This window comes from Diadema setosum, chromosome 9 (genome assembly GCF_964275005.1).
Source record: "Diadema setosum chromosome 9, eeDiaSeto1, whole genome shotgun sequence".
Lineage (NCBI taxonomy): Eukaryota > Metazoa > Echinodermata > Echinoidea > Diadematoida > Diadematidae > Diadema > Diadema setosum.
Window position 1 is genome coordinate 20,284,444 of NC_092693.1, and position 72,089 is coordinate 20,356,532.

The 72,089-nt window shown below is 39.8% G+C and overlaps 1 protein-coding gene across 1 annotated transcript; it reads right to left on the reverse strand.

Annotated features, from left to right (window-relative positions):
* Positions 1-7,914: 7,914 nt before the first annotated feature.
* Positions 7,915-45,173, reverse strand: LOC140232984 (L-fucose kinase-like). Its single transcript, XM_072313090.1, has 27 exons — positions 45,146-45,173; positions 44,492-44,731; positions 43,575-43,726; positions 42,421-42,471; positions 40,500-40,634; positions 35,112-35,288; positions 34,599-34,708; positions 31,881-31,971; positions 30,784-30,973; positions 29,819-29,955; positions 29,350-29,454; positions 27,614-27,673; positions 25,042-25,164; positions 22,868-22,969; positions 21,436-21,638; positions 20,741-20,877; positions 19,204-19,352; positions 18,374-18,520; positions 17,659-17,855; positions 16,702-16,805; positions 15,749-15,886; positions 12,094-12,188; positions 11,379-11,436; positions 10,254-10,401; positions 9,757-9,869; positions 8,726-8,949; positions 7,915-7,986 (listed from the first exon to the last, which is right to left on the reverse strand). Exons 2-27 carry the CDS (start codon positions 44,553-44,555, stop codon positions 7,915-7,917), a joined length of 3,282 nt encoding a protein of 1,093 aa, XP_072169191.1. The 5' UTR covers positions 44,556-44,731; positions 45,146-45,173.
* Positions 45,174-72,089: the final 26,916 nt, after the last annotated feature.

The window sequence follows — 72,089 nt, forward strand, 5'->3', positions numbered from 1 at the left end:
ACAAGAATGTTGCCAAGCACACTGCATACAATGTAAAAATGAATGGCAGTGAATGGAGTGGTGACAAGCGCCACATCAGAGGGAAAACCCCAATAACAAGCTGGCCTGATGAGTAACCGCTTCGACGAGGAGATTTCAGCAGTCCCAGTTTTCCGCTACCGATAATTGTTTATACACCAGATACACACTAACTGGTCCTTTGTTTAGCCTAAATTTATGATACATACATTGCATATGGGCTATCCAGCCATCTTCTCAGATGGAAAATAGACAAACAAACAAACAAACACGTACCAGTAACCTCGTTATAATAGGGCTTGCCTGCAATGCCAAATAAAGCATACTGCCTTCTTGTACACTTTGAAGCTAGATACTCTGCTTGTGTTTGAAGCTTTCTACAAGTAGTAAAGAGACAACACCATCAAGTATTTTAAATGGATACTGATGAATGTTACTTTTGATTTCATCTACCTAACAAAGTAGTAAAAAGGGGCATTAACCCGCTGAGGACGGACTGATTTTGCTACACGTATAACACGCATTTCCCATAGACACTTGCCCGAGTATACTCGGGACTCGTCCTCAACAGGTTTTAGAGTTTGGCAGACTACACACAGCTTCATGCACATCTTCCCATCTTCAACACCCACTGATGATTGCACAATGAAGATGAACACTCTTAACACAAAAGAACGAAGGGAGGACACTTTGACTGGACATATTTATTACAGACAGCCGCTGTAGAGTATTGATAAGTATCAAAACACACCAAACCTCATTTATTTCACAGGGAACGTTGATGGGGAAAAGCGGAAAGACCAGTTGCCATGTCGATTCAGGCACTTTTGATTGAAACTACAACTTTGTGGTTGACACGGGTAAGGATACTTTCCAAGTATGACCTTGTATGACAAAATCACACTGAATGTTTTATGCTTATTTTTGTTTTTTGTTTTGTTTTGATGTTATTCATGGCAGGGAGGTGAGGTACATCTCCCTGTTCATGGTATAGTGCACTATACCAAAAATATATTCAGTTTTCTGCATTGAACATATCACAAATGAAATACAATCATGAATGTACAGTCATTTTCTCGAAAACAATATATAAGACGTACTATCAGTACATTTGCTCTGCCGTGGCAAAGACAATACAGAGAAACCTCGTTAAATACCGAGGATCTAAAAACTAAGACAACTGCCTTGTTATACTGAGTTTTTTATCATATCAGTGTACAAAAACAAGGAAATACAAAGAGTTGGAAACCGTAAAATTACCTGGTTAAAGACGATTTTGTAATATCCAACCTCAAGGTTCCACTGTACGTACTACCGTTAATGGTTATCAACTCCTTACACTCCACCAAAGCACCACTGTCTGCAATATGAATTATCATCATAAAAATCTTTCATAATAAATACACAGCTGTCGTGTATGGCACACAAGAGTTGGACACTGCTGATTCTTTTGCACTAGAGAATTTTAAATGGTGAAATGTTTGGTTTACATAAGCACTCTTCAAGAGTTGAAGGACATATATAAAAGCAGCATAAATACTCATGGGGAACATTATTTATTTAACAACACTAAAATCTGTTAAAACACCTATAAAAAGAATATTTGACACTGTCTTAATTCTATAATTTTTTTTTTTGGTTTGTTTCTGAAGCACACAAGTCAACTTACAATGTTTATTGTAGCATGGGTTCTACAACTCATTATTTCTGAGAAATATGACATTGATTTGACACGTGATAAATCTGCTGCCAAAGTCGATGGCCTTGCAATTTACTTTGAATATTAATGACTTCTTGGCTCAGTGGGTATTCTCATGGTCAGACATCCGGGTATTTAGCGGCAGCTGGAGTGAAAACAAACCCATGATCAATACATGATGAATGGCATATTTCTGGGATGAAGTTTAATATATACTTTTCTTCCATAATTGGCTTTGGAATTCTAGGAAACAGTCACATATAGTCCATCTCATCATTTCTGATGACCACAAGAAGAATGTTATGAATAAATTACGTAAAAACAATTGTAGATCAAGGATTTCAGACGCCAACGCCGTGTTGTCTGTATCACCATGTAGATGTGAACACCGTATGTATGCTTGTGCATGCACAACATTCACAACGATAAACACTCAAGCTCTACACACATACTGCACAGACGAGCTGCTTGTTTTCTCTTCAGCTATACCTGTAGTGACGTATGCCCGACCATGAGAATAAAATATGAAGCCATGCAGCTAGTCATCACAACTTCGCATGCCAGTATGTACCAGCGAAAGCCCCATTAACAATTCATATGCTTTCACTGCATATCAACATAGAAGCTCAGTAGTGTTGTACGACACTGTCGGAGGTCTCTGGCACAGAATAGGTTAATGAGTAGACATGAAACCGCACAGGAAATCAACACAAACTGTCACTGTGGAGGACAAGAGTACCAGTTTCATTTTACCCCGACGTAATCTATGTGAAGATTGTTTCCTTGGCTTAACACAATGATCCACAACTTTTCAGAGCTAAAGATGGCACTGAATTTAAAACTGGTATCTACAGTTTATTTCCGACAAAAGCATCATTTTTTTTTTCTTTGGAAAAGGTATTATTTCATGAATGAAATAAACTCACTTGAAATTGGGCAGTGTTTGAGATGCTCTACAATTTGAAATAATCCATCACGGTGGCTACCTTTCTTTAGTTATAAAAAAAGAAAGAATCAAAATCAGCACTTAATTCCAAGATATGTATACACGCTTATTTGCATATGTAAATGGTTATAATCATGGCTATTTGATAATCCTGGGTAAAATGTGCCCTCATCAAGTATTCTTATAATACAATAACTCATTTGACATCAAAACCACATTTCATTCTGATCTACATGCTATGTACCCACAGTCTGCACAAGTTTTTCCAGAGATGCCAACTGTAACTTTATTTTTTTTTTCATTATTTTGAAGTATTGTTTTCCAAAAGTACTGCAGGTTTCAAGGAATATACTGATTTTCAACAACTTACATTTAATACTACATACTGTTTATCACAGGAAAGGTAAGAATAGTATTTTTCATAAATATAGCCCTCAGAATACTACACTGCTGTTTACAATGTTGGCATCCCTGGTTTTCCACTATTCGTTAAAACTACTGGGTCTGCTCGTTTCAAATGATCTTCAGTGCAAGTGCTTCTGCTGCTTAAAATACAGATGAACCCCATTTTAACGAGAAAATGGTGACACTATGAATTTTCTCATTATAACAAAATCTTGTTTAAATGTATGACGTAAACTGGGAATATACCGACAATCTTACCCAAAAAAAAAATCCTATCGTACTACTGAAATCTTATTGTATACATGTTCATTAAAACAGGTTTTGCCTGTACTACTCATATGATACAACTTCCAGATTACACACACACAAATGAACACATCTTGTACTAAATGATATCACTTTTACAATAACTGGGAATTACGTGCATATGAAAAAAAAAATGCCTACTGAGGGTATTCTGAAAATTCCACATACAAATACAAATACAGTCATATCTTCTTGGCCATCTTCAACAAAAAAAACAAACAAAATTGAAAGGGCTACACGACCTCATTCGTTGTTCAAACTATCAAACCCATTCTATTATCAAACTAATAGTCGTAGCTTGATATATCACTTTCTTAATATAAAAAAAAAAAATTGCATAATCTGAATACTGTAATGAATTGGCATTATTCATTCACCATTGAAGATTAAGATACAGAGGTTTGGATACCCGATCTGGCTGAGTTGTAAGAACAAGAATATTATCAGGAAATAAAACATAACTTGAGCTTTATAATAATCACAATTCTACAGCTATAACTTATGAATGATCATACTTGTAATTTCCAACGTCATACATACAAATTCACAAACACACACACATACACACAGTACTGGATATTAAAGTTTGCTTCCAGTGTTAAAACCTATCAGACCAATCGCCACATTCAGGAACCACATCAGACTGCAGGCCAATGGGGATTTTCCTCCTTGGGCAGCGAATGATTCCTGCGCATTTAGACCCGTCCTTTCCCCACAACTGGGCACTGCTTCATAAGGCACTTTCAATGGCAAATACATTTGGCCTCTATCTGACTTTTATTAGTGTGATAACAATCTGGCACAATCCAAAAACCTACATCATGTTATGATCAATGCAGGGTTAATGAGTATACTGCACGGTCTATTGTACATGGTACTTCTCACCTATTCATATTGCACTAAACTAGTTATGAGTATTTCAAATCATAAATTTCCATGCATTAGATTGCTTCGGCAAATCTGATGAGTTGTTTGTCATTGCTTTATATCTCCACTGAATGGATTACACACTCACTATTTAAAATCAAATTAAAACAGGTTGCAACTAAAAACTGCAAATTAGATACCTTATCATCTAAAATTTTCAGTGAGACAGCAACTTGTTCTATACATGTCTACTCAGAATACTGCAAACGTCAATATTTTCAAGTGATTAAATGTTATGTGCTAAGTGGCTCAAAGACACATTCGCAGATTCTGGAATTCATGCTGCACAATTGTTAATCCTTTTAAAATATGCAGGGGAAAATCATGAAGATATTTTTCGCAGGTTTCAGAATTCGTGTCAGCCAAAAGTAGCGCGAAATATGCAAAAATTGATGTGCTGCAAAAATGTCAAAGTTTGCAGTACGGAATACTTTGCTACTCCTCTCTTTCCCTTCGTTTTCCATCAAACCACTCTTTCAAACTCACTGCATGGGTTACCAACTTGTAGTGGTCAGCGGGCTTGCGTGTCTCAGTGACCCGGAAAGCTATGCCAGCGGTAGTGTTTACTCCTGGTAGGGCCACCCAAGCCGGATTGGTTGGAAAGGTAGAGACCAGACGAAGGGTACTAAACCCACTGGCCCTCCAGGTTGGGGGTTGGGCATAGGACTAACAATTCTATCCCAGAAAAAAAAAAAAAAAATCTCATGTTACAGAAACAGCGCCAAGAAAAAACACTCGATCTGATGTGGGCAGTGCCCCTGAGTTCCAGTCTGGGACTTGTATGACTGGCAGTAGTGTAAGCCGTGAGGAAGCTACTGGCACGACCAAGGAAGCACTATTAAAACAGAAAGTGAAATATCAGATCACAAACAGTCCTGGGCTTCTCTCCAGAGGATGGCCAGCGACAGAGACGGGTGGAGAGCCTTCGTCTCTGCCCTACACGCCAGGGGGCGCAAAGGGTTGACCTGACCCGACTCTTTCGAACTATCAAAATATCATCAAGCAACTTACAAATCTCTCCTGCTTCAATAATTATCATATTACTTATACAAATAGCAAAATGTTTATGTGACATTGAGTTGTATAAAAATCTGAACCCGTTGAGGATGGACTGATTTTGCTACAACATGCATTTCCCACAGACCCCTGCCCGAGTATACTTGGAACTCAAAGGGTTAATCTTGCTCTCTATCATTGAGGATTATATGCTAATCTTTATCCCCCCCCCCTTGTTCTAACAGCAATTTAACTATGTATGGTCGCTTTCATAAAATGCTTACGTGTATATAGCAAGAGAAAATGTGTAGAGAACAGGAGATATCTGTTGCCATGCAACGGAAGTGTATCCTCCAGGTCATTGTGAAATTTCTGCCTGTCAATAATAACCTCCAACAAAGTAGAAGGCTTCTTTCATGAAATACTACACAGCCAATTCCCCCCCCCCCCCAAGTGGCGAGATCAGGGCAAAACACCCTACCCTGCTTATTGAGGGTTAAAGGATAGATTAATGACTTATCACACAAACAGAAGAGTGGAAAGAACATCCACAAGAGAAAGAATTAAAAAGATGCATGCTAGGGTGAGGTAACCTACACCAGATACTTGGTAACTTCAAAGAAATCTGTCTTGAAATGTGGTCTACAGAGCACTTAATAAGACATTTATAAGCTAAATACTATGCTTGACCCTGTTACAGGTGGGATACCAACAATACAACAATACTAGCGTAGATTTGACTATGGAGGACCTTCATACAAAATTTTATAAAATTTGTCAAGAAATGCAGCTCAAAGTCCACACAAAAATGTCAAACAGCAGCGGACTGACTGCTGGAGGAAGCATCATCATCGAAAAAAAAAAAAAAAGGAGTGTAGATCTAAATGTATTGCACCTCTTTTAATACAAAATTTGCACAAAAAAAAAAAGGCTAAAAAGGGAGTCTGCACAATGCAACACGCTATGAAGAAAATCAATCTAGAAATACTGTATTAAAACAAGGTGGAGCACACACAAGAAATTTAACATGATGGCTGCCTTTGGCCCTAGGAGGGACAGCGGGGGAAGCATCAGCATAAATTATAGGGGTTCAGATTTTACACAATGATAAAACCTCTGTACAGAACTTGAACAATACCCAAGAAGAGATGTGGCTAGCAAAGCACACACAAGAGCGCTACCAACAAACGTTATAGGTGGCTAGCTTTTTCAATAAAACAACTCAGTACTGAATTAGAATTAAAGTCCGTCAAAAAACGTGGCCAGAATTGTGCACACAGAATGTGATGAGGTGGTGTAAAGGGCGTATCTCACTGGAAGAGACTTCGCCGCAACTGCTGCGACTTATCAGTCGCCAACAACTTGTGCGACTCGAGAGACCAAGAAATGGCTCTCGCTCTCACCAAGGAGACTCTGAGGCAACTTCAGAGACGTCTCAGCATAAGATGATAATTCATTTGTCCAAAAGTCGCAACATCTCTGAGACGTCTTCTCAGTTGTGGAGACGTCCCCGCAACGTCTCCGGTAGGTCGCCATTAGGTCACTTCGGAGTCGCAGAGACGCCTTGGAGACTGCCTTGGAGAATTAGTCTCGCGACTTGGCCGCGACTAGGAGACTTCCCAGAAATGTTGCAGAGATATCTCTTCAACCTACTGGAGACTGGAAAGAGTCTCTGAAAATATTGATCGTGTTTGACTCTCTCGGTACTCCCCGAAGACTCGACTACATTCCAGGAGACAACGCATAGACGTCTCCGTGACCACTCTGCAACCAGGGAGACTCGAGTCGCCGCCACGTCGTCAAGTAGTCTCCAGCCCAGTGAGATACCTACTAACCATTGCTGTATCAAAAGTATCCTTCAGTACTATGCACTGGGGGATACAATTATAATGAAATGACACTTGAAGAATACATCTTTATCTCTGTATAAAAAAAAACTATCATAATCACATTATTTTGCCCCTGCTAGAGCTGTAAAGCACAAACAAAGTGCAGGGCCATACCACTTTACCACATTAAGAACTTCTGTCACATTCTTGAATGTATAATCATATCTCACAGTCTACCATAAACTGTTATCATTCCCTGGCATTGTGCAGGACCATTTCCCCCAAAATTCTGTGCACCAGACACTCAAATATTACACACGATGTAATCTGAACCATCATCAAAAACTCCCCCGGGCAAAAATGATAAAAACAGTATACTGATATAAAGAACACACATATCATGTGCATTTACTCCTCATTTTCAGTTCCATGACATTTGCTCCTGAGACCACTTGCTCCCATGAAATATCTGCACGCTAGGTCAAATATAAATTCTACCCACAAACATAACCCTAACCCTAATCCTAATCCTCACATCAACCTGAACCTAGAACCCATCACAACCCAAACAATAACCCTACCCCTAAGTCCTAGGAGAAAATAAGACCGGAGCAAGTGTCGCAAAAGCAAATGTCATGTCACTTCATTTTCATTCCCAGTAAAACAGGTACCTAGTACAACATTTATATGCAACCACACAGCCATAGGTCAATTGTCATCTAGATCCTCTTCTGGTACCAGCAAAAAACCCTGCTTGTGGGACTACGGGATCACTGATACACAGTTGGCTAGTCTTCAACGAGCATTTGCAGACCTTCTGTTGCCAGCAGAACCTCATGTACAGTCACATCCTGTGTGTTCTGTCAGCAGGAGGAAGAAAAGTAGATCAAAAAGTTAAACGACCCTAAAAGCAATCACTTCTCTCAAATTTGGGAGAATTTTACACTGCAGTTTGTACTCTGGCATTATTTCTGATCTATACAAATACACACACTGACCAAGACATAGGCCTAATTACCAGTACTACAAATGGAGCATTATGCAGTAGTCGTTTAACCATCACAAGAATAAATCATCACTGTGTCTCCAACAAATATCATTGTTTTGGAAAATGTACATGTTTTTAGCAGGAGCCACTATACATGTTGGGGCAAAGGCTTGGCAACAGAATCCACAGTTTAAAAGGTCTACTGGTATATAAAGTTTTGTAAGTGCCTCAGGGAGAAATTGCTTGTTTGCAAGATGGAATGGCGATTTTTAAACTGACTGAAGTTTTAGGTCAGATAATCAATTATCACTTTTCAAGTACAGGATCATTGTAATCAGAGTCTCATGAAAAACGGTTCAAAGTACCACTTAGGCCTATTACCTATGGTGAATCAAACACATAACATCATCACTATTATCCAGCAATTCTGTGTTCTAAATGTTAAATGTGTCCTCTCTCACTCAATTGCATATCACATGCTTTCAAAAGAGAAAAGAGTGAACCTATTTTCATAACTATCAGTGTCACATTCTTTGCTGTTACTCGCCAGATAACTTCTTGGATGACACGGAAAGGACAAAAGAGCAAAATAAGAAATGCTTGCACCTCACCTCCATTTCTGCAAGTATCTGCCTGATCCTGGGGGCATCCTCGGGCTCCCGCGTGAGGACGTACATGAAGCCGCCGCCACCGGCCCCGGCCAGCGACTGGCCGTAGACATGGGGCTCGAGGGCTGCCATGATGCGGGTGACCAGCTTGGGCTCGCTGCCCGGCGCCATGACCTTCTTCTGAGACCAGTAGGCGTTGAGACACTGACCGACCCTCTCAAAGTCACCTGCATTGGTTGGGGAGGTGGAGAACATGACAGAAAATGGACGTAAAAAGATATATATCAACTAATTACATGTAAAGTGGGGAAACAGAGAACAAGGGCAGAAGGGTTTACAAAAAGAGATGAGGGTTAAAGAAAGAGACGAGGAGTGAAAGAAATCATAATGCAAACAAGAGTCAGGTGAGCAAAGAGGATATAGGCAAAGTAGGGAGTGAAACAGACAGACAGACACAGAGAAAAAGGGAGAGAAAGTGGTAAAGACAAGAGCAGGACATAACAGTAGACAACGCTGCACACTGTCACTGGTACGACGGTCCCTGACCAGTATTCAAAAAATCACTGTTGGACCTGTAACTTTTTTTCAGGAATGGACCAGTAAAAAATGGAAAAACTGGGTATCTACTGGTCTGACATACAGGTCAGACCAGTAGAAAAAAAAAAATGGGTTTGTGTGCAGCCCTGCAGTAGAAAATGGAAAACAAAAGCAGAATAGAGCAAGCTTTTCAACATTTTTTCTCAATACTGACAATGTACATAATCTATTTACTGCAAGCACATTTCCAATTTTGCCCCAAATTCTTTACCAGTGCAGAAAAATTGATATTCAAAACTATCAAACCATGACCATCACTATACGAAACATCCATTCTCTCAACTTTCAATAGATTAGAATAACAATGACAATACTCTGCATTTCTCTCTTGTGTCAGCCACATTTCTACACTGATGTAGCTACAATACCATAAAACAAGAAACATTTGTGGCATGACACTTTCGTGAATTGAAGCTGATAGTCGCCGGATACCACACCTGCTTCCATGGCCTTGGCGCACGTCTCGGCATTGTCGATCAGCTGCTGGCAGTTCTGGACGATGAGCGGCTGCCTGGCGTACCAGTTCCTGATCACGTCCTGGAGGTGGTTCCTACAGTGCGGGGCAAAGAAGGAGATCCTTAAGGTCGGCCTATAAAGTCCTCTTCTGTCACAACCCCTCCTTGTTGTTCCATAAATACCATCGCCTTGACTTTAACATTTACTGCACTTTGTTTGCCAGTTAGTACGTGTGCTGGAGTGATTTCTTCACTGATTAGCACAAATGTCCGGAAACTAATTGTCAATGAAGAGAAACTATATGATTTAATTAAATGTTGCACATAAACCCAGATGAGAATATGCTGAAATGTGAAAAAATCAGGCAGAGTGTCAAAGACACACTATGAAAGTACTTGGGGAGTGTACAGATATTGAGCAGAAACAACAGGCATGGGTAATACGGAATTGGTTTTGGGATGTTCTATGTTTTTACTACCTTGCTAGTCTGGTCTTCCCAGTGTAGATGAGAAGGAAGTGTTGGTTGAACCGCCGCTCAGTCTCTTCGCTGATGGGGACAGGGGCAATGTCCACCTTACAGGGAAGTCCTGGGCTGGTCCTTCCGATGTTTACCTTTGGAGTGAGACCTGCCGAAGACCATTTCAAAAAAGTTATTTCCGACTTTTGGACCAAAAACATGTCAACTTGTCATATTGTTTGCCCCCGAATGAAAGCTTTCACTGTTCTAAAATATCTATGTCCAGTGCTAGATTTCAATCTCTGCTTTAAGATTTTGGTATTTAATCCAAATTGGAATTCAGCACTACTGTGTACACTCTGACAGCTCATTTTATCAGGTACGTTAAGAGCGGCAACTTTCATGAGGGTAAAGTTTTGCGCATGGCCAGGTAAGATGAATTTTGTATGTTTCTAATTTTGTGAAACTGTCATGACAATTGAGTGAGCACTTCAAACAGCTCACTGCTGCTGCAGCAGTTAAGGGCTTTGGGAGCAACTACCACCTTGTTTTACCTTCAGTAAAAGGATACTGTAAAAATGGAAGTGAGACTAATATCACCACTAATGCTAATTTAGTAAACTTTACACATGTATGATTTTGCAGATGAGAATTTGTTTGAACAAAATTTGATGTCTCTGAAAACATCTGATTGTTATCTTTGTTTGAATAGTTCAGTTGAACTATGAAATTTGAATGTTGAAGATTCCCATGCCAAGAAATATTACACATCTACAACATCCCTCCAATACAGATTCAGATGAGAACAAATTATGACTTCCACACTGTGGTGATTGCACGACCCCTTCCCATGGATATTAAGCAGAATAAATCCCCCTTTGATGCACATCCCATCTATGGCAAAGACCCATCCCTCCTGCACTGATTCCAAAGAGTGCGTGACTGCAATCACAACTTGGTGTGTCATAAATGTTGGATGTAGCATAGCCTAATTCCAATTTATAGATTATCTTTTGGCAGAGTTTTCAAAAGTTTCATAGATGCCAGCTTCAGTTTTAGTACCCAATACCTCACTCGCACAGCACTCAGGAAGTGTCCCAGAGGAGTGAGGGATGAGTTGGACCTCAATCAAGATATGACTCTTACCTCCCATTTGATCCTGCCAGCCTCCTCCAGTCGTGAGCATCTGCTCCAGATGGAGCACCTACAGGTGGAGAACAAGGGGTTGGGGGAGGGGGGGGGGGGGAGGGGGAGGGGGGAGGAGGAGGAGGGGAAGGAGAGGGAGGATGGAGAAATAATTGTACCAAATCAGATACAAGGAAGCTATGAAGACATGACTGTATAATACAAGCAGAAACACACACACATGCACACAAACATAAGCACACAAACACAAATAGATAATTTGCTTCAAATGGTGGTACATTATGCATTTATCAAGATCAGATAAATGTATAATGCTCGAAAAGTTTGATTGCAAAACAAGTTACCGCTACATGTGTTAATTTGAGGTATTTGCGATTGGAAATGCTGAGAAAATACGGGATATGTTATCCCGATGAGGACGGTCTGATTTTGCTACAACGTGCATTTGCCATAGACACCTGCCTGAGTACACTCAGGGCTCGTCCTAAACGGGTTAAATGACAAATCATAACTTCGAGAATATTCCTTGTTAAATATAACAAGCGAAGTATCACTTTGGAAAGGCTTTATTTTGCTCTATCTAATGACGGACTTGTCTGAAAATGTTTAAAAATGGCAGTTAACCTGTTTTGCGAACAAACCCTTCGCTCATTGCCATCAATCAATCACTGGACGGCGAGAGAAATTGGACCAAAAATCTGTCGAACCAGCTTACAGCATAGATGAGAGATGACTGATCGTAGGTCTTCCCCGAAACTTTCCACAGGGCAGCTATGACGCCTCCCGCCAGGATGCTACTTGTACCCAGACCTGCACAACAGAGATAGAGGGTGGGGGGGGGGGGGGAAACAATACAAGGAAAATATAAGTGAAATAATGTGAAAGTCTGGTAAATAAGACTAATTAGATGACCTTGACCTTGACCCACATCTATTCCCATCATGTTGTACAGCTACACGTGGCTGCAGTATGAGTGTCTCAGATATAGGGTCACAGAGAGTGAAGCAGTCTTGCCATTATCTCCACATCATGCTCTCCGTTTGAGGCGAATTCCACCCTCACAAGAAATGTTCCCCATATCACTGATATGACATAATTAGTGATAACAGAGTTAAGGACCTGGGGATTGTCTCCTGGCTGTACATGTACACTGTAGCTGGAGTGAGTATTGGATTGGGGATGTTTGTTTTGTTTTGTATCGCTTTGATTGGCTGAAGTATGCCGTGCCAATAAACGTCAAGTCACGCACTTATCAAATCCAATAACATCCACAATAACAGGTAACACATGCTACAACACGTAGACACAAAACAGCGATAAAAATCTTCACCGTTAGGACAAATGCATCACCAGACCACAAATGCATCACTTTTCAAACATGGCTAGTGTGAAGAATGGATGTGTTTTCAGCGAGGGCCCTCACTTAATCATCACACACCCCTACTTAGAAACTACATCTCTAAATCAATTAATTACGCCTCATGAGAGAACCTGAAGACACAAGCGCTTGTATAATCTTCGACTAAGACCCAATAAATTTGCTCAACAACACCCAGATAAAACGGAGAAAATGTCCTCTCAAACGAGAACCACAAGAGCGTCAACTAAGTGACCTCCAAGTTCTTCAACGCGACCTGTAACCACACCACACCCTAGAGGCAGCCCCGGCGGTAACTCTGACCACGCAGCTCCTCCAGGGTCCCGCCATCCTGCGGCCTATAAACCCAATACACCACTACCCACCACAAGTGACGCCCAAGGAAACCCAACCACGAAGCCTGTGGCGCCGAACTCACTCTCCGACAATGCAGCAACCAGGGACCCCGGGAAAAATAACCACGTGACCAACGCGCCCATTCCTAACAGTGAGTCTGATTCATACTCTACTACTATGGAACCTCTAAATGCTCAGCTACAAAAGATCATAGTGGACATGAAAGCCTTATTTGATGACTTTGGCCAGCAAATCATCAACAAAATGGATACTGTCTTGCTGGATGTCAGCACACTGAAACGTGAATCAAAGGAAACTACTTGAGCAATTAAGGACCTCGAAATATGTGTGATGTGATGACAAAATAAAAGTCATCAAAGAGGAAATTATGTCTGATATCAAAGAATCAGTTTTGGTGAAAGACCAAGACTTGGAAGAGAAAATTCTCTTGTTGGAGCTGCATCAGAGAAAACGTAATCTGATGATATATGATGTTGACAAGGCACTCAAAGAGAACATCCACCATACAGTGCAGGAGGTGTTTGAGCACTTCCTCGACATCACACGTACATTGAAGCCACTAGGGTCAACATTGTAAACGTTCATCACCTCCCTTTGCTGCAGCTTAACAACCAACCAGCCAGTCCACGTCCAATAATTATCATGTTTTTGTTCATTTGATCCATTAGAATATTATTCTAGTCGATATTAAAGTTATTAAGGTATGGTTTTCATGACGTTAACTGAAGTGGTTTAGAAAGTACTGTATTTTCTAGATTGTCAGCAGTGTGTAACTTTTCAGGGAATACTGTCAGAATCTTAAAATACAGAAGTGGGAATCCCACAAGGGTCAATATCGGGACCTCTGCTTCTGTCTATATTTACAAATGACATGTGCAAATTGTCATTTTTACATGGTACAAAATTGTGTTTATGTGCGGATGATGCCGCAGTATTTTGTAAAGACAGAAAAATTAATGTTGTTTCTAAATTATTGCATAAGGAGTTCATGAAGATGTGCAAATGGGTGGAATCTAATGATTTAGAATTGAATGTTAAGAAATATAGGCGTATCTTGATTGGTACAAAACGAAGAGTCAATGATGCTGTTTTATTGAATATATACGAAGGAATCGATTGACCAAGTTCATGAATTTGAATATTTAGGTGTTGCAGTGGATAAGTGTTTCACATGAAATAAACAAATTGAAAAGATATATGTGAAGGTTTCTACAATAATTGGGTGTATTCGACAGTTAAGACAAAATATCCAACAAAATATTTTGATTATGTTATACAATGCATTAATTTTGCCGCATATTGATTTTGGTCCCGTAATCTGGGGCAGAAGTACAAGTGCAAAATTAAGAAATTACAAAAGCTTCATAACAGATATGCTCGTTTGGTACTAAATGCTGATTTTTCAATATCAAGTACTGTTCTTTTAAGACAATTAAAACTAGCAAACGATTATACAAAGGAGGCAATATCAGACATATCTTCTTATGCATAAATTAATAAATGATATGGTACCAGCGTATGTAAAAGAAGTCATCGTCTTTTGTAATGTCAGTTTGCGAACTTGATATGCACTCTCTTGCCCTCTGAAAATTAATACACCCCATATGGAATACTATAAGAGATCTTTGCATTATCAAGGATTAACCCTTTGGAATGATTTACCTACTAGTATGCAAGTTTTGTCATTTTTTCCTGTATTCAGAAAACTAAGTAGAATTTTATTTCTCAAATTTTCAACCTGATGGTGGCTTTTTAGGATAAACAGAGTGCAATATATTTATTTCTGTGACATCAGGAGCTGGTAAATCATTATTTTGTTGTTATTTTTGAACTGGCATATTATATTTCTCTCTGTCTCATTCCTATCTTTGCTGTATTTTTATCATCATGTAATTTTGTTACACATTCTCTGTTTTTGCTTTTTGCTTTATATGTGTACTTTTGTTTGGATTGTAATGTTGTGTATTTGAATTTATGTTCTTGTATCTTTTAGTTGTGCAGGGCCCCTTGGTAAAGCATTTTTTTCTTTTTAACTGAAAGGGCTACCCTGTTGAAATTAAATGGAAATAAATGAATAAATAAATCCATTGCAAAATAACCCTTTTCAGAGTTCACAATACATATCAAGTCATGATGCCTATGCATATAAAAAAAAAAAATTAGACTGTGCAATTGGCGGGAATCTATCGGGGAACGGTTATAAAATATCCTTTCTTAGTATTAAAGTAAATAAAATTCCAGTCAATCCTAAAGTCAAGGATTTACTCATCAGTTTTTGACAAATTAAAAAGGGACAATGAAAGTGTTTCATTCAAAATTTGTCTAAATACAGCAGTTTATGTTTCTGATTTATCTGTGAAAATAACATGAAACATTTGTTTACCTACTAGGATTTTGCTGCACTTAAGCAGGATTCCTGCTAAAGTGGTACCCGATTATCAGGTGAGAGCTGTACCACTACCACTTTGAACACCACCACTACTACCACTACAACTACTACTACTGCTGCTACATGACTTGGGATTTAACCCATTGAGGACGAGTCCCAAGTATACTCGGGCAGGGGTCTACGGGAAATGCATATTGTGGCAAACTCAGTCTGTCCTCAACGGGTTAAAGATACGGTTTCACTCACCGGATCCATGTGGCAGGTCAGACCAGGCATGGAGCTCAAAGCCCCCACTGTAACGCTCCTGCAGCTGGTCTTTGAGACTCTTGTTGCTTGGGTAGGTCACCACCTCGGCACAGCAGAAGGCTGCCTTCAGAAGTGCACCTGAGATTGAATTTGACGCAAGAGATGTGCCATGCGTACTGAATTATTCGACGTAAACTCAAAGTATTTGGAGAATACTGGAACTGACAATACACCAATGTCAAAGTGGTTGCTAACTTCAAAGTTCTCGACGTGAAAAACAACTTTTTCATGTTTCCAACGGCGTCATTTTCAAAGATGAACATTACATAGAGTGCTTTTTCCACTCATTTGTGGAGGAGTCTAATAACCTCTAATACAGGAAAGATATAATACAATTTTCAACACAATTGTTGCATCATGATAATGCAACAGCGTATAGAAGAAAACAAACCTGCTTGTTGGTAAAACTGTATAGAATAGAAGTACATAATTCCTGGTAAATAATTCTGTCCAGTTGGCCAATACTTCTTTTGATACTTCTTTCTCTGCCCAAAGGCATTTTACATTCACTGCATACAAAACAAAACTGAAAAACATACAGTAAATTTTTTACAAAACTCTTCACTCCTGTGATTACAATTTTAATACACATAAATTTGAACTTACATCTGAAATTCAAATTGATTGGGAACTAGAAATGTCGCGATAGCAACTGGCATGCTTCCACTAAAAATCACACTTTCAATTACCCTGGCATTGCCAAGTACCAGATCTCTAGTTTAACAGGCAGACCCAAGTTACAGTGATAAATTTGAGTAAACATTGTCATGGAATGTTTGCACTGCACAAAATCTGAAAGATTCCCTGTTTTAATTCCAATTGTCAACCATTTGGAATGGATACACAGCATTTACTAATAATCACAAAAATCCGGCCGTGGATGGCATATTTACCTGGTGCCTGTGGGTTGGTGTAGTTCGAGAGATCCTTTAGTCCCTCACATACAATTTCCTGTCTTCCTGCAGCATCCTTGCCAAAGACCAGGACCAGCTTTGGTCTGAACAATAAGAACGGAACAGACTATTACATAATATATCCTGTCTGTCCCCATGAGAAAGTAACAATCAGTGTGAATATAAAGGTGTTGGTACACAGTGCTAGGAATTTATTTACATTCAAACAGCTGCTCTCCATGAAATAGTGAATTTCACTGTTACAGTCACTGCCCTTCCACATAATTTCAAATAATATCTTAATAAGTAATGCAAAAACTAATTACATATTAGTATATTTCACTTTCATTTTGCATGTGTCCAAAGTAAGGAGATACTATAAACACTATGTATTTTCAATTACATGATCTTCTTCTTGAACGGCATAATGTACCTGCTTGATACTGTTTGCTGACTATCGCTAGTCACCTGGGGCGACTTCCTCTGTAAATGCAATAAGATACAACAGCTAAACAATACAGTCAGAAAGGTAAAAATCAGACATTCAAATCCTGCAAAAGGAAACAGCCATTGAGACTCCAAACTCCTACTAAATGGGCACTTGATAGGAAAACAAAACATAAACATTATTCAATAGCTTCAGAGCACAAGGAGCATATGACACAAAAACACAACAAAGTGTGTGATACTGTAAAAGTGGAAAGTTTCGTAGTGTTGAAATTTTTGAGCATTTCGCGCAACCTGAAACTAACGCAAAAATAAAAGCACGCAAATATTTTTGCTTGCCATATATTCCAGTAGTTGATGTCTTGATTCCGCGGAATTAAAAACATGCGAAATTCTTCTTACCCCGCCGAGCGCGAAAAATTGGTTGCGCGTAATCACTTATCCACTTTTACAGTATATATCCTGATGTATCTACAAGCATTCTTCCGACAGAAGAGAATACAAGCTCACTCTGGAATCCGTCTCGCCTTGGCCCCAGTCTTCATCATACCGTCCAGCAGAATGGCCGCGTCAATGACCGCCCCGCCGTACTCGTACGTGATGGGCGGCGTGTCTGTCCAGCCACCGGAGAGGTCAATGCGGGTGGGGCAGAGGACGGTGACCCACTTCTCCATGGCGGTTAGATCGCATGGGGTGGTGGTGATGAACTGCAGACGTGAGATGTAGTGAAGTCACAGAACGGTCAAGGTCATTTCGCCACATTTGGGGGGAAAAGATTGGAGCGCCAAAATATTGATATTACGACACATACTCCACAAGTTTAATCAAACTGAAAGTGAACCTAGGCACTTCATAAACCAGACCAGTGGTTTTGTCAGATGACTTTCATTAAGCATTCATGGTACCATAGATTTGAATCATTCAAACACTACCAGACAAATTTTTGCAGTAATTCTTTTGAGCGTAACACAGGATCAATAAAATCTGATAATTCATAAAAGGAGTAGAAACTAAGAGCACAGCATGCCCCTGTCTCATGTAACAATCATATGACTGGAAAGAGTACAATTATTAAGATTCACCCGATTTTGTCAGCTCACAAGCAAAATGTATGAAATAGATTCAACATACAGACAACATTACACCAAACACACATTCAACTACAGAATCATTTCCGTGATCACCGACTATCAGCAATCAACAAGGTGAAGAAGAAGTTTCTTACCCTGCGTGCCAGCATAACAGCGTGGCGAATGAGAATCTGAGCGGCGCCCTCATAGTGACGAGCGGCCCTGGTTAGGCGGTCTGGCTGATCCAGCCACTGTGAGCGGTGGTTGGCTAAGGAGCGTATGCCAGCCTGCATTTTCTCTGCCTGATAGGACAGAAAACCATCACCATGGGTTAGCTCTCTGCTCCATGAGGTATTGATGGGCCCCAAGCACTTTCTCTTTACTTACCAAGTATTTTCACAGAACATAAAAAAAATTAACCCGTTGAGAACAAGTGCCGAGTATACTCACGCAGTTGTCTATGGGAAATGCGTGTTGTAGCAAAATCAAACCATCCTTAACGGGTTAGAGGCATAATTTACCATTTGCAGATAAAACAAAAACCCAGCATTAGTGCTTTAAAATAGTTTTAAAATATCAGTTAGGGGTAGAAACAATAACTGTAAAAATTTCTATCCGTATAGTCGATGTTAAGCATTTTTAAACACACAAAATGTGAACAATAGTTATATCAAAAATGTTTCGTAACTAAACCGTCTACAGTCATGGTTTATTGAGAAAAATACTGATATCTCCTTATATGTCAGCCTTTATTTGTTACCCCGGAAGTGCATAAATGGCACTAGAAAGAAATAGATAGAGAGCTTGAAGTGTGAGTACGGTAAGGTTATTTCTGGGGGGCTAAAACCTTTTTTTAGTTTTGCTTGTCAGCTGAAGAAACCCGGAAGTGGAAGGAGAAAGATGAGCTGAAGACTTTTTTTTCTATTTTTTTTTTGCCTGTCAGCTGAAGAAACCCGGAAGTGGCACCAGAAGTTTTTTTTTTTACCTCCAGGAGCTGAAAGGCATCATTCCAGGTCTTGTTGCCCCCTGGTCCACTCCTGAGTCCCCCCTTCCCTCCAGCCATGGCTCCCAGGACGTCTGCGATGCACACCAGGCAGCGGGCTGCGATGCCGGCAGAGTTACACTTACAGGCAACTGGGCATTTTTGTTTTTTACAGGCAAGCAGAGGCATCAAAAAAAGAAATAACACATCGATTGCATGAAGATTTTAAGATTTCGCATTTCTGGTGATCTGATTTGAAACCTGATACACACAAGTTTTCTTCATATTCTATATTCGGGAAAGCTTTGTTCATTTGCAGGGTTAGTCGGCGGCATGTTATACGGAAGAAATATTTCACATATTTGGCAGGGCTTGAATCACTATAAGTATTATCATCCGTACCATCACAGGGATTATTTGAAACATCACACACAGAATTTTTCAAGACACTTTATCATGTGTATATCTTTGTTCATTTGAAGGGCCAGTCGTCTGCACGTTACATATAGTAGAAGAAAAATTTCACATGTTCGGCAGAGTTTGAATCACCATAAGCTCTTTCATATATTAGGTATCATTAAACGCAATATCAAAATCACTTAAAGGACAAGTTCACCCTCATAAACATAAGGATTGAGAGAATGTAGCAATATTAGTAGAACACATCATTAAAAGTTTGAGGAAAATCGGACAATCCGTTCAAAAGTTGTGAATTTTTGAAGTTTTTGTGCAGTAACCGCTGGATGAGAAGACTACTGCAGTGTGTGAATAACTTAGATGTCACATGCGTACAACAATATAAGGAAAATATAAAGAGAATTTCACAAAATTTCATCTTTTGAAAAAAAGTACACATTCCCCTGACTCGTTACCGACAAATGTTACAGGTAATATTATTCCCCCTGCCTTTAGAAAGAGGCAAGTCAAGTGCTCTTTTATTATGCGAAAAAAGTGAAAATATGTTGAATTTTCTTTACATTTTCTTTATACGGTCGTATGCATAGGACTCACAAGCTGTAGTAGTCTCCTCATCCAGCGGTTCCAACACAAAAATTTTAAAAATTAATAACTTTTGCATCGATTGTCCAATTTTCCTAAAACTTTCACTGATGTGTTCCACTAATATTGTTGCATTCTCTCAATCCTTATGTTTATGAAGGTGAACTTGTCCTTTAAGTTACTATAAAAGGTACTCCTTCACCATAATTCATCATAAATATCATCACCACTCAAATCATCATCACCCTCATTATATGCAACATAATCATTACATCTATGATCAACATTTTGCCACCAGATTCATAATTCACAGCACAGTATCATACATAATACAATTTTATAGCACATGTGAAACATCCTGCATTCATCATATCAGAAACAGGTCTGGCACTTAGAAATCTTCCGAACAACATCCACTCGAACACTTCACATGCGCCATGGCCGGAAACACCAAATCTGTCCACGCCATTCTTCTACTTCATATGTCAACTGGACCCACAAACAACCGTCATTCCATAAACTCCTCTCATGCAATGCTCACTCGCATCCAGCCGGTCCAGCATCAGTTGGGCGTAACCCTCGGCAACGGCACACTTGAGCATGGGGAGGATGCCCTGGTTCCTGCTGTTGAGTAGCACATCCTCCACATGTTTGAGGCCAACCTGGATGAACATCTCCCTATCGGGGCCAAGCAAACAAATACATAAAAATTAGGTCCTGGCTCCCTTTTGATCACAACCAAACCAGAAGATATTGCACAGACTATTTTTCACTGAAAGTAGAGTCACAACAGGATCATTAGCAAAGGTCACATTCCATACAAACTGTTAATCGATCGATAAATACTACTTGTGTTTAATATCACACTTTTTTATATGCTAGGTATGAAATGTTCATACACCATTCACAAACAGGCCTCCGCGGAATTCAAATTAAGAAATGTTTCTATAGAAAGTAAAATCCTGGTTTTTGTAGCATTAGAAAGTAAAACTGGAAATATCAAAACCGTATTAATGTACATTCACATTAATGTATGCCGGCATCCTATCAGAAAGAGTTATTATACATTGAGATGTAGTACATCATTTGCTTTAGGAATATTTTAGCAATCAATGATGACACCCTCAATTTATCAAGTAAAACAATGAATGTATGAGAAAGGGGAATAGAGAATAAACCAAAAAAGGGGAACGGAGAAGAAGCAAAATAAGAAGAATGAGCTCTAAAAGTCTTCACCTTCTCCACTGAAACTCTGTGGATGGGTCAATATTCATCATGATCTCTTCCAATGACAGTCGCCACGACGACCGCCATCGTTGAAGCATCTCCTCGTCTTTCTCCCCGTGCAGCAGCCAGAGGGCCTCCTTTATCCCGATAGAAATCTGGCACGCCATCACAGGGAACAGTTTGGCGTTGTACAGCGTGCGGTCATAGTCCGACTGAAATGCAATAATGCGCAAGGAGAAAGTCACATATTAAGACCATGTCAAGAATGATGAGAAGGTTGAAGATGTTATGAGTTGAAATCAGTCTGTGTTGAAAACACATGGGTTACAGTGCTTGAAACGATATTAATTAAAGGCAACCAAAGCACTTTCCATTTCTAGTGATAGGAGCCTTGTGCTGCGGTACTCTGACCTTTTTTGCGGGATATGCTAGGAAGCCATTACATTTTCATCTTTGCTGCACTCAATATGAGTCTTAACCCAACTATACTCTGTTCTCATATCAATTGTCAGTACTGTGAATGTCCAATGCACGTGATTTGTGCATTGCAGTTTTGTATTGCAGGGTTGTTAAAGATAAAACATAGTTCTTAGAGGGTTCAAAATTAATCTTCCATCATTTGGAATTTGCTGGCAATATATCGTAGGGGCATATGAAGAAACTTGTCTGGCTGAGGCGATTTGCCAGGATACTGAGTAGTTAAGGAGTATTTTGAGATCAAAGGTGTCAAACACTTTTGAATGTAGTACACGAGTGTTCACGCTGGCCAGCACTGATACAATGCTTGATCAAACTCTTTTTACCACTCTACCATCCTATCTCTGCAGGCACTGTTCCCTTTGATAGTATTACAGGACAAGTTCACCTTCATAGACATGTGGATTGAGTGAATGCAGCAATATTAGTAGAACACATCAGTGAGAGTTTGAGGAAAATCTGACATTCCGTTTAATAGTTATGAATATTTGAAGTTTCGGCTTAGTCACGACTGGACGAGAAGACTACTGCAACTTGTGATGTAACATGTGTACAACGATATAAAGAAAATATGAAGAAAATTCAAGATGTTTTCACTTTTCTCGCATAATAAAAGAACACTTGACTTGCCTCTTTCAGAAGGCAAGGGGGACGAGTCGAGTCCAGGAAATGTGCACTTTTTTTCAAAAAGTAAAATTTTGTGAACTTCTCTTTATATTTTCCTCATATCGTTGTACCCATGTGACATCATACACTGTAGTAGTCTTCTCATCCAGCAGTGACTGTGCAGATTCATAATTTTGGAAGGAATTGTCCAATGTTTCCCAAACTTACACTGATATGTTCAACTAATATTGCTGAATTTACTCAATCCACATGTATATGAAGGTGGACTTGTCCTTTAACTATGTGGCACAATGAGAGCCAACAGGAGAGGGAAGAATGACGATGATATCCTACGTACCAAGTGAGTGGGCCACAGGTCTTCCTTGTCCACTCCAGTCCTGGTCAGGAACACCATCCACGGGGAGTTACAGAAGGAGCTGGTGCCCTTCACGTATGGAGTCTGTATGGTCAGGCAAGGACACACATACAGGGGATGTATGAGTGGTCTTTGCAATGAATTCATCACATCCACTCCCTGGCCTGGATATGCAAAGGTGGCTTGGATTTCAACAGTCCATGGGTTGTGCAAACTTTTGTTTGTACACTATTAATCCGTTGAGGACGAGCTGATTTTCTACAACACACATTTCCCATAGACACTTGCCTGAGCATACCCGGGACTCGTCCTCAAAAGGTTACAACAGACTTCCAATACAAGTTACACTGATACACACACAAGCAAAGGATGCCTATATCATGCATTTTTGTATTAAAGTCCATGGACTAAATCTAAATCATACATTTGATTTAAACCACCTTTGCGAATTTGGGCCCTTCTCTTTCCTGCCTTATTTAGTCTGTCCTGCCTTATTTAGCACAATTGTAAGAATCACTATTTTTGAGCATTTCATTAATTTGACAAGCATGATCCAAAGGGCATGGATGACAATGTTTTGTCACAGACGCTAAATGTAATTCCATTCAAAGCACATTTGCAGAGCAAGACAAATATGCCAAATTCCATATAGTGCAATAATATCCAGCTATAGTATGACCTGACAAGCTTTTTTATCAGCATATATCCACTCAATCCTTCCAAACTGGACCTAACTGCACCTCACTAAGGTGTAGCAATGTGCCTTGGTCCAACAGTAAGGCAAGAGTGACACATTAGGGATTAGGGGATTAGGTAATCTCTATCTTTTTTTATACATTTACACTAACTTTTTATCTGAACAAATCATCAGAGTATTCAACTGTTTGAAATTGTACAATTGCATTTATTTTTTTAATAGCTTGACATCTGGATCTTTTAGTAAACTTTTCCACTTCATGCTTCCATGGGATTGTGCAAAGAGGCCACACAAAAAGTAAAGACATCCGATGTTAGGGCACGATATCCCAACACAGTACTAGGGCTGCGGGATTACATAAGATATGTGACACGCAGCAACATGCAGGGCACAGTAGTCACGCTCTCTCTTGTTACCTTTGTATATATGCATGTATGTATGTATGTATGTATGTATGTATGTATGTATGTATGTATGTATGTACATATGCACTCTCTCATGTGCATTATTTGTATAAAATCTTTCCATCTTTTTCCTTATCAATCTTTTTATTTATCCACAAGGGAGTAATGTTAGTACTTAAATGTTCTTACTTAATTCATATTGAAGCTTTTAAAGTAATTTGATAAGAGCAGTGCCAAAAATGTTGGCGGTAGAGCTCTAGTCTCAAGAAACAAAGCCTACACATACGCTACCATGATCTTGTACACAATACTATGCTTCTCTACATTCTCACTGACTTATCTAGGGACCCATTGCACTGCAAGGTTTCCAATTATTGTACTTTGTAACAATCAGCTGTTACTGAGGCATAGACCAGTGGAACAACCAATCAGACATTTAGGATTCAAGTTGTCGTCACGGTAACCCTGCAATCACTGAAAGTCTACAGTCCTGGCAGATATCTGAATACGAAATGTGACTACCCAGCTCAAAACCCACAAAAAAGTAGGCCAAAACGAATTTCTACTTTTCTACGTAGTCTAAAAGAGTAAGCTCTATGCTTTAAAATGTTATATAACTTGTTAAAATTGGACCATCCTAACCCATCTAACGCATTCAAAAAGTGATTGAAAGAAGAGAGAGAGAGAGAGTTAGGAGGTGCAGTTTCACAGAAAAGGGGGAAAAGAGGATTTAAAAATCATGGTCACTCAGGCATGCTGTGCAGTAAGTATCAATGAATTCATTTTCTATTTCACAGTGAAAGCAGCGCCTGTCCAAAGAAATATGGTCCAGCAAAGCTGATCATATCTCGATTTTGGCTTTGTTGTAAGCCGCCAAGTTTTGACCGAAGGTAGAGAAAAGATTATTCTCCCAGATAAGACAAACTTTAATAAAGAATTTGAGTTGGTCAACCCAAATGACACATATTTGGTCCTTTACAAAGAATCCTAATCTGCAACTTTCTGCAAGTTTTGAGCTGGGTGGTCGCAAAAGGAGCGGCTGTGATTGTGCTCACCATGATTGAGTCAAACTTGCCCAGGACAGTGTATATCTTGGTCTTGACCCTCGGGTAGTGACCCAGATAGAGGTTGAAGCCCTGCAAGAAGACGCTCTCTGGTAGGCTCGCGTTCTCCAGCTCCTGGGATGTGGGGTGGCACAGGAAGGAGATGGTATATAGCATTAAAGGAGACCTCCAGATGATTTTCAGACTTTTACATATGAACAACTATAAATAAGGAAGGGGGTGGTATATAGTTTCAAAAAGGGAAGCCGGCGGTCTCTGCACACAGTTTGAAATGTTTAACCCTATTCTAACTGGGCTATTTGAGACCAAGTTTTTACTGGGGGGGGGGGGGGGGGTCAATTTGACCCCCCCTTCAGATCTCGGCCGCCGATCGCGCGATCACCGCAAAATTTTGCCTGAACATAGAGCCGGATGTCAACTACAAGATTACATGGTCATACAATAGAAAAATGTTGATTTCTTATTTTATAATAAATTGATTATGCAAATTAATGCACGAAATCATATTTTCACCTATAACTCCATCAAAAAGACTGAAGGATTATTACATTTTTGTGTCAGAGTTCCTCAAGACACATCAAACAATTTTCTTGTAAAAAAATAGCGCAATAGACATCATTTTCTTTTGTTTTTATTGTTTTGTTAATTTCTTATGTATTTTATTGTGTTTTCGATCTTTTGTTTTCTATTGTTTTTATGCCAAAATTTGTTGGAGGCACTCTTTCAAGCTTATCTACATTAGAATTGATTTATTTCAATGGTTAAAAGTTGAAATAATCTAATTTATATCCATTAAACAATATCCATTAAACAGTTTGCATTGGATTTGCACGTGAAATCATGAATTCAAGCGGTTTTCGGGTTGACATGCATATGCAAAACATTGCATAACTTCAGAATGGTGTACCCGGACGTCGCAAATTTGGTCTCAAAATATGCGGGAGACTTCAATGAAAAAAGTCATGAAACGACGCGGCAAAATCTTGGCGCGTTGTGGAATCGTAGCGCGAAACGTCGAAGGGGGGGTCAATTTGACCCCCCCCCCCCCCCCCCCAGTTAGAATAGGGTTAAAGGAGACCTCTGGATGATTTTCAGATTTTTACATTTGAACAACGATAAATTACATATACTCAGTACAGAATTTCAGAATTTGTAGTGATTGAGATGAGGAATATAAACGTTTTCATGATTCATAACAAATCACAATGAACAAGGATGACGACATGACAGCCTCACAACAAAAATGTATGAGTAGGGGCTCAAGGGAGCAGAACAAAAGAAGAAGGCATGCATAGATTCTACACGGGTCACTTGTTAAGCATGTGTATTGTAATGGAATTACATTGCTACATTTCTGAAATATGTGAGGCTCCTATGTCATCATCTTTGTTCAATGTAATTCTTTTTTTTTAAGAGTACTGATTTCTCCGCTCAAAGACCACAATAAATTCCACAAATCTGATACATGGAGCTGTTGATTTATGTACAACAGGATGTGAAATTATGAAAATTGTCTGGAATGCCCCTTTAAAAGAGGGAAGCTGGCTGTCTCTCCGCACAGTTTGAAACGTTTAAGCCTTTCTGTGGCCAGGGACTTTCCGAGTGTTCATCACTGAGGGAATTTCTGTGCTAATGGGCACTCAAAGCAAACAAAGGTTTTATTCAAATGATGATGGGTGCGGAAGGGAACAGACGGACAGGTCCATTTAGAGGGTTTAAACAGTTACTGACGAGAGACTTAAAAATACTCAGAAAGAGCACTTCAAACCCTGAGGTTAGAACAGTCTTTACACTTTCAACACCATGAGTCATCAACTGCTACCTTATGTGAAGTGGTTAAAGTACATTGAGAGTAAAACATACTTTCCATTCTGATTCTTTCTCCTATCAAAGCAAAAGCAATTTCTTGTTTTTATTTGTTTTTATTTTTTTTTAAACATCAACTGATAAGCACATAACCAGCTACACCACACGTGCAACACTGCACCTCATGCACACAATGAGTACCAAAATTTGCGTACCTTAGTACACCTTGTGGCATAACATTTCAAAGTGCCATAATATGCCTCAAAGGCATATTGATAAAACAAATATTCAATGTTTAATCAACTGTGCGACGGTTCGAATATCACATTCAGTGTAAGTTTAACCATTCTATTCAACGCTGCTTCGCATCGTTGAATAGAATCCTATCAAAGCAGAAGCAATTTCTTGTTTTGAGGTTTTTTTTTCAGCATCAACCGATAAGCACAAAACCAGCTACACCACACATGCAACGCTGCACCTCATGCACACAATGGGTACCAAAATTTGCGTACCATAGTACACCTTGTGGCATAAAATTTCAAAGTGCCATAATATGCCTCAAAGGCATATTGATAAAACAAATATTCAATGTTTTATCAACTATGCGATGGTTCGAATATCACATTCGGTGCAAGTTTAACCGTTCTATCCAACGCTGCTTTGCATCGTTGAATAGAATGGTTAAACTTGCACGCTCATGTAACATTCAGAACCATCACACTCATAAACATTGAATATTTGCATACTAGAATCTCACCTTGGAAGCGTCCCTATCAATGTTCAGAAGACAGGAATCTTTAGAGATGTTCATCTTGCACTGTAGAGGGAGAATGTCAAAGATCTCATTATAAGATTGTATTATGCATTTCTCTTATTTTCCAAAAAAAACACAGCTTCGCCAAATCTATATCCTCTTTTTCTGCTCTTTAATTATGAAATTCTCTTGATAACAGTATAAATGAAGCTGCAAGTTTTAATTATTTTACTTTTAATTTAAAGAATATTCAAAATAAATTCTTATGTCCAAGAATGAGTCATATTTTTGTATGCCCTAATTTCATGTCCCTTCTTTCTTCTAAATAACAAGGCAAGTGCCAAAATGTGTCTTGCCCATTCGCGTAGAAGAAATCAATATTTTCTAAATCCCGGAAGTTCATTGACCTCACCTATGGCTTTGACCTTGTGGTGACCTTCAACTCCCCAAGGGACATTTACCATCCAAGTTTGGTCACAAACGGACATAGGGATCACAAGTTATGAACCATAATCGAAACGCGCCGTAAAAACTTAACATTGGGTCCTTAAAGTTCGTTGACCCTTGTCTGTGACTTTTGACCTTGTGGTGACCTTCAACTCCCCAAGGGACATTTACCATCCAAGTTTGGTCACAAACGGACATAGGGATCACAAGTTATGAACCATAATCGAAATGCGCCGTAAAAACTTAACATTGGGTCCTTAAAGTTCGTTGACCCTTGTCTGTGACCTTTGACCTTGTGATGAACTTCAACTCCAAAGGGACATCTACCATCCAAGTTTGGTCACAAACAGAAATAGGGAACAAAAGTTACGAGCCATAATCAAATTGTGCCGTTAAAAACTTAACATTGGGCCCTAAAAGTTCGTTGACCCCTGCCTGTGACCTTTGACTTTTTGATGAACTTCAACCCTCCAAGGGACATCTACCATCCAAGTTTGGTCACAAACGGACATAGGGATCGAAAGTTACGAGCCACAATCGAAATGCGCCGTAAAAACTTAACACTGGGCCCTAAAAGTTCGTTGACCCCTGCCAGTGACCTTTGACCTTATGGTGACCTTTAACTTCCCAAAGGACATCTACCATCCAAGTTTGGTCACAAACAGACATATACATTAAAAGTTATGAGCCATAATCGAAATGCGCCATAAAAACTTAACATTAACAAATTACAAGCTCTGTTTTTTAGCAGTCCTCTCCATTTTCAACCATTTAGATTTGGTATAATCAGAAAGGTCACAGTACCGGTATTTATTGTCAGTTCACAGTATTTTCATTTGTAACATTTTTGCATCGATTTTGTGCTACAGTATGTATGTAAACATGTTTTTGTTATTGGAAATGAAATAAATGAAATGAAATGAACTGCAGCTCAAATAAGCTTAATAGTTAACACCACGACCTTGAGCAGAGGGGTAACACTACTGAAATACTTGTTACACTTAAATTTGTGTGGGTGCAACAACATTGCTTGATGTCTTTTCAGTCAGATAAAGTTGAAATTTGGGAATACAGAACCTGATACTTCCTGTTCATTACACACTTGGGCAAAGTTACTTCTCTTCATCAATTTTCTTGCTGAAGATTGGTTGTACGGACACAAACTTTGAACCAAAGTCACTCAAACTCAGGGACGTCACATATTTTAGTTGGGCCAAATATCTCGCTTCCTTTCCAAGTACTAGATAAACCTTGCATGCGCTACAGCATTGACAAGCACAAATGAATTTTACCTCAAGGTGACTGTGGACGATGACCGATGACTTCCCAGTGACTGCGACCCCTGACCCCAGGATGGAGTTGATGACAATGGTGTCTTCCTTTAGCTGAGCACCTTCCTGTAAAAAAAAAAAAAAAAAAAAAAAAAATCAATGGAGCCAACTGCATATCTAATCATAATATGTTATTAACAGTTTGATGTACAGTAAGAGTAAATGACAGGATAAGAAAGAAAAGATAGAAGACAAAGAAAAACAAAATTGTTTTGGAATGCCCCCCCTCAAAAAAAAAAAAATAGAGGAAACTACAAAAACAAAACACTCAAAAAGGTCTTAAGCCCTCTGCTAAATATATCAAATGTCTGTGTGCTTATCAAGTGTTTCACCTAGTACACGTTATTGCAAAGAAAATTCAAATGGAAATTTAACAGCAACAACCACAACATCACTATGGCTAATCTGACGAGCAGTAAAAACACATTACCTCTTGGAAGCTGTGAGTTGTATTTGACCAGGCGAAGTGACCGCCATCCTCTCCCTTCATTGGACAGCTGACAAGATGCTTCAGATGCTCCCCACCGGCCAGGGTCTGGTAGTTATGGCTACCATTCTCCAGGACAACTGGGTACAAGTATAGAGTACAACACAAGGCACAAGAGATTCAGAGACACAAAGAAAACAAACCATACAATACAGTTGTTGTGCATATTATTCTAAGTTCCCTCGCCTTTTAGCTTTTACTCCTAGTGCTACTGGAGGTAGGTAGATTATTCACAATACTCTATACACAAAATTAGCAAAAGACATGGTGCAGAAACTCAAATCCAAATGGTGTGGGATGAATATACATCACTTCTTTATAATAATTGAAAATGGAGGATTCCAAAGAATAGTTTATCAGGGGCAACCAAGAAATCAGTGTGATTTCAGATGCCCTTCTACACACTGATATCACCAGTCCAGGAAAACTACTCTCCCCACCCACTTTGATTTTGTTCTCATCTACATTAACCCATTAAGGACGGTTTGATTTTGCTACAACATGCATTTCCCATAGACGCTTGCCCAAGTATACTCGTCCTCGACGGGTTAACAATATAATATCTAGATGAGCTCTGCACACACTATAAAACAAATTTAGCAACACAGGACAGGAAACAATAACAACAATAACAACAAAGCATGGGCTCCATGTCACATTTCAAAACTATGAGAAACACAAATGATAATCCAGATCTATGCAAATTCAGGGAAAAGAATTGAGAGGATTTGAAGCAAGAGTTACAATATCCTCAATAACACTTTGATATAAAATGTCAGACTGGATATGACTGTCCAACCTTCCATGTTTACTGAGACGAATGAATAAATGAACATGATGTTGACACATTAAACTTCCTTGATGACCACCTATAAGCCACTGATTTGGTGGCAGGCCCCTTTCATTACCTGCTCGGAGTTTGATGCCCCGGAAGTGCTGCCAGAGGACGCTCCGGGCGATCCTCTTCGTCTGCTGCTCCGCCTCGGAGACGGGGAGGCCGATGGCGTTGTCGTACGCCTTGCACCGTTGCCCCGAGATGAACTCCTCCTCCTCGCCGCTGGCAGTCATCGGAAGGATGAAGTCGAAGAAAAGGGACAGCTGGCGACGAGGAAAAAAATGAGACACGCCGACAAAAAAAGGAGACACGCGGACAAAAAAGGAAGTCAAGAAAAAAGAGAGAATGTCAATACAAAGAAAACCAGATAAACAGACACACAGAAAAAAAAAGAAACCTAGAAAAGGCAACATGCACCAAAAATGGAAAATAATTTGAGAAAGAGACAAACAACAGAGAGAGAGAATGATAGAGAGATGAATAGACAAAGACACAAAGATAATTATATACAATGAAAGACAATGAGCAAGACAACTTAAAACATACTGGCATTACTGTAAAAAGGGATATTTTGGGGCAACATGAAAGTGGCGCAGAAATAAAAGCAGGCAAGTATCTTTGCTTGTAATATGTAATGATATTTCATATCTTTGATGCCGCAGAATTAAAGAAACATGCGACAGAATGCAAATAATTACTCACACAAAAATATCCACTATTACTGGAATACATTGAGAGGTTAAGTTTGCATCATTTTTATATTACATGGGATATGCCACTACTGTTTGTCTTACAGCAGGAATTTTATTGCAGTTTCACAGCATAAGGTTTGTCAATATTTGGGCCATACAAAAAAAAAGCTTTCCCAAGATAATGGCTTCCTAATCAAACTTGAGATTAATTTCACAGACAACAAAAGGATCATCCACTGCCTTTCAAAGAGAATAAATTGTCTTCACTTGTTAACACCTTCATTGGGCATAATTTCATCATTAAGTTGAAGGTAACAGTATGCTAGTAGTGGATGGCCTGAAACGGATTACTTTTATATCTAATCTTTTTTTTTTTTTGACTTGATCAGGAATGAATAGAGCAGATCATCATGTGGTACGGATAATTTTCTTTATTTAGAATCGGTATGTGAGACATAACACCAGTCTGTGTGCTGACCTGCATTGGTTTGACCCCACTGTCGAGCCCCATGTAGGTGCACGCATCCAACGGTGGGCACATGTGACACACAAGCAACTTTTCCGCCACCCTGCAAATTAAAGCATCAAAATTTCAGACTAAAGCGTTTCCTCAATTGAGAAGCTGAGGGGCATGCGCTCTGACATGAATGACTGCCGTGCTCTGCCAGCAATGAATTGGTAAACATGGACAGCAAATACCTATGCATCAAAACGCGTTATGTCGCATCAATGATGAGGAAAGTATCAGCATACCCACACCAGCAATTGTGTCCAATATTGATGCAATTCAGCATCTCAGATGATTAAATATCATTAGCTTTTAAGGGAAATTATATCCACAAATACATATATCATGTCGATTGAGTGAATGCAACAGTGTAGTAGAACACATCAGTGAAGTTCGAGTAAAATCGAACACTCCATTCAAAAGTTGTGAATTTTTCAAAGTTTTGGTGCTGCTATCGCTGGGTGAGAAGAATACAACAGTTTGTGACTTCATAGCAAAACAACCATATATTACAACAAGAGAAAATATACAGAGAATTCTGCAAAATCTAATTTCTGTATAGAAAGTACACATTCCTTCGACTTGCTACTGACGTTGGTCATAGGTAATACTTTTGCCCCAGCTTTCTGAAAAGGGTATGTCAAGTGCTCTTTCACTATGCTTAGAAAAATGAATAGCCTAGTCAACAATATCACAGCAAAAGTTTGTTGATTGACGGACCACTCTGGTCACCTGATCTACACAAGTTGATTCTTCATTTGAGCATGAATTCAATAAATTGTTATGTCCAGTAAGCTTATGCATTTTTTCCCTTTTGGAAACGAGTGAAGTATCTAACAAACTTTAAAAAAAAAGACAGGTCATATGTGCTATGTGCACATGACCTAAATCACAAATTGGCCTGTAGCAAACATCAGTGGAGACAGCATAAACTGAATTTTTGATGGCTGCCTTGGGAGCGTCTGACTTTAGAAAAAGAAGATGTGAAAGAAATTGAACCTAATGCACAATATGAAAAGGTGTCAGACTCCTTCCCTTTATGTATGCCCGGCATTTACAGGCATAATTTACCATTTGCAGATGAAACAGAAACCCAGCATTAGTGTTATAAAACAGATCTAAAATGTGAAATAGGGATACAAACACCCACTGTATAAAATTATATCAGTATAATCGAAAGTATTGTTAAATATACAAAATGTGAACAACAGTTATAATAAAAAAAGTTTCCAGACCAAACCATCAACATTTATGGTTTATTGAGAAAAATACTGATATCTCCTTTATTTTATGCTTTATTGCGAAAATCTTTTATAAGGTAAGATGTTTTGGGATACAACAGACCTACACATATGCATCAAATGTGATATCTTGGAACATTTTTTTTTTTTAAATCACTGCTCCCAAAGGTCAACAGGACCTTTAACATGCCAAGCTTATTCATCAGCACTCTGAAATCCATGCGAACTTGACTTTTGGCATACCCACGTACCATGGTAGTTGTACAGTTAGCAAGCCCACGCAGACGTAGCAATGTGCCTCAATCCAGCAGGGAGGTCATGGTGGCACAATAACGAATAGGGGGATTAGGTAATCTCTTTTCATTAATGATTTAGTTTCCTAACATCTATGCCAACTGACCGAGAAAGCACCTCCAGAGTCTGTACCACCTTCATAAACATAAGGATTGAGAGAATGCAGCAATATCAGTAGAACACATCAGTGAAAGTTTGAGGAAAATTGGACAATCGATGCAAAAGTTATGAATTTCTAAAATTTTTGTGTCGGAACCGCTGGATGAGGAGACTACTAAGGCTCGTGATGTCATATGAGTACAACAGTATAAAGAAAATGTAAAGAAAATTCAACATATTTTCACTTTTTTCGCATAATAAAAGAGCACTTGACTTGCCTCTTTCTAAAGGCAATGGGAATAATATTACCCATAACATATGTCAGTAATGAGTCAAGGGAACGTGTACTGTTTTCAGTCTTCTCATCCAGCGGTGACTGCACAAAAACTTCAAAAATTCATAACTTTTGAACGGATTGTCCGATTTTCCTCAAACTTTCAATGATGTGTTCTACTAATATTGCTACATTCTCTCAATCCTTATGTTAATGAAGGTGAATTTGTCCTTTAACCCACCGACGACGATATGATTTTGTTATAACGCATGTTTCCCATAGACACCTGCCCCAGTACACTCCCAACAAGTCTTCAACAGGTTAAAAAGATGGTGCAGTTTCGGTTGAGATGGAGTTTCAGGTTTCCAACATTTTTTTTTAACAATGATTTTCTTTTTTGAGAAAATGAGAAACCTCATATGAAATATGACTGAGGATCCTATATAATTCTAAAAGGGAATTTAAATTTGTTTGATTAAAAAAAAAATGGTTTGAATATGGCTGAGATATCCAAAACAAAGTGATCCTAATAATAGGTGGGACCCAACTTTCATTAGGGTCTCTTTGTCTTTTGATATCTCAGCCATTTCAAAACTGATTTTCATCAAATAACCTTTGAATTTTTCTTAGAATTGTGTGCTTTTTAAAATGTCATAAAGTGCTTTCTAATCATCTCACAAAAAAAAAAAAAAAATCATATATGCTGTATTCTCACTTCAACTAATGCTTTATCATCCCTTTTAAAGGTGTTAACTTTTTTTTTTTCATTATCAGCTTTACCTGACAGGGAAAAATATGACTCCACTAATCAGTGGGATGCTGCCATCTGGTAAGGAACTCTGCTTCATGTTAGTAGGCCCTGGCTTGTAGAATATATCATCCACATAACCCTGGTTCAGTTGAGAACAAAGAAGTTATAAGCAAAGTGAAGACACCATTGTCCTCGGACAAATATCTGTAATGACACATTTCCTTGAACGCTGATAAAGCTCTGAGATATGAAAGAGTCTAGGTGGCTAGAGTACAGATAACCAAAATTACATTCAAAATTTACTGACAGACTTAAAGTAACATAGTGAAACACAAAAATGTGGATTTTTGCTCTTTCTAGTTACTTACTGCTCACTAAATTAATGTAACACACAGGCAAATCACATTATTGTGAGAAACTCAGAAACCATAATATCTCTTCGTATAGGAAAATCTTTTTTTTTTTTTTTTTTTTTAATAAATGGATAAATTCATAACAGTCTACACTATATGGAACAGGATTGTTAAAAAAAATGATAATACCTCTGCATCAATTTTCAAGATTCCATGGTTTTTGGCGTAGCGGTCATCGGCTGGGACAGAGAAGATGAAGGCACTGTCCGGGCTGGCTGACCAGTCCACCTTCGGAGGCATTCCAGGGACGGTCAGCAACATATCTGTACTGGATACCCAAACACCTGCTGGGCTGTCCCTGCTCAGCTGATTGGGAAAAGTGGGGGGGGGGGGGGGAATGAAAACAATGATGTCACAACATTTCAAATCACATGACCTGCACTTATGCCACTGCACTTCATTCCTCATACTGTCCTAATATCTAATATCTTTCTTTCTATTCATTAATTTGTATGTGTGTCTGTGAGGGCAGGTGTGTATTCAGACATGCTTTAATACAACATACTTGTATCCAACGAAGGAAACACTCAATCATTCAAAGGACATGGTGTGATAAAAACAAAACTACTTCTTGAGCTTTTTTCTTTTTAGCAAATACAGTTGTAGTGACAGCAAAGAATGTTCCCTTGTTCACAGACCACGATCCCTCCAGTATTCTGTCATAAATCTAACCAACGCTTTGTCTCTTTGAGGATATTAGCAGATCTAAGGAAACACTGCTATTTTGGCAATAAAAACCTGTCAGTCGAACAACTATTATAAAAGAGAGGCAATAATTTGAAATCACCCCATGGATGTATACATCTCAAATTCCACTATGAATACAGCTTGAAATGATGTCAGCCCATGAAAAAAAGCTACCATGTTTATACATTCCCTTTGGATAAATAAAACTGCAACATTAACATATCAAGTTATATCTGGTGTCTAATCATAATGCTCCCACAAATTAATGTTGACTTGCGGTGTAGTTATGAATATTCACCATTCTACTGATGACCCAAATCCACAATTTTTTTTTCTTACTTATGGAAACTGAATTGAATATGTCACATAGACTCAACAATTCTTCCAAGCACTTTATTAAACTGTGTCCCTAGATTATCATTATACATATCTTTGTTGTGGAAACTAATCACCCAAAGATTAGGATAAGTATGTGTGGCTTTGATTACCACAAGCATTCACAGTGGTTGACATCAATTGAAGAAATTCATGAATCATCTAAAAAAAAAACACAGAAAAGCATGAACTGTATGTTCAAAGAAAAAAATGTGGAAAAAAAAAGAGAGAAAAGAAATCACAAACCCACATTTTCATTCTGTGAAAAGTCAAGAGAAAATCTATCACCCCTACCCAACGAATACCATCAAGCAATCTGCTGGCACCATGCCAAATACAGCCTGCATATACATATGTATTGCACGGGCTAATACCTGCATGTTATGCTCAACCCCCAATATCAGACCAGCATCTATCTACGTTTGAAGATGTATGGTGGCCACTGCCAACCTGAGGTATTACAAAATTATGTCAACTCTACAGTCCACGCCAGTCTTGCCCTAACTTTAAAAGCGATTTGATAGCACTCGATTTCAGAATTCTCCACAAATTGCATAGCTACACGTAGTTGCATGCTTGCCAACTCTCCTGCTTTTGGTGGTAGACTATGTCTTTTCAGAGATTTCAGTCTTATAGAAAGTCTACAGTTTTTTTGGCTAATCTGTCACAAAACCAAATGATTGAGTAAATTGAGATGAAATACACATGAATCCACAGACTGATCCAAACATTGATATTCTTGTGAACAATTTCTAAAAAAAAATTTTGTCAACAATCTCCCAAATGTAGTTTTGAGTTTAAGTCAAATGTCGTTAAGTCTGCTGGTGACACAAAATTATATGTTTGCTCTGATACAAGAGATTCTGTTGTGCAAATTCCAAGCGATTTCTTGAAACTGGAGGAATGAGCTGTAAAGTGGCAGGTTCGTTGTCATCCTGAGAAGTGTACTGTGTTGAAAATTGGGAAACAAAGTACAGAAATGCACACTATTGAGTATCATATTATGAAAATAGAACTATCCACAGTAGCTCTCAAGGAAGCTCACGCTGACCTTGGAGTCTTAGTAGTTTCAGGATTGTATTTTTAAGATCAAATTTACCAAGCAACCTTGAAAGCTAGTAGAGTTCTAGGAAGTGTACAAAAGACTTTTGTGAATCTAGATGCAGATTCATTACAATGCTGCTTTTGTTGAACGGTCTTTAGACTCATGTTGGAATACAGTTTCAATAGGCAGCATGGTCACCATTCTAAGCTACGATGTAGGTGAGCACAGGAAGTTAGAGAGTGTGCAGAGACAGGCAACTAAAATGCTTCCAGGAGTTAGAAACATGTCGTATATAGCGAACGCAACACGCAACTAAAATACTGACTCTCTGCTCACAGGTGCAAAAAGGGTGCATTGCCCTACATCATGGTAGGATTGCTTATAAGCAAAGTAAGTAAAGTTAAAGCAAGCTAGTGTATGTATAGTACAGCCGCAGCAGCTTTGCAGCTCCAAACTGGCCTGGGTCGCCTTTGCTTGTATCCCCTATCGTATCGCATAAAGGCTAGAGCGCTAGAACGTGTATACCATGTACTGAGGATATGAAATAGGGCCAAATCAGACAGGGCTTTTTGGGCTATGCTAAAACCGGAGGCTACATTTGTATGCTAAAACCCCGAGATCTCGGCCATCGGTACTGTGATCGCGACAAAATTAGGCATGCATGACACCCACGTCATAATCTACAAGATTGTGTCATAAAATTTTTTGAAACAGTCAATTTCTAATTTTAATTCATTAATTATGCAAATTAAGCTCAAGATCATATTTTAGCCTAATTAAAAGCATTGAGAGCCGACTTTTTGGTCTGTAAATCTGTTTTAGCATATTTAACAATTGTACATCACAAAAACTTCCAAAACTCATTTCAATTCATATGTATTTTATTGTTTTCAGAATTTCTTATGTATTTCTTTGTTTTTCAACTTTTGTTTTTTCTTTGTTTTTATTGGAAATTGTCACTGGCCATTTTTCTACCATAATTAGCATAAAATTAATCAATGAAAGTGATTAATTATAAAAATAATCAGGTTTTTATGACTTTCATGACAGAGCACTGTTTTCCATAGGATTTGTACACAAAATCACAAAATTGTGCCCGTTTTGGAGCGACATGCTGTTACAAAAGTGGGCGTGGCTTCGAAAAAAATGCACGGACGTTGCAAATTTGGTCTCGAAAGTTGCGCAAGACTTGAACAAAGAAAGACAAGAAGCCTCGCAACGAGGCCTTTTCACGTTACAGAATTATAGCGCGAAACGTTGAGGGGGCGGATTCTGCCCCCCCCCCCCCCTCGCAAAGCAAAGCCCAAATAGAACCACAGAATGTTATTACATTGTACATGTGTATATATTGATCATGATGAAAGTTGGGTACTTTCTACCCCTTTGCATGTTATGATATCCACATTGAAAGTATGTGGCAGGGACTATGTCGGTTGAATGAGGTGCAGGATACCAGACTGCCGGGTCTAAGGCAATTACTCCCTGGGCAATTACCCCGGGCCCTTCCCCTGACCCTAATCCTAATCCTGAACCTAATCTTAACCCTAACCCAACTCCTAACCCTAAACCTAACCTTAACCCCAATCTTCACTCTAACCATACCACTAACCAGTATCTAGCCGGGGGGGGGGGGTACTTGCCCTCTGGGGATAATTGCCCGGATACGCAGACTGCCATGTACCAAATGCATGGTTGACTGATGGAAATGAATCATTTGAAAAATTCTTTAAAAATATATCACAATGGCATGAAGAAGAGAATAGAAAATATGTATTTGTCTACTCCTTGGAGCGTGACTCTTTGTTCCTTCCACTAGCCTCAACACTCAGAACCAGCATCAGAACCAGCATCCACACAAACACACACTCAAAACATACCAGAGCCACTGATGGTGAGGTCAGGGTAGTATAAATCCAATGTGAGAGACACACAAACTTTTAACGGTGGGGTTGGTCGACACACAAACTCACATACAGTCTAATTGAATAGACATGCAAACAGTGAAAGGACAGTTTGTTAACAGTGATAAAAAGACTGGACAAAACAATGTGCATTTCAGCACAATCACAAGGAGGGATCTAAATGAAGTGAATGGGAAAAAAAAAATGATCTGGTGACAACCACATTTACAGAGTATTTCTATTTCACACATTATTTAAATCTCTATTACATCAAGAATAAGAAACATTTGGTGACATAAATGGTATCCCGGGGTACCAAATAAAAATCAGCCATTTTGTTGAATTATTTATTTTTTTAAAAAGGTTGTACCCTGGGTGCCAAAAAGAGGAAATTATTTTGGTGCTGGTGCTAGCGCGCGCTAGCCACTGCACTGCACTACACTAAAGCACACGCTAGTGGTATCGCAGCTTTCATGCACGCATAGTATAACATGCAGTGGCATGGGAAGGACTATGTACACGCACACAGTGCATGCATTTTTCTCTGACTGTTCTCGAATGGACGTGAGGTGGCACTACACAACGCGGTAATCAGGGGTACTACGGTACCCCGGGGTAACGCGTGGTGCATCATTTGATGAGTAGGTGGGTACAAATTTACATTAAATTCTCATTTCAACTGCAAGGGTTTCCCCCCCCCCCCCCCCAAAAAAAAGAAATTTTTTCAAAGCTTTCATATTAAGATAGTGTACTGCTCTGCTCACAGAATTTCTCCACCACCCCCCCCCCCAAAAAAAAAACAAAAAATAAAAACAAAAACAAAAACAACTAGAATAGAATGACTGGCATGTTGCAGCAGTATGTACCAGTTGCCTGCCAGGGTATGCCTGAAAAGTAGTTGAATAGATTGACTGAATTGAACAATACATCAATACTGAATAAGTGTTCGGGAAGGCTGCACATGATGGCCTTCAATCACTGTAGACAATGACTGTTTTGATAAACAATTGTGAATATTTCTGTAAATGGCATAACAGGACATGCCAAGAAACCATAGATAGAGGTTGCAGAACTGACAATACTACTAAAAGGTGAATAATCGAATGCATACAGAGTACATGGTATATGAAGGAATGAATGGATGAATGCAGGAATGATTGGACAAGTGAATAAATGAATATAGAAATGAGCAGATGAATCCTATTTGGTTGTAAGTCACAGTAACTTACACTGGCCATAACTGAAGGCCTGCCCAAATATGAAGAAAGGATGATTCAATGCGTTAATGCAACTCGTGAAGTATATTGCTACCGTGTATGTCAGCGCATTGCTATGTCTGTGCATAAATCAACTATTGATAGGCATACTCGAGCCCCCAGTTATGGTTCAAACAGAAACCAACATTAAAGAAAAAACAGCACCCAATCAAAACAGGTCTATAAAAGAAGACTTATTCTGAATGATTTCTTTTCATACTTTGGACACTAACACACAAAAAAAGTAGCTGACCTTGGCAGCAATGGTGTGGATGATGGAGTCCAGGTTGCTGACCAGTGCATCGTATCCCATCGTCTCGCTGCTTACGTGCTTGCAAGGTAGTGTGATGAAGCCCCGCCCGCAGGGGTCAAAGGGGAAAGCTGGACCCTGGGAGAAGGAAATTCAAAGAAGTCAATATGTATCATATAGGTGTTGTCACCGTCGTCATCATCCTCCTCCTCCTCCTCCTCCTCCTCCTCCTCCTCATCATCATCATCATCACCATCATCTTCATCATCATCATCATCATCATCATCATCATCTTTATCACCATCATTATCTTCACCACCATTTTCATCATCATCATCATCATCATCATCATTATTTTTGTCTATCTATGTACATATCTCCGTCTCCCTTCCTTCTCCTATTGTTGCCATCCATTTTGTAATGTAGTGAAGGAATGTTAAAGGAAACCAAAGCCCAAATATTAATGTGGATTCTGTGAATTAAAGCAGCAACATTAGCTAAACACTTCAGTAAAAGTTTGATGAAAATCACACAATCTATTCAACACTTAGATGATGCTCTAAAATTTTGGCACCATCATCGCAGGATAAGGAGACTACTTCACTTAATGATGTCATCATGGACAACAAAAATTCAACATATTTTCACTTTCTACCATAATGAAAGAGTACTTGACTTTTACCTCTTTCAGAAAGCCAGGGGAATAGCATTACCCTTAACATACAACATATCAGTAACAAGCCCAATGGAAAGTGTACTTTTTTATTAAAAAAAGACAAAACACAATTTTGTGGAATTTTCCTTATAGTTTCCTTATGTTGTTGTCCAAAATGATGTCTTAAACTGTAGCAATCTTCTTAACCAGCAATGACAGCACCGAAAAATTTAAAAATTCATCACTTTCGAAAAGATTATCCAATTTTCCTCGTACCTTCACTGATGTGTTCTATGAATATTATTGCTTTCACTCAATCCACATCTATATTGGGCATTGGTTTCCTTCAGGCCTCAATGTGCTTTGTACACCAGTTGGCACATCACCTGGAGAGCTTTCCTTGCCAAATCGCTAATATGTGTGGAAGCTATTGCCTGTGAAGGAAAGAAATCGCCCAATCCCCAATATTCCCTATTGTGCAGCCATGGCCTTCATGTGGGATTAAGGCATACTGCTACACCTGAGTTGGCAAGCTAACTTTGATAGCTAGATGGATTGCTGACTGCAGATGAAAAGAGCTTGGCCTGTAAAGCCAGGTGCCCAGGCACATAAAAGTTTAACATGTAATGTTAACTTTGCACACAATCCATGACTTCATGTAGTGTACGAGTATATGGTAGTTCACAAATAGTGAATTTCTCTTCATTCTCTTTTTGTCTTCAAAAAAAGTATTTCCCTTTCCTGCAACATAATGCCTCAGATTGCGACAGTAGCAAACAGGTAAAGAATTTTTTAGACATAGCTGTTACTCTTTATTTGAATTCTTGAAGTCAATCTTTGTCAACATATGTATTTTTTCCTAAACTTTGGTGATTTCCGGTACACCATGCACAATTTTTTTTTTTTTCTTGAGCGAATGGTGGCCCTGAAAAGGACCAACTCAATCTTTATATCAGTATTTCTTCTTGTTCTGCAAAATAATTTAAAGTTGACTGTATTCTTGATCATGTCTTACATTCACAAAAATCAACGTTTTTAGTATCACGCAGTCATTATCATTTGATATAACTAAACAACAGGATCCCATTTCACGTCTTCAAAAGACATGATACACATTGATTGGATCAATAAATGTAATACAATGTATTTTCTAGCCATACTCAAAAGAGTAGAGAATGTAAATAAAAAATCTACATTGGTAAGTCTTCCTTTTCTAACTGTCACGATTTCTGCTGGGACTGTATCACAGCAATTCAGGAAGTTGCTTACCACATGGAGGATCAAAATCCTGGCATCAACTAGAACATCGCTGTTGACAACCTAGATGCACAGACACATAAAGCAACACAGAGTACTTGAAAGGTAGCCGTACGCTTCTTAAAACTGATGGCACCTACAATACAATAGCCATTTCTGACTGCAAATTAGGGTTTTGTGGGTTTGCTACATTCACCATGTTTGCCCTTTTATAAAACAAAAAATAGCACTGTCTAAACATACACTGTAGAGCGCAAGTGTGCAAAAAGTTCTCATGGAACAGTTTCTGTAGTATGTCTTGAGCAAGCTTTTCCAGTTACTATCAAAGCTAGGTTCCACTTCTAGTGAGAAACTTGACTTGCGATCCAGCAGCACCCTCGAGTTATTCATAAACTTCTACCAATATCTCCCATTAATGTACAGGGGAAGACCATTGCCCATGGGTAGTGTGTTGGCCTCCTTTGGGCCAGTTCTGTTCATAACCCTTGCATTGATCTGAAATGAATAGAGTAATGATGAAACAGATACAGTTTCCTTCAGTCCAGTCAGACTATACTTGAAGAGTTTGTTTGCAAAAACCGATAAGTCCATATTTGCCAAATGGAGATATTTGCGATTAAAGGTCAAGAAAAATAAAGAGAATAATAAGAAAATTTTTGCTTCTTTTGACCATAACTTAAAAAATATACCTTTATATGTAGTGGCCAATATATCATTTAAAAGGTATTATTTTGTACTTTATGACAGAGACCGTACTTCAAAATCTTCAAAAATGGACTTATCGGTTTTTGCAAACAAACTCTTCACTTGTACCTATATAGGCACAGGTTCACAGAACACATGAAAATCTTGAGCGACAAAACAACCACCATAGAATCAGCCTTTCAGATACAAAATCAAGAGGAACCAACCCCTCCCCCTCCCCCACCCCCCCCCCCAAAAAAAAATCAGAGTTGGAAATGTCGGCACTGAATAACAAGTTGGTCTACTTGGAGAGCAAACATGTAAGCCACTGAGTTTTTAAAGCATTTTGCTTTAATTGTTTAATTCCTTTCTCTTCTTTTTTTTTTTTTTTTTTTTTTGGTGGGGGTGTTTTTTTTTTTTTTTTTTAGCACATGCCTGCATTGGGAGTAAATTGTCGGTTACAGAGATGAAAGAGAACATACTGAATATCCCTGCTGCTGGCTGAGGTGCTCTGCTATGACAAGGAGGGCGTTGAGTGTGGCACCGCCACTGCCCACTCTGAAGAGGGGATCCTCCACGGTCAGGAGAAGCGTATTGGCACCGATGTGACCCTTTTTCTGGCGAAGGTCAAGCTCTGAGGGAAACGATGAAAGAGGCCAACAAACTAATAGATGTAATACTCTGAGAAGAACAAAGGCATGCTGGTCTTGCAATTGATTCAGTAATAATGATCACAAACCTGATATTCTAATCTCTCAATTGTCATGTATACACATGATGTTTGATACTGCACATCATGTTTGAAACTGCACATTGCTGTCCTTTGAATATTTTATATCATATGTCAAATTGAGAAAATTGCATTCAAACAAGCAGGCCCTGAATACTACTGTTATATGACTGACATATTGTCATATCTCTTCTTTGCCTCAGAGAGACTAAATATGTTGATTAGGATTTCAAGTTCACTTTACCTCATTACTGACAGTGACCCTACAGGTAATATCTACTAACATTTGCATCTGACAAAGATCTCTAACTCAGAATTTCATCAGTGATCAAACATGAATGATTTACACTGGTTTCTGATGTGTAGTTTATTGCCTTCAACTGACATAATGATCTGTGACTGTGTCACACATTTGAGTTCTTCGCCACAGACATTTTAAGATTTAACCATTAATGCTTTTATGCAGTGACTTATCTGTGGGAATACGACATTTATGAAAGTATCGTAGTATCATCTCAAACTGAGCAAAGGATTAACAGATCACCCTTCAATATATTCAATTTTACCTGTGACTCTATAAGAGACATTAATTATCATCACAATGCTCCTACTCTGTAGATTCTACGTTATAATACTTGTTAAATGTTAGTGATGGACATTGATCCTCACCCTCTTGTACAGCGCGGGCACTTGCCTTATCCCGGCATGTTACCACAATGGCTGTCCACTCCATATCGGCTGACCGCCGCCACACGCAACTGATCCCTGCAGTTAGTTATTGACGCCTCCCAAACTCAAGCTAACTGTAGAGTAGATTCTGATGGTCGAACCTTGGTCCCTGGCATTGGAGGTCAAACCTTGTGGACTTGGTATGGGTGCTATAGACTGTCAACTGACTGGATTGGAAACCTATGCATAGCCATAGACATAGATCTAGTTTTAATAGAGGAATGCACAGGCAGTAACCAGCAGTATTACCAGCATGCAGCACAAGTAGAAATCAGAAGTAAAAAACATACTTATCAGACACATCAATACCACATTTTAGAAAGGAAAACAAAGTTTTGCATTATTCTCTACACGTTTACTTGGCAGAACTACCATTAAAAAAACAAAACAAAAACAAAAACAAATCCAATGTATGGGACTAAGCAATAGTCTAGGTCTATACGACAGAAACAGAGACGGCGACCAGTCCCACTACTGACCCAGTTAAATATTCCATCGCCCACCAAACACATGCAATACTTGATGAATCGTATATCAACAAGGCCTTAACAAAGATCCTTAAAGATCCTAAGGATCTTTGGCCCTACAACTTACAGTTCACATGTAGATATATGCCAGCCAGGTCAAACCCACAGACACCCACCTCAGAATACCAGCGCCGCCAGCACACCACCGCAAGTTACCAACCGATAATCGGTTAACGACTGTGGATGAACGTCGTACAGTACTGGTCATGGTACTGCGGTGGCGCTATGGCAGTCCTTTCAAGGGAAAGGAGTCACCCAGGGGGCCGGGGGGTGATAGGGAGCATGGAGCTCGAGTCGAGGTGAGACGAAACCTCACATTAAAGGGGACACATTAAAGGGGATGGCTAGTAACTGATCAGTGGGAATCAGTGGGAATGCTGGGGAATGATTGTTCCAATCCTTGTGGCATTCATTTAAGAGTACATTAACCTATTGTTAACGGGCCGTTAATATCGCCCCGTTACTGTACAGGCATGCTAACCTGGAAACATTTAACTGCACATTAGGCCCTACCGGTATACTTGAATATGAGACCATTCTGACGAAGCAAATAATTTTCACACAACAATAAATGTATAATGTACTCTTAAATGAATCCCACAAGGATTGGAACAATCATACCCCAGCATTCCCACTGATCCCCACTGATCAGTTACTAGCCATCCCCTTTAAACTGGACCGGTAGGGCCTACTCTGTCTCTCATCTAAAGCCTTCTGTTAGCACAAGTTGCACCTGATGTAACATGGAAAAAGTGAACCCCCACCCACCCTACCCTACCCACCCCAAGAGGGAATGAGATGAAGACCCAAGGGGATCATGGTCCTGACACTGACAGGGGCATGGCGGTTACATAGGAATCTTGAAAGAGGGCAAGAACATAATGTTTATATTTTGTCAATATATAGGCCTAGGGGGAAGGGAGCGTATCCCCTCCCACAAGAATCTTTTCCTTTTCTTTTCATTTTCAGAATTGGAATTCAACAACATGAAGCACACTTTCGATGGCATATAGGCCCTCGGCCTATATTTGGGAAATTTTCTGTCAAAAAAAAGTAAGATACTTTGATTTAGATGTAGCTAGGCCTACCAAAATTACACAGATCACTCTAACATTATTGTTTCCTGTAATTTTTTCATTCACTGATCAAATTACAGATGTTATTTGAAATCTGATATCTAAGTCGAGCAATTGAGCAGGGGGAGGGTACCCCCTCGCGCACACACACACACACACACACTCATAATAAGGGAACTTTTGCATTTCTGGAACTGAAATTGACATATCTGTTCACACTCAAGGTCGAATATTTGGAAAAATTTAAATGAATAAAAATAAAAGACGACACTTTTTCCTCCAAACTTAAAAACAAAAATCTACACTCTGTAATTGCTGCATTCTGTATCTTCTCATTTACTACTCAAATTTGGTCTTATCTTAAAATCAAATCCAAACAAAGCGCATCGACCCAGCACTATCCCCCTCCCAACGGAAGAGGGAGCTTTTGCATCTTTAAAACTTAAATTCAGCGTTCGATTTGAAGCTTTTGATGGAATACATGTATTCTTGAAATTTTCTCCAAAAAAAAGTACAGGTACTGTAAGACGATAAATCTGATACGTAAACATAACGACCGATCGGGAGGAGGGTTGATTCCCTGAGATGGTATTTTATTATTTTGATTACATCAACCGGGTCAAGGGGTGGGGTGAAGCAACATTTCGGCAAAGGATTTAAGCGTCTGGTAGGATTCGAAATGAGGCTCCTGTTTAAACTGAGTCCACAGATTTTACCATTGTATCACACCACCAGTCATGAGGACTTTACTCTTGAAGGTTATGTACATCTTTGATATCTACCATAACATCCAGTCCTTGTTGTAAGCAGGGAGGTGCTGGAAAGAGAGCAAACGCCTCCCTGCTGTAAGCTATTATTTAGGTTACAGCTCGTTATTCCGAAGGCTCTTCAGTCCGAAGATTCGTTATTCCGAAGGTTCGTTTTTCCGAATTTCATTTTCGGATTAACAAATCTTCGGAATAACGAACCTTCGGAATAACGCCACAAATGTTCGGATTAACGAACCCTCTTTCATTTTCCGATTAACGAACCTCTAGGTATAGGGAATTTGTGTGTTTCGGATTAACGAACCTTCGGAATAACGAACCTTCGGAATATCGAACCTTCGGAATAACGAACAGCACCCATTATTTATCATTCTCCGGTTTGGATGTCATAATATAGGCCAACATTCATAGCCTTTAGCGCTAACTATAGCTGGCAAATTACTATAATCCTTTTTCACTCGTAGCTCCTTGTCACACGCGGTGTATAGGGGTACTAAGTGGTTGTGTATACATTATGAGTGCGTCTATTGATGATGAATAAGAAAAATATACAGATATACAGCAGTGAACGCAAGACTAATGATATTCTGAATATATGAAAAAGAACTATCATCTCCACCCCAATAGATATTCTCCTCAGTGATAATCGATTTTCAGATACCATTTCCAGCTTTGAAGCAGACCTGATGTCAGTGTTTCATCAAGCAGTCTTTTCATCCTTTATACATTCATATGAAAATTCGTAGAAGACCGATAAAAATGTACACACTTTATCATAACATGTCGGCAAAGCATTGAATGCGCAAGTATGTATAGCCGATAAGACGCGCGGGTATAGTTTGCACGTCTTAAAAGTCAATGAAAGAAAATGAAAAAGACGAAGTGCCTATGGATAGCATTAGTATATGGATAACATTGCCATCAATATGGAACTCATACGACCCTTTTTGTTTGAATATTCGTGATAAAACTTCCATCACCGTCTTCATGATGTGTGGAATATCTTGCAAATATTCATTATTTGAAAGCAGAATTTGAGAGGGGACAATTCCCTACATTACAAGCACTTCTTTTCTTTTTTCTTTTTGGATAAATAATCAGGCTTTTGAGTAAAAACAAAATCGTACACCAAGAGGTCAAAGGTAATGGAGAGCGGGGAGATGTAATGGACCCATTACAATTCTACTGAGAGTCACATTCGTGAGTTTGTCGATTAGGCAGTTTCCGTCCCTTCTTAATTATTGGATTACCCATCCATTAAGCTATAGCGTCTTCGATATAAACTGATGAGCGCTTTCTAATCAAAATGCACTGATCACAATACCACAATACCGATCAAACCTGCCATCTTCGAATGGAAACTATATTTCCCTTCTCTTTCTTTCTTTCTTCATTCTTCCTTTCTTTCTTCTTCTTCTTTGTCTTCTTCTTCTTCTTCTTCTTCTACTACTACTTCTCCTCATTATGGTCCTGTCACACCTTCTATAATTTCACATGGAGTTACTGCTCTATTTGCTCTATTTGGCAGTAAATCCTTGTAAAATTGTGAAACATCATATAATTTGACATGGATTTGTTGCAGGGTAAAAATATTCGCGAGGAATTTCTTTGGCTCAACAGCAATATATAATTTGAAAATGAAATGTTTTATTTCAAAAAATGGAGTTTTTGCAGCAGTTTAACACAGTGTCTGATGCAATTGTAAACGGATTTTCGATTAATCAAACCCAAGTCAACATTATACTGCCCTACTTTGGCAAAAGGAAGCAAGTGACAAAGGTGACATTTCTCGTAAAAGAGCAAAATGTGTCTGTCATTTACACTGACGCCAATGGACTATCATGATGTCTTATCTAACATATCTCTTAAACCAGTAGGATGAGTGTTTCTGCATGAAATTTGGCCTGGAAGAAGATATCATTATGTGAATTATGAAAGTATCAATAACTCAAATTTGGATGGTATGTCACTTGCTTTTTTTTTTTTGCCAAAGTAGGGCAGAATAGTTTACAGTCTGACACTTTACTTGCTTCTTTTCGTACCTGTAAAAATTCTATACATAGAACACAATAAAATATGATAAAATTGAATCATGCTAATAATATGTACTGGTTTAGGTATTTACCTTTGTAATGTTTTTACCTTTGTATTTCCCTTTGTATTTCCCAGCACACCACGTGGAGGATGCTCACTCGAAGCCATATAGTCATCAGGGCACTTCCTCAATAATAGTTTGAGAAGGCAAACGTCACTTCCAGGCAACGATCGATAGGCCAAAATGATTTGAGAAGAAACCCCTTAGGAGGAAGTCCTCAACTCAAGTTTTCTTTTCTACCACTATGGCTTACGATCAACCCTTTTTTTGTGGAAAATTACATAAAAGATCACACATCTAGATGAAATCAAATAATCTAATCTATTCTTTGTTATCTTTTTATGATAAAGAATTTATCTTAAGATATTATTTTTTTTTTGATAACAGCGCAAATATCATGCATTTATATCAATTATGTCTCTCATTGTTTTCTGTGATTACCTTTATATTTGATTCTATATCAACACCACACAGTTAACCGCCCCCATACTCCTCACCCTCTCCCGGTGGTAATGATAATAATAGCAATGACGATAATAATGATGATGATGATGATAATGATAATAATAATAATAATAATGATAATGATTACAATAATAATAACAATGATAATAATAATAATAATAATAATAATAATAATAATAATAATAATAACAATAATAATAATGCTAATGATAATAATAATAATTATTATTATAATTGTGAGACCCACAAGAGTACAGAAAACAGGCCCCCCTAATTTTTTGGAAGTTTCTGGATATATGCATTGGTATAAATAAGAAAATTTACCCTCACAAGCTTATTTCACTCACCCCTGAAATCAGAGTGGAGTTTACCCAATCTCTTCAAATTCTAAGAAAAATGCCTTCATCACGATGGTTGTGGTTTTGAGCTCCACACTTTCATCCCTGCATCCATCGTGACTAGATGTGTCATTTTTCCCTTCCTTCAGGTAAGAAATCTTATTTCTACTTCCATTCAATTATTCTAAATCATTCTTTCTGATGGGTAAATTTGGTGAATTCTATGACATTTCTTGTTTTGTAGTTAAACTACACGATTCCTCCTTCAATAAAAGAGGAATTAGGACTAAAGATGATGTTCTCAGTGAAGTTATTGAATATATGTATTGTATTGACCTATTATCACTTACCGTTGGACATGACTGGTATGCTAGTGTTGGTGAATAATAGAAATGGTGTTAATGTTATAATTGCGTAGTGATTTAGTAGTTTTCATCATGTAAGAGTTGAAATTACAACTTAAGCTGATTTAATTCCGGATTAAGTGCTACTTGTGCAAATGTGAACGAGCCATAGGCTGTGCCATCCCGTGTAGAAAGCAGAGTAGAACGGTCAGTGTGAACACTCTCCTAGACGGTGCGTCGCACCAGAGTCCACTGACCTTATTATTGATACGGCTCTCTTGGGATTGATTGCTAAGTACAGTAACTGATATTATGCTTTCTGAATGGAAACCCAAATAGATATGGATACTTTGTATAATGCTTACAGAGTTGCATTGTAGTATTGTACAAGATAGAAACAGTGAGAAGTAATTTAGTGTACATATTCAGAGTGTAGATGTAGAGATGGAGGTCCGATGTGAACACAGTTTGGATGACTCAGAGCAACCTCCACACCTTATCGGCCAGAGCGCTGACCACTAGCTCTCTGGACGGTGTGTTTATAGTTGTGGTCAGTACCTCTCTCACTTTCCCAGCTCCTCAGTTCCTCACTTTTGGCCAGTTTCTCATTTTTTGATAAAGAAACTAAAAAGGAATAATTCAGGGATCGTCCCCAAAGTTTGGTGTTCAGAGCGACTGTCGTGGAATTCTTGAAATACTTTCGCTTTTGCCTGACGGCAGGGATCATCTCAAATGTTGTTAAAGTTTATGTTGTAAAAGATTTTACAGAAGCGTTGGGTTTTATATGAGAGGAATAAAATACAGAATCGAGCAGGAAAGAGAGAGAAAACCTGGCTTTTAGAGAAATAAAGGAAAACTAAGGAAGTCAGATTTGTTTTGCAGTGTATTAAGATGGCTAGTTTTCCCTTTTGCTTTTAAAACAATTCTTGCCAAAGAAGTGAATACATTTCAGGTTTAGGTGTACGATTGATTTATTCATGGATACAAACAGAGATTAATCAAATGACATGTAGTTGCGTTTATGTGATTAAATCATTAATATTTTAAATGACTGGTTAAGGTAAAGCTAGATTGCTTTATTAAAGGAGCAGCTTAGATAATTATGCTTACTATAAAGGAATGCTAAGAATGACTGTTATGAGTATTAAAGTTTTATAATTAATCTTTGATTTTAGAGACTCTTTGAGGTACAAATAAGGCATCATATTGAGCAAAGTATAAATTATCAATTACACTGATGAAGAATTAAGTATTCGTATCAGCAATTTGTATGTGTCATTCACATTGTGCTAATGAGAAGAAGTGTTTGATAATTATGTTGATTGCGATTAATATGATCATTAGTGAGACTCGGTATGATTTATACCGGAATAAAGATACACACTTTCATCCCTGCATCCATCGTGACTAGATGTGTCATTTTTCCCTTCCTTCAGTGCAATACGAGACTGATCACAACCACCCCTCGATCCCCCTTGGGGTGGGGCTTTAACAAATTGGCGACCACGAAGGGACTGGTGTGTTCATGCTGATTAACTACGATCCAGATGGGCGACATCACCAGTCCAGTGACACGCATCCTCCACTGATGGGCAGATGTTGAGGGGCGCATTCAGGTAGGTGGTAGATAGTTGGTTGGTAGGTCCTGAGGTTAAGGGTTGTGGGTAGAGTCAAGTTTGGGGCAAGCGATTGGGATTCTCTGACCCAAGGGAGTACAGGAACCATAGAGCCACCGGAACGACTTACGCCATGGCCGAGCAACTACTTGCGAGCTACCAAGAGGCTATCGACCTCCTCAAGGATGCCAGTCCTGATGCACTGCTCATGGTGTGTCAACGCCTCAAGTTTCCAGGCTACGAAGACATCACTGGACGGGAGGAGAGCAAGATTAAACTCCTCCGCAAGATACAACGATTCCTGAATAGTGAGGATGTGGAGAAAGAGGGTGATCAGGGGAAACAGATTCATGTAGATATTGCCGCCCTCTTGAAGAGCCAGGTCAAGGAGCGGGATGAGTCAGGGAGTGAACCCGAGCCCAAACCCAGCACATCCTCCATCAGCCCCCCGAAGTCAGATCCACTCGGTCAATTTGTCCATGTCGCCAAACGCGACTTCAAAATATCGGGCCAAATTGGCGAACCTGGACAAAGAGATCGACTGTCCTTCTCCAGCCTCATCCATCAAATAGAAAGTGGAGTAAAGAAAGGACATGCGGATGAGGACATCGTGGAGGCGGTCATCCGTGCCGTAGTACCAGGGTCAGCCCTCCGGAGCTACTTGGAAGGCCTCTCTGACCTCACCCTCCCGGTGCTGAGACGGATGCTCAGGGCCCACTTCCAGGAGAAGGGAGCAACCGACCTCTATCAGCGGTTATCCGCACTCACACAGGAGCATAAGGAGTCGGCACAGTCCTTCCTTGTCCGGGCCCTTGACCTACGGCAAAGGGTGATTTTTGCCAGCAAAGAGGCGGGGTCGGGACTAAAATATGACCAGTCCCTGGTGCAAAGTATGTTCCTTCACACTGTTCTCACGGGGCTGCGAAGTGAAGCAGTGAGGAACGAGGTCCGCCCCCTCCTGACCGACCAAGGAACAACGGACGAGGAACTCTTCGAAAGACTAAATGAAGCTGCCGGACGGGAGACAGAACGACAGCAAAAGTTGGGTACGCCCTCCCGCAAGGCAGCCGTTCAAAGTGTAAATGAAGAGACACCTAACGAGACACAGCCAGCCACTGTAAAATCTAAACCAAGGGAGGGCACGCTTTTGTCCGAAATAGCAGAGCTGAGGGCAGGAATGGCTGATGTTGCCCTTATAAAGCAGCAGCTGTCGGATATAAGGGAGACCATAAGAAATGACCAGACCCCTCGCAGTGACGGCCGACCAAGAGGAGTACGACGTGCTTGCAGGAACTGCGAGCGCAACAATACAAGGGATAGCTGTGACCACTGTTTCCGGTGTGGCTCAGCAGAACATTTCGCTCGGGGATGCCGAAAGCGGTCCAACCAAAACCAAGCGGGAAATGGAGAGAGGTTGCTGCCAAGGGACGAGCAGTAACCTCCACACCGCAGGTACTGAAGTCCCACCTTCAATGCATTTCTCCCATTCAGCAAGCATCCATCACACGTCTCGTCGGGAAGAAGTGCATCGTGAGCTGCATGATTGGTGGAGTTAGGACAAAAGCTCTGTGGGACACGGGTGCTCAAGTCTCCCTGGTTCCACGGAGCTGGAAGTCGGCCCATCTACCAAGTATGCAGCTCAGGCCCCTAAGCGAACTGTTGGAATCTGATGGCCTCACTCTCTCCGCAGCAAATGGATCTAAGATCCCATTTGATGGCTGGCTCGAGGTGGACTTTCAACTCACCACTAACCCCAAAAACAAAATCCCTGTACCAGTGCTTGTCACCGATGCCATCCACGAAATACCCATCATTGGATACAATGCAATTGAGCACTTAGTCCATGATGACACTGACCACGGCGATCCTACTCATCTGGTGAGGGCAGCCTTCCCAGATCTGAGGAAAGGAGAAGCTCGTGCACTTGCCAACATCATACATGGGGACTATCCTTCAGACCTCGGACGTGTCTCTGTTGACAGGAGGAACCATCTTATCCCCAAGCAGAGCACTGTGCCCATACCATGCATGGTGTCTACTCTCGTCGACGACCAAACCACTGCACTCTTCGAACCCCTGGACCCGCAACACCTCCCTGATGGACTGCTGATAGAGTCGGCTCTAGTGTCAGCGAGACGACAAAGAGGACAGGGAGCTCGAGTCTCAGTAACAGTGGTAAATGCCTCCCAACACGATATCACACTAAAGGGACGGACACAACTAGGCTCCCTACATCTCGTCGACTCAGTTCGGAGGGTACCACCTACCCAGGGGAGTCGACATGAAGAGGTATCTGTCTGCTCTACCCAACAGAAGCAGAAACATGAAGACTGGTTACCACCGGTTGATCTTAGTTGCTTGGATGAGGAACAACGAGCAGCTGCAACGAAACTTCTGTATGAAGAGGCCAGTGCTTTTGCAAAAGACGACAAGGACCTAGGTACAATTCCTGACCTGAATATGCACATCCGGCTCAAAGATGAGACCCCAGTCCAAAAGACATATATGTCCGTGCCCCCACCTCTGTACAAAGAAGTCAGGGAGTACCTCCAAGACTTGCTGGATCGTGGCTGGATTAGGAAGTCGGAATCCCCCTACTCATCTCCTGTGGTATGCGTCAGAAAAAAGGATGGTTCCCTACGCCTCTGCGTCGACTATAGAGAGTTGAATAGTAAGACCATACCAGACAGACAACCGATTCCCCGAATACAAGATGTTCTGGATAACCTTGGTGGTAATTCCTGGTTCTCAACCCTGGACCAGGGAAAGGCGTACCACCAGGGTTATATAGCGGAGGGGAGCAGAGCAGCCACAGCCTTCATCACCCCTTGGGGATTGTATGAGTGGAACCGCATTCCTTTCGGGCTGAAGAACGCCCCGGCTGTCTTTCAACGGTGCATGGTGTCCTGCTTGGATGATATCATTGGAGAGGTTGCAGTTGTGTACCTGGATGACATTTTGGTGTACAGTAATACATTCGACAACCATCTTGACCACCTAAGGAAAGTCCTACGCCGCTTACAAGAGAAAGGCATCAAGCTCAAACCGAGCAAATGCCACCTGTTCAAACGAGAGGTGAAGTATCTTGGTCGCCTTGTGTCTAGTGAGGGGTATCGTATGGACCCGGCAGAAATCGACGCTGTCGACGCCCTCCGTCACAAAGAGCCAGCTACTGTAGGCGATGTGAGGAAAGTGCTTGGGCTGGTTGGGTACTACCGGCAATACATCCCTAATTTCTCGCGGGTGGCTAAACCATTGTACCAGCTCCTTCAAAAACCAGCGGAGAAAAATGCAGAAAAAGAGACAAAGACCAGGAACCCAAAGACTAAAACCTGTGGTAAAAAAGCTGGACAGGTGCCATCACGACAGCGCATCATTTGGACGGACGTTCACCAAAAGGTCCTTGAGCACCTAATTGACTGCCTCACATCCCCGCCAGTTATGGCCTTCCCCGACTACAACTCACCATTCATTTTGTACACCGATGCGTCGAAAGATGGTCTAGGTGCGGTCCTGTACCAGGAGCAAGGTGGGAAGAGGCGTGTGATCGCCTATGGGTCACGCACCCTCAGCCCAGCAGAGAAAAACTACAACCTGCACTCTGGGAAATTAGAATTCCTTGCGCTTAAATGGGCCATCACTGAGAAATTCAGAGACCATTTACAGTACGCCCCCTCCTTCACTGTGTACACGGATAACAATCCGCTGACATATGTGCTCTCAACTGCAAAGCTGAATGCCACGGGACAGCGGTGGGTTAGCGATTTGGCGGATTTTAACTTCACCATCCGTTACCTCCCTGGTAGGAAGAACGGTGCAGCAGATGCCCTTTCCAGACTCCCCGCTGATATTGACAAATTCCGGAAGGAATACACCATGAAAGTCTCCCCTGAAGAGATACAGGCTGTTGCTGTAGGTGTACAAGGTCAAGCAGATGGAGACACAGCAATAGTGGGTGCCATGATGGCGGAGGGGAAGGACATACTGGACGCAATGGATGACATCTTGGAGCCCTTACAGAGACTTACGAGGGAAGAGCTACTGGAGGCGCAGGAGCAAGACTCGGTTATAGGCCCTGTGTTGAGAGCAAAGCTGTCAGGCACCTCCTTCACCCGAAAGGAACGGCGTAAGCTCCCGAGGTTGACCACGGTACTCCTGCATGAATGGAAGAAACTTGAGACTGAAGATGGGCTGCTGTACAGGAGGACTGGAAAACACCGCCAACTTGTACTCCCCGCAAAATACCACAGGCTGGTACTCACACAACTACACAATGAGATGGGACATTTGGGTGCAGACAGAGTGACCAGCCTCATCAGAGATCGCTTCTACTGGCCCTATCTTCAAAGGGATGTCGAGCGCTATATCACACAAGAATGCTTGTGTCTGAAAGACAAGAAGCCAAATGTCCACCACAAGGCCCCCCTCAAACCAATCGTGACAACGGAGCCTTTCGAGCTCGTCTCCCTCGATTTCTTACATCTGGAGAAGAGTAAAGGCGGCTGTGAATACATCTTAGTAATCATGGACCACTATACTCGATTCGCCCAGGCATACGCAACCCCAAACAAATCTGCTAAAACTGCTGCTGAGAAACTTTTCGGTGACTTCATCCTTCGGTTTGGGTTCCCGAAAAAGATCCATCACGATCAGGGCAGGGAGTTCGAGAATAAGTTGTTTGAGCGTCTCCACCAGTATTCGAGAATCTCGAAATCACGCACGACCCCATACCATCCCGAAGGTAACGGGCAAGTGGAGCGTTTTAATCGCACACTTCTCGGCATGCTCCGCACCCTCTCATCAGACGAAAAGCAGGATTGGAGGGGGCACCTCAATAAGGTAGTACACGCCTATAACTGCACTAGACAGGCAGCGACCGGCTACTCCCCCTTCTTCTTGCTTTTCGGAAGGTCACCTAGACTCCCGATAGATGTAGCCTTTGGTGTTCAGGACGCCGAGGGAGGGGTTACCGCAACGAAGCCTGGAGACTATGCAGACAAATGGCAGGAACAGATGAGGCAGGCATACCGCATAGCATCTCAACACATGACGAAATCAGCAGCGCAGGGGAAGAAAAGGTACGACCTTAAAGCAAAGAGTGCACCCCTCAAGCCTGGTGATAGGGTCCTCGTTAAGAATGTTGTCCCACCAGGTGGGCCGGGAAAGCTACAGTCCTACTGGCAGGAAACGATTCACAAAGTAATTACGCAGAAGAACCCATCCATCCCCGTGTATGAAGTGCAGCCTGAAGATGGTAGCGGTCGGACTAAGGTGCTTCATCGTAACCTGCTTCTTCCCTGTGATGGTCTGCCCCATCAAGAACCCCTGACAACTCCCCTTGCGATGAGACGAAAGCCAACCAAGAGGCATCAACGCAGACGGGAGCCCGAGAGGCCAAAACCGCCACCACCTGATGACACTTCGGATTCTGAATACAGTTCTGAAGAAGAATACATCCTTAGTTGGCAAACCAGGCAACTGCACCATAGCGAGACTGAAAGGTCGTCCCACCCTAATTCTCCCTCACATTCGAGTAGCGATCGTGTCATCAGTGATAACGAGGATACAGAATCAAGAGAAGCCCCAAATACACCGCAAAACCATCAAATGTCACCCCCAGGCAGTCCTGTCCCCCAACCGAGCCCAGATGAAGTAAGGGAATCATGTTACCATGACGACAGCGCCAACCAAACACGAGACCCAGAAGTGAGTGAACGCAGGAACCCGACACGCACCCGTCGACCCCCGCAGACTTTTGCTTACACCCACCTCGGTCAACCAGCCTGGCAGCCTCATGATGCCCAGCTGAACCCAGTAATTGTAAGCCACGAACATCAACAGCATACCACCACACCACCACCACATGTACAGGGCTCGTTTATCCCATATCCCCCTATACCTCAGGGCTTGCCTAATACTAATTATCTACCCCTACAAAACCAGTACCTATCTAACACCGAACGAATGGCAGGAGTAACCCCAACGACCAAATTGACTTCAGAGTTTCCGTACACTCATTTTTCCCGAGCAGGTGCACCTCCTCCAGACTTTAAGCAAACGAACATGATGCCCTGGATGCCCTTCCCATCAATGCTTGTGCCACCTGTGAGCCAGTCTGCCCAGCAGCCTAACCAGTGGCCTTGGACCCAGATGACCAACCGGACGCATCAAACGAATTTGGCCCCTCCTGTGCTGTAACCCCATGAGGTAGCAGACGACGAAGACAACGACGACGACCTACTCTGACTCGGAGGTCAACCACCGCAGGGAGACCGACAAGAACTGAAAGCACCATGCACCCGGAGAACGAACTGAGCATAAGTATTACTAATGACTAATGAGCTCGTACTGATACACCAATCAGAGGATTTAGAAAGTTTATGTCTGGTACCGAACATTAGAATATTTTATTGAAAATACAAGGTTCCTGATACGAACGTCGCAGGGAGATGCGCGCCTCCCTGGGAACGTGACCCGCCCGACCTAGAGGATGGATGGAAATGAGATAATCTAGGCAGTTATGAAGAAATTGTTGCGGTTAGGTATCAAAATAACCTTACAATGTTCTGTACTCCGAAAAGATGAAGTAATGATTGGTGGAAATATGATTGACATAACTAACAAATTTGGTGCTGCCAAAATAGGTGCTCAGAAGGTTAAGTCTTGCGCTTGTCATTTGTCAAAAAAAAAAAATAAATAAAGAAGAAAACGTTGATTAAAATAATGAATTTCAGAAGCAGAATGCCAAATAACCAAGAGTGAAGCTGGAATTTTTGTACATGTCGAGGACGACATCTTTTTTTGGTGGGGAAGGATGTGAGACCCACAAGAGTACAGAAAACAGGCCCCCCTAATTTTTTGGAAGTTTCTGGATATATGCATTGGTATAAATAAGAAAATTTACCCTCACAAGCTTATTTCACTCACCCCTGAAATCAGAGTGGAGTTTACCCAATCTCTTCAAATTCTAAGAAAAATGCCTTCATCACGATGGTTGTGGTTTTGAGCTCCACACTTTCATCCCTGCATCCATCGTGACTAGATGTGTCATTTTTCCCTTCCTTCAGGTAAGAAATCTTATTTCTACTTCCATTCAATTATTCTAAATCATTCTTTCTGATGGGTAAATTTGGTGAATTCTATGACATTTCTTGTTTTGTAGTTAAACTACACGATTCCTCCTTCAATAAAAGAGGAATTAGGACTAAAGATGATGTTCTCAGTGAAGTTATTGAATATATGTATTGTATTGACCTATTATCACTTACCGTTGGACATGACTGGTATGCTAGTGTTGGTGAATAATAGAAATGGTGTTAATGTTATAATTGCGTAGTGATTTAGTAGTTTTCATCATGTAAGAGTTGAAATTACAACTTAAGCTGATTTAATTCCGGATTAAGTGCTACTTGTGCAAATGTGAACGAGCCATAGGCTGTGCCATCCCGTGTAGAAAGCAGAGTAGAACGGTCAGTGTGAACACTCTCCTAGACGGTGCGTCGCACCAGAGTCCACTGACCTTATTATTGATACGGCTCTCTTGGGATTGATTGCTAAGTACAGTAACTGATATTATGCTTTCTGAATGGAAACCCAAATAGATATGGATACTTTGTATAATGCTTACAGAGTTGCATTGTAGTATTGTACAAGATAGAAACAGTGAGAAGTAATTTAGTGTACATATTCAGAGTGTAGATGTAGAGATGGAGGTCCGATGTGAACACAGTTTGGATGACTCAGAGCAACCTCCACACCTTATCGGCCAGAGCGCTGACCACTAGCTCTCTGGACGGTGTGTTTATAGTTGTGGTCAGTACCTCTCTCACTTTCCCAGCTCCTCAGTTCCTCACTTTTGGCCAGTTTCTCATTTTTTGATAAAGAAACTAAAAAGGAATAATTCAGGGATCGTCCCCAAAGTTTGGTGTTCAGAGCGACTGTCGTGGAATTCTTGAAATACTTTCGCTTTTGCCTGACGGCAGGGATCATCTCAAATGTTGTTAAAGTTTATGTTGTAAAAGATTTTACAGAAGCGTTGGGTTTTATATGAGAGGAATAAAATACAGAATCGAGCAGGAAAGAGAGAGAAAACCTGGCTTTTAGAGAAATAAAGGAAAACTAAGGAAGTCAGATTTGTTTTGCAGTGTATTAAGATGGCTAGTTTTCCCTTTTGCTTTTAAAACAATTCTTGCCAAAGAAGTGAATACATTTCAGGTTTAGGTGTACGATTGATTTATTCATGGATACAAACAGAGATTAATCAAATGACATGTAGTTGCGTTTATGTGATTAAATCATTAATATTTTAAATGACTGGTTAAGGTAAAGCTAGATTGCTTTATTAAAGGAGCAGCTTAGATAATTATGCTTACTATAAAGGAATGCTAAGAATGACTGTTATGAGTATTAAAGTTTTATAATTAATCTTTGATTTTAGAGACTCTTTGAGGTACAAATAAGGCATCATATTGAGCAAAGTATAAATTATCAATTACACTGATGAAGAATTAAGTATTCGTATCAGCAATTTGTATGTGTCATTCACATTGTGCTAATGAGAAGAAGTGTTTGATAATTATGTTGATTGCGATTAATATGATCATTAGTGAGACTCGGTATGATTTATACCGGAATAAAGATACACACTTTCATCCCTGCATCCATCGTGACTAGATGTGTCATTTTTCCCTTCCTTCAGTGCAATACGAGACTGATCACAACCACCCCTCGATCCCCCTTGGGGTGGGGCTTTAACATAATTATTATTATTATTATTATTATTACTACTACTACTACTACTACTATTATTATTATTATCATTATCATTATTATAACACTTATTATATATACACAAATTAAGACTGATACGATCGAATTGAAACAGATAAACAAAAAACTCGAGAAATCGGGGAACAGGTTTCCGTAAAAGCAAACCATCTCGCACACTCTCACATTGAGGACGATCATAACTATTGGACCGACCTCAGCAACTGAGCAAAATAATGATATCGGTGATGAACGATAAGAGACAGATTGTGAAGAATTAATGACATTGTCCGCCTTCAGAAGCTTTTTAATCGACAAGTCATATCAATAAGTTATGAAACTCTGCCCGTCACGCCTCATCAATAAGTTGACAGCATGCATCCGAGTCGGATGGAACCGAACCTATTCAAAAAGTAAACACAAATTAATCCGCGCATCATTTTAAATATCCCGATCATTTTTGTAGATATTGAGCACTATTATATAAGAGTATCGAATATGAAGAGTTTGTTTCGTTCCTGAAGGGTGAAGATATTGGTTTTCTTAAAGATAACTTACTGAACATTAAAGAAGCATATTTAACATTGTGTGCTTTTGAATTTATAAACATAAATCGTTCATGTGACAACGTGAATAGAATGTGCTATAACACTATTTGAAGCATCATTATCTCGTTCCATCGGCATTCTATCGTTTCTTCTGTAGAGCTGTATAGCATTATCATCGGTTTTTTCAATAGTTGTATCGTATTGACCGATTTCAAAATAAATGTTTTTATTCAGAACAAGATATTCTAATCAGGAAAATATTGAGTAGAACACGTAGAGGAAATGGCTCCCACGACCCCCCCCCCCCCAAAAAAAGGGGGGACGTTTCATTTGTTGTACTCCTATATGTTACATCGGGAACAATGTCTGCACCACATTCAAAAGATCCGAGAGAGTTTATCGTATATTATGGCAAAATATTTTGTGAGTGAATTGAGTAATGTCCGATTCATAGCAAATCTCGCCACTGTAGATTTTATGGACTGGCTGTTTGCATTCTTCACGATCTCACATGTAAATTCTGTTGCCTTCCGGAATACCAAACTGTGCATTTCCTCAAAGAAATAAGGCCAACTTGCATGTATTTTTCAGGAGACTGCGTACCTGGCTAGCATTTACAGCTTTTTACCATCAAAAATAAAGGTAGTAAATTTCCATTGAGCACATTTAGCTTGGGGAAACGCCAGATATCGTCTGATGATTATATTTACATTTTACAGCAAGCACCAAGCTTTTAGTGGGTCCCTCCATTTTCGCAGTTTGCGTATACTACTTCATGGCACAGTTTTCATAATAATGTATAATTTTTATAAGGCTCCACATTTTGATGATGCCCTTCTCAGTTTTGCTTTGATCTGCCTGTGAAACCTTATTTTCTGTTACCAAAGAAAAATATATAATATCTATGTTCTCGTCCAAAAATGAAATAACATTTGAATTGAATTGAACTGAAAAAAAAGAGTATATCATAATATAGCTCCATGGTATTAGAGAGCCGGCGTACTTGACCTCATTATCTTTTCATGGAAAGCTTTTATTATGTAACTTCAGCTTCACCAGACCGAAATACATGTACATTGTACTTCATAATGAGGGAGGCTCAGTAGAAGAAGAAAGAGAAATTCTGACCAACAACCTTATTGGCGCCGCAGCTTGCAGAAGATTTTAGTTTCACGCACAAGTCAATGAGATGGAGGAATGGAATATTTAATAATTGCTAAACGTCATTTCCGTTCTAATTATCTCGATCGAGTCGATGCTAAACGGCTATTGTGTCAACTATTGATGTCTACATCCTGAACATTGCTGCAGTGTATTAATTCGGGTGTTGCTGTTGTTTTTTCAAACCAGCTCTATATACTTACGAGCAAAACATCCAAGCAAGATTCATAATCAGGTATAGCAAGTTCATCAAAGGTTTGCAACTTGGACACTATTGCCTCTCTGCCTAGATGTTGATCTGTTTATGTAGCAACTACCATACTTCTAGATTATTTGCATCAAAACGTTATTTCTATGCAGCTTATAGTACACATTATGGACTGTCGCGGGTGAGCAGTCGAGGGGGTATCTCACTGAGCGGCGAACGTTTGCGAACGTAGCGAATTTGAGATTCGCCAACTTTTCTGACGAACGTTTGCGAAAAATCAAGGTTCCCTTCTGCCATTAGCGACAGTTAGCGACTTTTAGCGACAATTAGCAACACTTCAGCGAATGTTTGCGAAACACAGGTGGCGAATGTTAGCAAATGTTAGCGACAATAACAATTTTGCAAATGTTAGCGACAGTTTTGCAAATATTAGCAACTGTTTGCAAATCCTTTGCGACAATTTGCGAATGTTCTTGGACCTAGAAAAGTACCACGCGATTATGTATAGTCAGACCCATAAAACGACCGTAAAACCTTCCACTGAATTCAGATCTCTTGTGACAACCGTTCAAGATGGATTTCCAGTATATGGAAATAAATTTCTGCCAAGAAGAGGCTCAACGTGTTGATGTTTAGCGATAATTAGCAACACTTGAGCGAACGTTTGCGAAAGTGTTTGCGAAACACAGATGGCGACTATAAGCGAATGTTAGCAAAATTGAAATGTTAGCGACAATTTTGCAAATGTTAGCGACAGTTTTGCAAATGTTAGCGACAGTTTTGCAAATATTAACAACTATTTGGAAATCCTTTGCGACAATTTTGCGAATGTTCTTGGACATAGAAAAGTACCAGGCGATCATTGTATAGTCAGACCCATAAAACGAACGTAAAACCCTCCACTGAATTCAGATCTCTTGTGACAACCGTTCAAGATGGATTTCCAGTATATGGAAATAATAATTTCTGCCAAGAAGAGGCTCAACGTGTTGCTATCCTTGAAGAGCTGCTTTGTCAGGCTGCTGCTACAGCTTTTGTGCAGCATAAGAGAAATAAAATAAAGAAAAACAAGAAAGGAAGAAGAAAAGAAAGACTGTTTGGGTCAGAGAGTGGTTGCAGAAGACAGACTTGCAGCAATTACATGATGGAGATGTCAAGAGCTTCAAGAACTTTCTTAGAGTGGAACCATGTCTGTTTCAGAAGCTTTTATATAGGAACCACTCATGGTTACTTGTTCGCTAGCAGTGGCGAATCAAATAAAAATGTTAGCGACACCGTATTACGACCGTTTGCGAATTCTTACAAGTGTTTTGCGAATGTTTGCAACTGTTACCGAAAATACAAATTCGCAAAGATTCGCAAAGAAATTTTGAACATGTTCAAAATTTCTTTGTGACAAGAAAAACTGTTTGCGACAATAAAGACCGTTTGCGAACTTTCTTGCAACTGTTAACGAACCTTTTGCAACCCTTTACGAACCCTGGCGAAATCCCAAATTCGCTACGTTCGCAAACGTTCGCCGCTCAGTGAGATATGTCGCAAACAGTTTTTCTTGTCGGTAAGAAAGTTTGAACATGTTCAAAATTTCTTTGCGAACCTTTGCGAATTTGTATTTTCGCTAACAGTTGCAAACATTCGCGAAACACTCGTAAGAATTCGCAAACGGTCGTGATACGGTGTCGCAAGCTGGTATCTCACTGAGCGGCGAACGTTTGCGAACGTAGCGAATTTGAGATTCGCCAACTTTTCTGACGAATGTTTGCGAAAAATCAAAGTTCGCTTGTGCCATTAGCGACAGTTAGCGACTTTTAGCGATGTTTAGCGACAATTAGCAACACTTCAGCGAATGTTTGCGAAAGTGTTTGCGAACACAGGTGGCGACTATTAGCGAATGTTAGCAAATGTTAGCAACAATTTTTGCAAATGTTAGCGACAATTTTGCAAATGTTAGCGACAATTTTGCAAATGTTAGCGACAGTTTTGCAAATATTAGCAACTGTTTGCAAATCCTTTGCGACAATTTTGCGAATGTTCTTGGACCTAGAAAAGTACCAGGCGATTGTGTATAGTAAGACCCATAAAACGATATAAAACCTTCCACTGAATTCAGATCTCTTGTGACAACCGTTCAAGATGGATTTCCAGGATATGGAAATAAATTTCTGCCAAGAAGAGGCTCAAGGTGTTGCTATCCTTGAAGAGCTGCTTTGTCAGGCTGCTGCTACAGCTATTCTCTCTAAAAAAGAAAGAGTGAAAATGTTCACTCTTGAAGAAGTGAATAACAGAAAAGAGTGAGTTTCAAGTGAAATTAGAGTGATTTTGGACTGAAAATTTTCATCTTCACTCATTTTGGAGTGACTTCAGGGATCACTCCAAGATTTTCGAGTGATCCCTAAAGTCACTCCCAAAATGAGTGAAAATAGATATTTTCACTCAAAATTCACTCCAATTTCACTCAAAACCCACTCTTTTCTGTAATTCACTCCTTCAAGAGTGAACATTTTCACTTTCTTTTTTAGAGAGTTGTGAAGCATAAGAGAAATAAAATAAAGAAAAACAAGAAAGGAAGGAGAAAAGAAAGACAGTCAGAGAGTGGTTGTTGCAGAGGACAGACTTTAGTCAATATGAAAAGCTTTTGAAGCAATTACAATCATGATGGAGATGTAAAGAGCTTCAAGAACTTTCTTAGAGAGGAACCTTGTCTGTTTCAGAAGCTTTTATATAGGAACCATGTGGTTACTTGTTCGCTAGCAGTGGCGAATCATATAAAAACGTTAGCGATACCGTATTACGATCGTTTGCGAATCCTTACGAGTGTTTTGCGAATGTTTGCGAATGTTTGCAACTGTTAGCGAAAATACAAATTCGCAAAGGTTTGCAAAGAAATATTGAACATGTTCAAAATTTCTTTGCGACAAGAAAAACTGTTTGCGACAATAAAAACCGTTTGCGAACTTTCTTGCGAATGTTAACGAACCTTTTGCAACCGTTTACGAACCCTGGCGAATTCCCAAATTCGCTACGTTCGCAAACGTTCGCCGCTCAGTGAGATACCCCCTCAACATTTTTATTTGATTCGCCACTGCTAGCGAACAAGTAACCATATGGTTCCTATATAAAAGCTTCTGAAACAGACAAGGATCCACTCTAAGAAAGTTCTTGAAGCTCTTGACATCTCCATCATGTAATTGCTGCAAAAGCTTTTCTAATTGACCAAAGTCTGTCCTCTGCAACAACCACTCTCTGACCCAAACAGTCTCTTTTCTTCTTCTTCCTTTCTTGTTTTTCTTTATTTTCTTTCTCTTATGCTGCACAATAGCTGTAGCAGCAGCCTTACAAAGCAGTTCTTCAAGGATAGCAACACGTTGAGCCTCTTCTTGGCAGAAATTTATTTCCATATACTGGAAATCCATCTTGAACGGTTGTCACAAGAGATCTAAATTCAGTGAAGGGTTTTACGTTCGTTTTATGAGTCTGACTATACATAATCGCGTGGTACTTTTCTAGGTCCAAGAACATTCGCAAATTGTCGCAAAGGATTTGCAAACAGTTGCTAATATTTGCAAAACCGTCGCTAACATTTGCAAAATTGTCGTTAACATTTGCTAACATTCGCTAATAGTCGCCACCTGTGTTTCGCAAACATTCGCTGAAGTGTTGCTAATTGTCGCTAAAAGTCGCTAACTGTCGCTAATGGCAGAAGCGAACCTTGATTTTTCGCAAACGTTCGTCAGAAAAGTTGGTGAATCTCAAATTCGCTACGTTCGCAAACGTTCGCCGCTCAGTGAGTAGTGTTGCTAATTGTCGCCAAACATCGCTAAAAGTCGTTAACTGTCGCTAATGACAGAAGCGAACCTTGATTTTTCGCAAACATTCGTCAGAATTAGTTGGCGAATCTCAAATTCGTTACGTTCGCAAACGTTCGCCGCCCAGTGAGATACCAGCTGGATCAGGAAAGGTAAGACCGTATGATGAGCCTCCATGCAAATTGTAGGGTTCGAGTCCTTGTGTATATAGCAGAGTCATTCCCGAACTACGTGAACTCTAATATAGTATTATATTGATCCTGCATGGGCATGAAATCATAGGAAAGAGATATCATAAAGCCTTCCAGTATTAAAGATTTTTTTTAAAGATTTCATCACCTTTATTGCATGCTGTTTCATGAGAAAATGGTCTATCATTTTACATAGTATTTGTATGGTGAAAAAAAAACAAACACCTCTCATCGTGAGGGTTTCTGTACGTTCCGGCAGATGCGATTATGTTCCATAAAGTTATACTCCAAGCCAGTTCGTAATTAGCTCATGTACACATTAGTACAACTGACCTTTCATTTTTCTCAGTTGGTTAGGCACTTCACTCGTTTTCAAAGCGGCAAAATGCATAAGCTTGCCTGACGTAACAATTTATGGAATTCATGTCCAAACAAAGAATGAACTTGCGTTGAGATCAGGTGATCAGAATACTCCATCAGTTGACAATAATAGCAGGCATCCATCGTTGTCCATTTCATTGTTTTGTATTGAATGCAATAACAGCCTATTTCCTTGTATATTGCGAAATACCATTCTTGCTGTCAGGTGTATGTGCTGACAAGCACCATTTCGAAAAGGGTCATAATCATCGCATCACAGATGCTTACCTCAGTGAATTTACAAACCTAAATGCCTGTTGGTACAAATTGTCTTTTTTCTGCTCATGCGCAAAGTGGAATTACGAACTGGTCTACATGAGTGCAACATGCTCGCTATACGCAGCATGTTCACTATAAGCAGCATGCTCACTATAAGACACGACTATTTTGTGCGGCTCTCCGTATATATTATGACACTTGCAGATGATCACTATCTTGTACCATAGTCGTTTTCAAGTTGACTGTAATATGCCCCACTACCGGAGGTGTACATTTTCGGTAGACCGGAGATCGGTTTACAGTGCATAGTGAAACACAGTATGTGGTCACGTGCTAAACCCAACATCAGTGCCTTTTAAAATCACATCCGCCACTCCTACTTGAATGCTTTGCACTGGAATGTATTCGGCAAAACCCGCACCGTCATGAAACAACAACAACAACAACAACAACAACAACAACAACAACAACAACAACAACAACAACATTTTTGGAGTGCGCACGAAAAGAAAAAAGAAAATGAAAATGAAATGTCGCAGACCCGCGATCGCAGATAGATATTTCTCTATTCGATAATCGAAATGAGTTATCGCGTATATTAGAAGTCCAATCAATAATATTGGTTCCAACACCGCAGGCAGATGTACACATGGCTCCATCAGACGGGTAAGAAACGGTTTGACAGTCATGAAGTGGAATTACGAATTTCAGAGAGAAATTTAACCCAAATCACATTATATGCATAGGTTCACTGAAATCAGAAATATTAGATTAAAACATCAGTGAAGTTCAAGGGACGTCGGACACTTCTTTCAAGACTCGAGAATTCGTAAAGTTTTGGTTAAAAGTATTATTTACCATTGGGAGTAGTAATTCTAATATCATTCCAGTTATCATTGAAGCACTAGAGCTGGGCTTTTGTTTCATCTGCAAACGTTAAATAATGCCTTTAAATCCATGTTATCGCTGTATAAGGACAGAACTTCTGATGTCACAGCAAAGAATCACCATCTTTGCCAGTGTTCCAGAAATCGTTGAAGATTTTCCTTTTCAATAACTGATTGATTCATTATGTACCTTTTTTTTTTCTTTGTCTGTTGTACTTTTTTTTCTCCTTTTCTCCTACCTCCCAAGTGTAAGATGGATTTGTGAAGCGCCGTGATATATTTGCATTATTACAAGAGCGCTATATAAATACCAATATTGTAATTGTAAAGAATGATGTAAAGAAGATAATGAGATAGTCAGAAAATGCAATACATAGATCGTTTAGATAAAAGGTGATGGACACTCCCTCAACTAGACCTGTTTGCTGACATACATGTAAATGCCAAGAGGAACACACTCCCCTGCCTCCTGAATGAAGTGCATGAGTCACGTGTTCTTTCATTTTCTGACTGCGCTTTACGTTTTCTTTATAATATCGTTCGACTACCTATCTGTGACATCACCACAATAATTGTAGTCTTGTTTTCCACCCTGCGACGACGCGTCGCGACAGCACTTTAATCGCTCGATTTTGTCAAATCTCACTCATTGTTTTCCCAGTATTTTAACATCAGTTGAATTGTATTACTGTTATTATCGTTACTTTGTAGCTTGATTCAGTCATACTTTATCTTCATGAAGCAAAAAGTATAATGCATGATAAAAAGTATAAAGTTTACAAATTATTTTTGGAACATTTTGTACAAAGTATAAGTCGTAAAGCATGATACAGATTATGTACGAATGAATATAATGATGAGAGAACTAGAGCATATCTATACTTTGCAAGGGTGGCAAAGAGGAAATAATTATGGCAATGGAAGAGAGTAGCGAACTGAAAAGCGGAGCTTGTGAATTTAGGGTAAATTCATTGTAAAGTGTATTTATCATGATAATCACAAGGGTAGGGAACAGGCTGATGTAATTTCACCCTGTCGCCTTCCCAACGAAATTCAGTATTGATTGACTGTGATGTATTTTCTGTGTTGGAAGCTTATCCGTTACCACAATGGATTCCACTACCGTGTAGTATACTAGTTTTTCCACCTGCGGAAAAGTAGCAATTGCTGGCATGCATACTTACATAGTACCATCTGATCCTTTTGACAACTACATCCTGTAATATATGTTGTATTATCTTTATTCTCTTTTCTTTTCTCTTTCTTTTTTCTTATTTTTCTGTGTTTCATATTTTTGTTCTTACGTCATGTGATATGTTCTTGCCAATGAAAACCAGTTTAGTTCCAATGCTTATCCGCATGATATAGCTTCACTTATATGTGCAAGTGTATTTTGAACTTTTGTATCCATTCATGTATCCATGTACTCATTTACTCATTTACATGTTGTTGATAAACTTCAAACTACATGACTTGTGTACAGCTCGGTGCACTGACAGTAATATATAGTTTTAATACTCTTATAGTATACACTCTTACTAGTACCAGTACTGTGCACTACTACTTATCACTACTAATGAAAATGCGCTTCGTACTGTTGCTACACTGTACTTCCCCTATACTAGCGACAACTACTTTTATTACTACCATATTTGCACCACCACTACTACTACTACTACTACTACTACTACTACTACTACTACTACTACTACTACTACTACTACTACTACTACTACTACCTGTAGTCTTATTATACTACCACGCCAAATTAGTAGTGATGGTAAAGTAGGTAAACATGTATCGTTCTACTTTTATTGCTATTACGCCCCCTATAGAGTATATAGTTCAGATAAGATAGATGCAGTTACACTATGTACTATGACTGCATGTACTACACTGGACATTATCGGCCACTACCACTAATAACAATAATAGTATTAATAATGATAATGATTACAGTAATTATTATTATTATTATCATTATTATTGTTATTATTATTATCATTATTATTATTATTATTATTATCATTATTATCATCATCATCATCATCATCATCATCATCATCATCATTACAGTAATAATAATATCATAAATGCTACCACTACCACTAGGAATAACATTGTATTGCTACTTGTGTACTACTGCTACTACTACTATTACTAATTCTACTTCAACTACTTCCTCTACTACTACTGCTACTATTACTACTACCATAACTGCTGCTGCTGCTTTTGATACTACTTTCACTACTGCCACTTTTACTTGTGTTGCAAGTTCTTCTACTACTGTCACTACTACTTCCGACAAACGACAGTGATCCTTCGCGCCATCTTTCATCTTAACGCCTTCAGTGTCCTCCCATTCTCCACTAATTGACATCCATCTTCTTCGTTGTGCAGTGTCTCCTTGCATGGCTTTCTCCTGTATTTCTTGCTACTCGCCCCCTTCCCCTCCCCCACTCCACTCCTTTACGTCTTTATGATATCTTGCAGAACTCATCCACTTTTCAAATGGTGAAATTTCCGCTCTTCACGCACATCCTGATGGCAAGTGGCTGATTCATCCAGGCGAAATCACGCGCATTGTATTGTGTGTGCATGGCGTTGGTAAAAACCACGCGTGTTTCTTCATCATCATAACATCGTAACTTGTATAAAGATCGTTATCAATTTTGAGACCAAGGAAGACAGCTGCGAGAGTGCTATAAGGAGAGTTATACAATAAAGGCAATTAATTGGCATTTAAGTCGCGAATGAAGCGAATGGATGAGGGTCATATTCCTTATTGTTGGTCTCCGAGGAAGGGTAGGGTCAACCTTGACCACAAGTTAATTAAACTCAGTAATTGAATTCGCGTGCTCATAATCGAAAGAACAGCGTTAGCAGCACGCGTTGGGTAAATGCGGCGCGTGCGATTTGGAATAAGTGTCGACTAGAGGAAAACACACGTTGTATTCATTGATTGGAAATTATGAAATTAGTTCTGAGAGATCGATCTCCAGCGTCGATTCTGCATGAATTTGTCGCCGCTTTGAAATATGTTGCTAACGAAATTATTCCGCTCGAGTATTTTGAATGACGTTCATATTTGCAGAAAATCTTTTGATATTATTTAATCATAACCTCGTGATCAGCGATTTACCGTATAAGTCAAGGTCGTTTGTCGTAGAAATCACATGGAGAATAAGACACCAGTAAACTCGGAGTTTGTCTCAATTTCACTTCCAGCACTTCCCATGAAGTTTCATTTTTTTTTGAAGGGGTATCAATGCAATGCATCAATGCATCTGATTGGCCCTTTTCTGTTTATATAAAACAATAGGAGATATTAATTGTGTGTATTGGGCCATTTACGGATGAATGGAGCTAATCATTTATCTCTCTGGTGAGGTAAATGGAGCTAATCATTATCTCTGTGAAATGTGAACGAAAAATGGTTTTGACTTCGATAAAGATTTTTACATGGATTTCAGGACAACCTTTGCAGCCAGAAATAACGGCGTACATATATTGCTTTCTGCAGGTGGCTGGCTGCATACATGCATAACAATGTATTTATGCCTGTCACTGAAATATGAATACACACAATTTTCATTGCTTGTAGAAGCCATGTTCAGACGTTTTTCTATTCGGAGAAAAATTTTATTTTATGGAGCAGCAATTAAAATTCAAATTAATGCTTATCTTACCACGACCATGTGTCCACACGACGCTCGTGGGAAGAAACTCCGACCAATTTACCACCGCCTTCGCAGGGATCACCGTGGAGGGTCGGTGTAACTTCCGGAAGTGGTAGCGACTATGCGATTGTTTGTTTGTTTGTTGGTTTGTTTGTTTGTTGTTGTTGGTTTTTTTTTTTTTTTTTTTTTTTTTTTTTTTTTTTTTTTTTTTACCAGCGGCATTTGTCTTCTCCATTCTTGTTGATGGAAATTTCTGAGCGCTAGCTTCTTCGTCGTGATCGACTAGGTTAGAATTGCACTACACGCGCACGTGTACTCGCAAAATGTCAACATTGCGATTTGACCCCGGAAGTCTTACCTAGGTCGTAAGGCATGTAAGTTCATAGATACTCCGAGGGCTTGTCCGCACGTACAATTTACTCCG

Bases quoted from the DNA above. Each gene is read 5' to 3' on its own strand.
- LOC140232984 (XM_072313090.1), bottom strand. From the start codon at position 44,555: ATGGAGTGGACAGCCATTGTGGTAACATGCCGGGATAAGGCAAGTGCC. The intron at 19,353-20,740 runs GTGAGCATTGCA...AAAAATGCCCAG, and splicing joins GCTGGACCGGCTGGATGCGA to TTGCCTGTAAGTGTAACTCT. The intron at 17,856-18,373 runs GTAAGAAACTTC...TCACGTCTGCAG, and splicing joins CTGTTATGCTGGCACGCAGG to TTCATCACCACCACCCCATG.